The following is a 72,089-nucleotide window of genomic DNA, read 5'->3' as shown; positions in this document are numbered from 1 at the left end:
GACCTGATCACGAGCGACGAGGCGGCCTGCAGGAGAGAGGTTCACAACCTCAGCGCTACCAGAAGAACCACCTCCCTCTCAACGTCCACAGGAGCCAGGAGCTGATGGTGGACTGCAGGGAGAGAGGAGTGAGGATGGACCCCGTCGCTATCAGCGGGTCTGCTGTGGAGAACGTCAGCAGCTTCAAGCTACTCGGGGTCCACCTCACTGAGAAGCTCACCTGATGGCACGAACACCCCAGCCATGTGGTGAAACAGGCCCAACAGCGCCTCCTCCAGCTCAGGCGGCTGTAGTTCAGTATAGGTTCCAAAGACCCTAAGGGCCTTCTACAGGTGCAATACTGGGAGCCTTCTGACAGGATGCATCACCGCCTTGCATGGGAACTGCTCTGCCCTCAACCACAAAGCACTGCAGAAGGTGGTGCGGTCAGCCCGGCGCATCAGTGCCGTGAGCTTCCCTCCATGCGGGACATGTACAATAGACGGTGTGTCAAGAAAGCATGTAAATGGACTGCATTTATACAGCGCTTTTCTAACCAGTGGCCACTCAAATGTTTTAAAATATTGCTTCACATTCACCCACACACCCATTCATGCATTGACACCGACGTCGGTGTCAATCATGCAGGGCGACAGCCAGCTCGTCAGGAGTCTTGCTCAGGGACACCGCGACACTCAGCATAGGAGGAGCCAGGGATCAAACTAGCAATCATCCAGTTACCAACCAAGCTTCTCTACCTCCTGAGCCACATGTTCTATCTGCTATCTGGATGATCAGGGACCACTACCCCAACCACAAACTGGTTCAGCTGCTACCGTCTGGCAAGCGGCAACAGCTGGCTACGGGGCCGCATTGCTACTATACTATTTAGATTTTATTGTTTAAATTATATTGTGTTTTTATAGATATTTATAACTTGTTTGATGCTGCTAGGCAGAGGAGCAGGAACAAAATAATTTTTGCATCAATATGACCTAAACAAGGTTGCATCCAAGCTCCACCCAATAACAGTGGCCCTTCATCTCTGATTGGCTAACGTAGTTTAAGAGATACTTCCGGCCCCTCCCACATAAACTAACAATGCACTGGACCAAATACATCATATCATTTCTAAACTTTTAACTTTTTAGCTTGCATTAGTCTTTAACTAGAATAACTTTAACACAAACCATTACTAGATACTCTGAACATTTTCTAACAAATAAGTTGTATACAAACTAGCCAAGTATGCTTCTCAAGGATATATCCGGGGCATTTTAATTACATTGCTTCAAAGACATCCAGCGATCACAGAAGCCATCTGAAATGACTCAACTCAGTGGGTGTGATTTGTGAGGATTGTGCCAGGAATTAAGATATCTATGACTTCTCTTTCCCACTCACCAACCTCAACGGGCAAGATGCGAACACAAGGCCCATTCAGGGGTACATCCCCCTCCCTGAAATATGCAAAGCAAGCGTCTGAAAGAAACAGCAAATCCCTCACACCGAGAGAGAGAGAGAGAGAGAGAGAGAGAGAGAGAGAGAGAGAGAGAGAGAGAGACTGAGACGGCGAAACTCCTGTCTGTTCCAAGGTCAGCCGTCTTGAATAGAAGACACTCTTTTCTTTGCTCCACAATTATCTCCAACGTGAATTTGAAGCTTTCTGTTCCAGGTCTTATTCATGACAGACATCAATATAGTAAGTCATCTGGGGTGAGTGTCCCAGTTACGGCACATACATCCAAGTAGCCTCCTGCGTCTACACCGACGAACAAAAGATTTTCATTTACGCAATTCTGTTTCTTTGGTTCTCTTTTTCCGGGCGGCTGCTTAGGCCTGTTTAGTGTTGTTGGAGGCTGTCCCAGATTCACCCTGAATGGACTTCCAGTCTATGGTGGTATTACACAAACACACACACCTGCACACACGCACACATACGCACGCACACACACACTCACGCATGAGCCCACGCATGAGCCCACACATGCACCCACACACACACACATACACACACACACAAATATTCACACGTATACACAAAACACACACACAAAACCCAGGAACGTAGGTGCTCAGCTTTGGCTCAACGTCAGAGAGAACACGAGGCTGAGGTGTAAGACTGCAAACACACAGACCCCACAAAGACACACAATGGCTAATGTGGGACCTACGAGGACGGTTCTGCAGGCTTAGGCTACGCTGATGCACATCCAACGGGGGCTGGCGCCTTGCCAACGGGTGTGTGCCTTGATCTCCAACTTCAGCGTGCGACAGGATTATCTGCTTTACTGAATGGTTCATTTTGGGCGTTAGGGAGATCTTCATCTGAGAGTCCACAGTCAAACTCTCTAGCGATCCGATTAGAGAGGGTTGGCTGTTTGTGTGTGTGTGTGTGTGTGTGAGTGAGTGTGCGTGCGTGTGGTAGTTTCATTTTGGTTTATCGCAAGCCATCGCTGGCTGCAGAGACTTGCTATCTGATGCCGGTTTAATTTAATATGGCGGAGGACTTCAAAGGGCTAATGAAACATTGCAATGCTTGACATTTATCACCGAGCGCAATCATATTCGATCATCGTATTAGTGGAATAATTAGGAGGACTACATGGGTCTGTAGTGATAGTCGAGGGTCAAGTCCTGCTCTGCAGTTCCAGAGTGGTGTTCTTCCACCGCTGGTGGAATCGTTCCTCCATAGAGAAACGATTAATCACCTCACACAGCTGGCAGGCTTGGCAGATGTACAGTGGCCATGTACAGTCACACGTTAGCAGTTTTAGTTTAAGACGCAGATGAGGATTGAAACATCACAGTATTCCATCTACAGCCGCCTGATCTGTCCATCGTAATTGCAGGACGCATGTGAGTGATTCCCTATTGATGCACGGATCTATATGCAGAATAATCGAATCAATATTTCATGCTGGCGTCTCAAGGGCAATAAGGGAATTAAAGATGAGCCAGGCGCCCACAAAGAAAGAATAAAGTGATTAGGCGGATGTGCACTGGTCGCTCTGCCTGTGACGTCTGCACTCTGGAGGTGGTTGAAGGAGTCCCGGCCACGTCCAACGCATGCCTCACACATGTCCTATGGGAGGGGGGAGGGGGGGGGGGGGGGGGGGGGGGGGGTCTCAGCGGGCATGCCCTGAAGCCCTTTAAATCGCTCCAGGCTATAGCACACACACACACACACACACACATATATATTCAAACAATATACACACATACTCACATATTTCAAACTCGGCTCTGTCATGGGGACTGGCAGTCTTCTCTATAATGAGTCAAGTCACGGGATCAAAGGACGTTTGACTCCTGAAGCACGTTTAAGAACAGTGTCTGCTCTGACAGGAGTTTCAATGTTAATCATTCGTCCATGTTATGGCTGCCTAACCTGGGCCTAATATAACAAGGGGAGAGACAGAGGGGAAAAGCCATTATATAAACCTAAAGCGTTTTTTCTTATGAGGGGCCATGCGTCTCCGACACACAGCTTTTAAAAACACATAATTAAGATATTTTAGCTAGATGTCTGGTGAACCAAAGGTCCCATTCCAACACTTTGGAGCCGCTGTAGGTATCATTTGAGAGGTGTAAAGAGCAGAAAAGAGCCTGAGATTTTGAAAACAAAAACGTCTCATCCCTCACCGCTCCCTCCCTCCCTATGTTTCTCAACCTTTGAGAAGTTTTGCATTCAAGCACCTTTGATTGACAGGTAAGATGGAGTCCCCAAACCCATAATGAGAGCTTGGAGCGGTCTAAAATCTAAATCGTCTCGTACAGGGGCAGGCGCGCAGTCGACCAGAACAGATATGCTGACGGATGGCTATGGCATTTATAACAAATTACACTCGAATTATAGCTCTTAAATCTCACCTACAACACTTTTAATCTATTTCTTTCTTTCCTGCATCTTTTGTGCTTTATTTGCCTTTTAAGGGCCATATCCAAAACTGAAAAGCCTCCATCAGACTTTAGACAGGATAAACAGATAATTGCTATCATTGGTAACCAAACCATTGCTTTAATGGATGGCTTATAGCAATTCAACTAAAACAACAGTTGGAATGCTTAATGTTCTGCTTGTAGTCATTTACTTTCTTCCATTAGATGCGCTTATTGGAATGGATTTAGAATGGATTACAAAACAAAACTAAAAACATACTTGAATATATCATTTAATTCAGTGAAGATGCGCCAATTAGCGGTGCTGTGCAGTGTGATGCTGTGATCTAGCTGCCGTAGCATACCATGAAGTGAAAATAGCTACTTTTTCACTTTCCTAGCAAAAGAAAATCAAAACGATATGCGTTGTCCAGCTTAACTTTTCTACTATTTAGTGTTTGGAGTTAAAATGGTAGACAAGTTAAGCTTGACAGCGCATATCGTTTTTAGCGTTAGCGTTGTGCCTAGGTTTTGCCATCCTCGACTAATTATTGCTTTGTACCTCCTCAAAACCTCCATATAATAAAAATCTGCTACCCTCTGCATGCCATTTCTGTCTTCAAAGCATTCCTAAATGGCCCTACTTCATCTCAGGCAGCCAATCAGAGATAATCAAGGCCTCCAAGAACCAATCATGTTTGCTGCCTAGATTATGACGCTTTGAACACGTTGGTACCCCTCCTCCCCCCGACCTCCAGCAGTATCACGTCTCCCCCAGACCCCCCAGGAGGGACTCCCCTGGTTCCCAGCCGCCTGCTGAGATCACCTACCCCCTCATCTTACATTCATGAAGTTTTTAAATATTTTAATTCCCAGCTGTTTTGAAATGAATCTAACTTTGGTGTGGAAAATGTATACACCAAATTATGTCACGACTAAAGATGGGGGCTCTGGGGATATTTTATTCGGTTCCGGGGGAAACTTAGAGTGAAAAATGCGGAAAAGAAAAGCCAAAAGCAAAACAAGTGAAACGTTTCCAGCTAGCTCTGTGTGATTCCCCACTCCGCAACACACTTTGGTTGCAATAAATGCGCAAACACGCTCAGGAAATAAATGATGCACAGTGTTATATAAACTTTGCTGCAGCAGGTCGAGGTCCGCCCTGAAGAGCCTGACACAGTTGACCTCCATCTCACCGACTGCCCACGGGAAAGCTAGCACGTTAGCATTCAGTGCCACTGACGGTGCAGCAGCCCCCCAACTGTGAACCCGTGCCGGCGCGGCCTCAGGATTCCTCATCTGCACTTGGCGGTAAATATTTAATAGACTAAATAAGTGTGATCCGAGGCCCTGACTGTATAAATACTTCAAGGAATTCTCTCTCTCTCTCTCTCTCTCTCTCTCTCTCTCTCTCTCTCTCTCTCTCTCTCTCTCTCTCTCTCTCTCTCTCTCTCTCTCTCTCTCTCTCTCTCTCTCTCTCTCTCTCTCTCTCTCTCTCTCTCTCTCTCTCTCTCTCTCTCTCTCTCTCTCTCTCTCTCTCTCTCTCTCTCTCTCTCTCTAGGAACCTGCGGTTGTGTTAGCTCTCTGGCCATGCGAGGGGTTGGCTGCCAAATGCTCCCGAAACACCTCGGCGCAAAACATGTCAAACACATCAAACACGTAGTGTGGAGTAGTGACAAACACACACACCAACATTTGTACACCTGTTCCTCGGGGCAAGGGGGGCCCTGTTTTAAACTGCAAGTCTTTTGCCAGACGCCTTGCACAGATACAAGTTACGTTGGGCGGTGGGAGGCTACTATTCCATTCAACGATTCTGTGTTTTCCCGTTGAACTGTGTTGGCATGGTTGCACGTTTACAACGTGTTTCTGACACGTGAGACAGAGAGCACACAAGTTCATTATGGATGGAGGCTGTCCGATGAAGGTGGGGACAAATCTTGATATGGGTGCCACGCTTGGGTTTGAATAGGAGTGACTTGCAGTGTGTGTCCTGAAGGAAGAAGGCGGTAATGGGGGAGGCAGAATGTGTGTGGTGTGTCTGAAGCAATGTGTGAGCGCCTAGCCATCTGCTGTGAACGCAGGCAGCCATACGCAGTCTCGTCTCTCAAGGTCACCCGGCTACATACAGAGGCCACTGTCACCGTAGCTTACCTAAAACCATGGCTACATGTCGGGCGGTCAACAGAAGGCCGTAGTAGAGAGACTGCGATGATCTTCCATGCTCTGTTCTCTGGGTGATTTCCACAGGGTCAAACACAACACAGTGCTAAACGTGTTCTTCAAGATATATGAAGTGTTTGGTCGTGATAAAGATAGGTAACATATTGGAAGAAGATGTGACTCGGTGAGGGGGAACCTGATGCAAATCTGTGGCAAGAAATCCGTCTCCACGCAGAGTCACCTGGTCAGAATAATGACTGCAAACGGCGGCCAAATCACAGCACTGTAATTCTCCCTTCAGAGGTCAACAACACTAACAGGTGTTGTTTTTTTTATTCACCAAACCAACTGACATTTGTGTCCAACATGATATTCCCACAGGAACTATGGAGAATAATAAAACCAAAATACGTGTGTTAAAGATGACCCGACCAATGAACGATGAGAAGAGGTTAACCCATCCGGTTGTGAATTTACGCTAATAGGGGGGCCACTGGTTGAAATGTCATACAATAACAATAAACCCCAGTAATCGTCTTGTTAAGCTTTGGCAGCAAAAGCCGAGTGAGTGGGGAAACCTTTTGTGACCCTCTAAGTATAGAAAGGGGAGGGGAGGGGGGGGTTTTAATTTGGGTGTAAGTAATGGATGGGTTCAGGGGAGAAGGCAGAAAGGCCGCTGAATATAATTCTCTCACTTGAAGGCTGACCCGGCCACACAGGGACAGGGCCTCAGAAGGGGCGACCACACTGTTAACCGCTGGTCTGCAGGCTAAGGTGATCCCCATGCTAGGCTAGTGCAGGGCTAACTCGACCCATGTTGTCACACGTTGGGCTAAGTGTTCACACGTTAGTTCTCAAGCCCCAGGCTTCAACATTCTAACTCATCATGCAGAGACCTTACACTACACTGTGGTTGGCTATTAGAGGTCTAGCCTCCAACCTCCAACACCTGGCCCTGATTCATACCGGCTATTTCATCACAGTTTTGGGGGGATTTTTGGAACCCTGCATTAGATCAGGGCCCATGGACCTATTAAAGAAAGGACAGTGGACTAAAACATGGCCGCCCATTCATTCCTATGAAAACTACTCAATGGCGCAGGGCAACATCAAGGAGAGATTTGCTTCGGCAAAGCCTAGCCACGCCCTAGTTCATGACGTACCGGATGCAGAAATATTCTCGTATTCTAGCCTATTTTCTATTCTATAATTGGTCCATGTTTCTAGCATTGTAAGCATTGCAGCATCATAAGCGAGAGGTCTGAGCGAGCGCAGTCGCATTGTTAACCGACCATGGAAGTACAAGTTCACTTCATAAATATGAAAGATTGCTCCACATAACATGACCCCAACAACATAGTAAATGTATGTAGGCCTAGAAAAAATACAGTTCAATGTTATTGCTTAAGAAACAGATTCCTTCCAACTTACTATTTACGAAAAATGCAATCAATTTATATACAAATAAATGGTTACATATCGAACAGCAACGAAGTTGGAGTAGCCTACCCACATAAATAATTGCAATACACCAACATTGTTAACTGTCATACATAGCTAAACAAGCAAATGAAAATTGTAATACCAACGCAACTGAAATGTTTATTAGACTATTAACAATATTATAAAAATGATGCCGTAAAGCACTCGTTCTTTGTCTTTGGATCTTTTGAATAAATGGATCAATAAATGGTGAATCGCAATGATCGCAAGCAGAGGAGCGTGAGAGTTATTGAGCAGCAGCTGTAGCAGTCTAAAAATCCCTTCATCACTAAAACACTTTTAGTGATAAAAAGCCACCACAGTGCCTAAAAACCATCAACGTTATTCATGTTAAGTGAAAGGAAAAACCTCGGACACGAGAAGTTAACGGAGCCATGCACTAGGCCCTCTCGGATGCCGGGCCGAAACAACATTGGTTTCACTACGACTCCTTTCAGCTGCCCACCCCTCCTTCTCCAGCAAAAAAAGGTAGCATAAAACGGCTAATGAAACGCTTGAGGTGGCGTTTTGAAAAGAGAAAACTTACATTTTATTAGTACATGGTATAAAGATAATTATGAGCCTTTGATTAATATTCAGACATTTTTTGCGGAGACACATTCCTGTTCCCCATTTGTATTGGAGTGAATGGAGACATCTACTTCTGGGCCCCTTGAATCAAGGGACCCGTCCACAGCCCGCTTAAACACCTGCAATACCAGGCTTGGCCGCTGAGCACTGGTGGATTGCGGAAGTATGCACTGCAATTTTTTTAAAGAGAGGATCCAAGAGTAGCGCGGATTAGTATTGGAGAACAATCGCAACCGTTGTGGGTATTAATGGCGCCTCAAAGCAGCGGGTCTGCATCATAGAGGGGGGACTGAAGGTCACCGGGGAATCTACGAGGAGCTACTTTAAAAAACGTGGGAGCAGTCCGCATATTTACATTGGTACCCTGAAGGAGATTCAGGGAGGGCGCGTGAGTCCGGTAACCCATTAAAACTGGCAGGGTTTGAGTCCTGCATTCTGGGTTACTTGTTTATTCACTCACTGCTCACCATGAAGCTTTAGCCACCCAGTCGTCCTTCCCGCTCGGCCACTTCTCGCCTTACTTGTGGTCGGGGCCTGATGCAATATTCACACAGATTTATTTAAATATTCATACCTGCATGCTCCTTATCGTTGTTGTTATTGTTGTTGAAGGTGTACAAAATTCCATTGGAATATTTATTTGAATTATTAACGATAGACGATCTGTGGCCTTCGGTTTGTTTTTTGGCCGATATTGTTAGAATTACAAGGCCGATTGAGTTGAGGATTGGCTGTTCCGCTGTGATAGCTGCTGCATAGGTGGCAACACAGTCCCTCAGTGGTTCAAAACAAGGTTAAAGGTAATTAATTCCTCAAATTCCCATCACTGCTACTCGCTAAGTACCGTCAACTAAATCACACACATATATCCAGCCCCCACCTCAAGCCCCGAAACCCTCTCCCCCACCCCCAACACAGCTTGACCCCTTGGCATTCTCATTCACATTAGTATTCCTCCAAAAGATGTTCCCATTGTGTTCAATTGTGGAGTAAATTGCCCAATCAGTTGCCTGCAGATTGGATCTGCACACCGCGGCGGGGAACATATATTGTCCCGATACTGCGTTCATTCTACACCAGCGGAGTAAAATGCGTAGGTACCGGTTGATGTAGCCTCGGAGGCTTTTTCTTTTGTTAGGTGGTGGTCCCTTGGTTTGTCATTCAAGGACATTAATTCACAGAGAGGCAAAGAACACGCATATTCAGGGAACAATTGGCGAAACAGCGTTTGCAGAAATGTTAACAACAAAAAGCTATAACTTAATTTTCCATCTAGGGTCAATAAAGTACAAAACAATTTCTTGTCTTATTAAATATTGAATCAATCGGATGGATCTTCCTGTTGGCCACCATCATTTGTAATAGTCTGCAGCTATCGGGAGCTGCAGCTGCAACGTTTCAGCAAACTGCAAATAACTCTGTGGTCAAACACTGCTGCTTTTCACTTCAGTTCACCAGAGAGACAACAACACCAACGTCATCACCCCAGCGCCAGCAGAATAACCTTAATGTGAACACACACAGGTGGTGAACTCAAAGACCAGACGCAAGACGACTACAAAGCCCACAGAGCTAATAAAGGGGATGTCTGTTTCCAGCCACTGCATCCCTGCGCTCTTCTCCAAAATCTCCCCGTGACGCAGGGCCTGGTGTCGAGGGCTTGAGTGCTACTCAAGCACGGTTCTGAATTCTCACTGAGCCACTCAACGTCTTGAAGACAGGACTTACTTACTAGAAAACAGAAAAACAACAGAAAACCGATATCCACTCTGAAATCCACAACAGAGAGAAACATGGCTTGCGGAATCGTTATCCACTCGGTGATTGGTTAAGGTGCGAAAGCAAGAGGGAAAAGAAAGAAAGAAAAGAAAGAAGAAACTAAAGATGGAATTCGGAAGAAAAATACTGAAAAAAAACATCAAGCCAACACAAACCCAACTCATTGACGACCCACGTGTGCAATAACACAAACACCCCGTTGACTTTCTCCAAGGCAGTTCACACGCCTATGACCACATGTGCTATGAACACCAACAGTTGTCAGATTGCTGTGGGAGGGGAAGTATGATTATATATATATATATATATATATATATATATACATACATATAATTTGACAAAGCAAGCCGGAGAATGTCCGGAGCGACCCCAAAGGCCAGGGATGTACACGACAGCAGGACATTAACATTACTTTATTAAACACCATGGTACCCTTGTCACTGTCCCAAACGTCACATTACTGCATTACGAGGACACAAGGCAAGGATATAAAATGATTACGTGCTTCTTCCAAAGAACACATGCACATCGTTTGAGCCATTGGTCTTCCACAAATAAAAAACGATTTTTTCTTTTGGACCGGATGGTTATATTTTATGTTCACTCACAAGGACAAATTCAATGTTTTCCTTTCATTATTTCAGTGTGAAGCTTCGGCTCTGGTTGTTGCAACCCTTTTCTATTATTTTCTATCAATTCTCTGCAACAATAATGTTACCCAGGTCGATGGTTTTCGAGGGGAGATTCTGTCTGGAACATGCTCTGCTTTGGGTGGTGTCATTTCTTGTAAGGTAAAGCACTTGGTATAATGGAGCATGACATGACAGCTCTGACAGTATCTACCAGGCATCCTTAATGAACTACATGGTTTCTTGGGAAATACCACATTGTAGGAAAAAACATCAAAGGATTAAGGTGTGAGTTAAAGCAAAAAAGGACAAACTAAAAGGGGGTTCTCAAGGTCTAAACTGGCTGCCCAGTTGATCAACCATACACAGACTGAGAGATGACTAGAAGAAGGTAGTAAATCAGGAATAGGGGAACTGGTTATGTATATGGAACGCAAGTTATTTAAGGGATCGTTTCCATAATGAATCCAACACATTCGAAAAGTGAAGATTTCCAGTTTGGTCACTGAAGACACACAAAATATCAAGGCCAAAATGTAAGAACTAATGAAGTAACAAATGGTTCATTATTATTATTAACAACCGTATTTTCCCATTCTTTGTCGCACACCTTGCGGTCATAGTTTGGTCTTCAACATGGGTTTGAACTTCATATGTAGCATTAGAAGCCTTTCTCCATTGTGAATACAGGTCTGTTCACAACATGTGGACTTCATCGCCCACAACAACCAGACCCATTACGATCAATCCATCATTTTGCTGGCCGGCCTGCCTGCCTGTCTTCCTGGAGGTCCTCCCTTTACCCCACTACAGTAAATTGATAACGGCACGAGGATTTACCGCAAGGAAACACATTGATTGATGTATGTTAATGCTATAATCTGAAGATCCATACTCCGCACTCTTGTGGTTACGTCACTTAGTGTGGAATCAGCAATATTAATGTAAGACATTTTTTAGCCATAGGTCTTCTAAAACGATGCATGTGTTTCCCTCTGGATCATTAAAATGGTCCATTCTGACCACCAAGTGTGCTGCTGATTATCCATTAGCCATTACAAGCCGTTTCAAAATCGACCCCTTTAGTGACATCACACCTGGGAGTGCCCACTCAGATGGATACAGTCCACTGGGATGGCTGGTTGGCATATCCATCCATCATATATACATCTGGGGTGGACAGCCCCCCCATGTGTGTTTTTAAATGGCTTGTGTGTAATGGCTGATCAACATCACACATGGTGATAAAGAAGGGGCCTTTTCACTTCCTGCTTGGCCACAAATGCAAAATGCAGAATCTCAAGAGGCCTTGTTTTCAGAGGTTTGGTTAACCAGCATTAAATAACAGGCTGGGAATACAATGGAGACTTGGGTAAATATGGATCTCGAGTAAATGAGTGTGTGAAACACAAACACACACACAAATGCACACAAACACACACACATACGCACGCACACACACACACACACTATATATATATATATATATATATATATATATATATATATATATATATATATATATATATATATATATATATATATATATATATATATATATTATGAAGGAGGTATCGACTGTCAACATCTTAGAATAATATTTTAGAAAGGGAAAAAAGCTCTTCAATGATGATAATGTTGATGTCACATCAGATGATTGACACCACGGCAAACTGTCTGCTTGGTTTTTCCACTCCATGCTTGTAAACACAAATGTGCACACACGCACACGCACACGCACACACACACACACACTTTCTGACTCAGTTTTTACTATTATTATAGCACTTTTTATCTCTATTATTTCTACTACTGTTCAGTACTTTCTGGTGTCAAACCCAAATACGCTGCCTGGGATGAAAAAACACAATTTTATCTTAAGTTCTGGGACAGTGATGACTCCTTTTTCATTTGCAAATGTTAATTTGCTCCCCAGGCCGTACATGTGTGCAGCCACGTTGGCGTCTTACCACTTCTGCTCAGATTATCGGGGGCAATTAACCTCCAGGGCATTACTCCAAGGTCTGCTGAGCATGTATCGGCCCGGAATCGGCCCACCACCTGCCACCTGCCCCCCCCCGACGCCACGAGCTGGGGCCGATCACCCAGCCAGCACTGAAACATTTAGTTATTGATGAGCTAAAGTGGGAATGATCCATTTCGGATTTGAAAATAATAACAACCTCTCAATAAACGACAATAACCTGTGAATGCTTATCGGAATGTCATCTTGATCGTTAAATTATTCGCTATTTCGTTGTTTAGCAAAGCAGCTTCCTTCCACCAAAACGACTATTTTGGATAAGGTTCATTAAGGAGCAGGTAGGAGTCTGGGCAGACCCACGCATGTACACACACACACACACACACACACACACACACACACACACACACACACACACACACACACAGACACACACACACGTCAATGAAGTGCATGTTGTAGCCAGCATTGGGATTTGGCTTATTTTATAAGATTTTACATTATTTTACATTATCTTTTAACAGTGTTTCCCAGCCTTTCATTTTATGTACCCCACAGCGCCTCTTAGCACAGCCTAAGTACCCCGGCATTGACACAAAACCACAAATGTTTTCCTTTGAACTGGTATTACACTTATCGTTAAGCATCGTTAATAATATAGTCGATGCTGAGTTGTTTTAAATGGAAGAGGCTGAGGCTTCTTTTCTTTTTGTGCTGTTACCTATTTTGATTCGTAACAATCTACATATATTATCATATATATCACACATACCCCTAGATGAGAATCAGCTGATTCACCACATTTATGCGACGCAACACACCGGGAATTGAGATCTGTGTCATTAAGGTAGCGCTCTCCTTCCTGTTTGGGTTTTTCTGACTGAACAACGCCGTTGTTGTATCCTGCTCTAGGCTGCAGGTATCAGGGTTTAAACCCAGGGGAAGTGGGGGCTTGTATTGGTTGGTGTGGGGGATGGGGGTTCAAGTTCAAAGTTCAAAAGCTTTATTTGTCTAACATGTTGCCATATTAGAAATTGCACTTGCTCACTTGTTTATAAGATGGTATGCTACTTTGAATACTACACATAGTCCCCAAAGGGTGGTGAAAGAGGAATCACTGAAACATACTTGTAATAAGCAGATGCTGCAGACAGTACACCCACGCCCAGCCACACACACACACGAGTAAAGAACGAAAAACACATACGTTAATTACAGCCGCACACACTGACAAATATACGAAAATACATAGATCACACATAGAAACACACACACAAATTACAGACACACGCATCCTCCCTCCCATGCAAACAGAAATAAGTTATTTACAATAGTGCAGGACGTATGAATAAAATATACCCACAGGTTCCTCCATCAATAACAATAAATAATACATAACTAGATGCAGTCAGACGTCCCCCACCGCCTCTGTGACTCTGTGTTTGGGCACTCAGATCCTCATCCAACCAGAGAAGCCCTTTCAGCTGAGGTCATACGACTATATCAGGAATCCCTTAATATGACTAGGCAAATTCTATTCCATCGTGAATAAGCTTATAGCTGGTTGAGGCCAACACTGTTGAATTAATTTGAATAGAATAAAAACACTGACAAAGTACTGTTAATATGCAGATGCCTCACACACACTCCCGCACACAGAAAACATACAGTTTGGTTCATGAATGAAATACCAATTCATCTTTTTCCCATTCATTCCAACTGAGTGGCCTCCATGGTTGAAGCCCTGTTGAGAACAGCACACTCCTACGGCTGAGCTGCTCCATGTGTCTGTCTCGATTCAGAGGGGCACAACTGAGAAATACAATCACTGTGGCCCTGTTACACATCTAATACACACTTCTAGCATGACCAGCATGACACTGACGCTTCAGATTCAGTCATAGCACAATTACTAGCTCTATTTCTCAGTTCAAGGGCCATTATTGCCTTACCAGCAGCGTTTCACATTGGTGTTTATGATTGACGCAAGTGGCGGTGGTTTCAGAGTGAAACATTTCACTGGTGTAATCTGCTGCCCGTGCCCTGGAACATGAAAGTAGCAGACCCATAATTAGTGGACCACTGATGTTGCTAGAACACAAATCTCCTACCAATGATGTGTATGGTCCAATTAAGCCATGGAAACAACACCTGCATGAAGCTGTACTCTTAGTCAATTAACCAGCATTGACGCAAAAAGAAAACATACGTGTATTTTATATATTTAGGTGATTTTTCAGATGCAGATACATTATGTCTTTACGTACATATTGTTCTACATACACAGAGTGCTGGGAAACCTGGCTACTGCATGGGTGAATACCTCCATACATACAGAATAAATATGAAATCTGCATAAAAAATATGAAAATTGGCCAAATGGCTGCAAGCAAGGTTTGGGTCCAGAATGAACAGGTGAAGCGAACACGGGACGCTCGCTTGGCAGAGCTCTGCACTTAATGTAATTAGCATCCGTACACACATAATGCCAGGGATGGTAGCAAAGGGCTAACATCTGCTATTCAGTGCCAGTCTCTCTCCCTTTCACACATACATACACAGTTTCCAGCTAGGGTTTAATCTGTCTGCGCTCTACGAATATATGTAAGGATCAAATTTTCACAAGTCAGGAAGGAAAGGAATGGGGTCTTATTTGAACAAGAATTGTCCACATCTTTACTATATGGGTGAGGAGGGCTATGTTGACCATGCCAGTTCAAATCAACACATTCCTTGCATCATTCCATCATACACAATACACAGCAATTGCAGTGACATGGTATAATTTCCTTGGGTTTGAGGGAAACGTCTTACGGAAATGTACACTGAATACCAGTTAATAGAAGTATAATTCATGATCGATTATGAAGAAATACCATTACTGAAAACACTTCAACACTGTTGCACACACTAAACTGAACCATTATGTCAAAGTATATTTCAGCCTTGTATGAAGATTATAAAGTAAATGGTTAAAAGGTTTGCCTTTTTATATTTAATGCAAATATATATATATATATATATATATATATATATATATATATATATATATATATATATATATATATATATATATTATGTTGCTCATCTTTGTATTTTTAATGGCAACCAGGTTCAAAATTAATGAGTTTAAAGCTGTTTATATCCTGTATTTTGAGTATATACTACACACTCTCCTTACATTTCGGTAAATTATATTAAGTATATAACGGATGCTTTTATCCATAGCAATTTACAAATCAAGCTTGAGGATGCCTACAGGTCGACTCTGGGGATCAGACCCAAGACCGGTAGGCTTTGAGGTCAATTCCTCCTACACGCTCCGGCCCAATAAGATTTGTATATAGCTGGAATACATAGATTGTCCGAAATATTTAATCATTTCAAGGTGATTTCCTTTCCATCGCATTGGGCTGGGAGGCCGTTAGCATAGCCACAAGTTAGCTGCTCAGTCATTTGCATCATTTGCAGGAAACTGCAAACTACTTCCATAAATCCATACCGAATCCATTACACACCAAAGCCATTTCAAAGAACTAACTCTGAAGATAAAAATAAAACAAGCCATCGATTACGCAAAAAAAAAACAGAGAAGGTAGTTTCTCATTGGAGTGTTTGTGTTATCCGACGCATCGCGTCAGCAAGTGCACAACACCTGTGATCTGGTTTTGCCGTTTTGTACTCGTAGCCGAACAGGGGAGGGAATGGACGAAATGAGATCCTAGTCGGCCAGACGGATGTGTCCATTAGGACGTCTGTGAGAGGTTTCGCCTTGTAATCCGAGATGGTGAAGCGTATTTTATCACTCCCACTGAAATGATTCAGACGTTGTAGTACATCCATAATGTTGGCCTTATCTTGTGTGTGAAAGCACATCAATTCATCGAGATGCTGTCCCTGATGCTGTAAGCTAGCTCAGGACTGTCTGTTCCCAACGGAAGGCTTGGGAATGTGTGTGCGTGCGCGCGCGTGCGCGTGTGTGTGTGTTTGTGTTTTCTTCTTTTTTTCGAGATGGCTCAAGCTAAATAATGTGTCTATTTTGAAATGGAAAAATTGCTTCTTCATATTGTGTGATATAAAATGCAATCATGTTCTACAAGCACAGTCAGAATGATTAAACAATGAGAAAGGGTTTGGGGTTTCTTAACCAAAATCATAATAGCCTATTTATGATAAATGTACTTCAGTAAACACTTATTTTACAGATTGTGTTAAGATTAAATCCAGGCATATCTCGTCATGGTTTAATACGTAGGCTTTATTAAACTAGCATTATCACACAACGAGAGGGTTTTTCTTCTAAGCCTCCTAAGGATCATTTCAGCTGAATAGCTGGACTAAAAGTGGGCGTGGTCGGAGCTTTGACCTATTGAATGACTGGGATGGGAGACGACCAATCGAATCAACCTAACGGCGCTGCACCCAATTACCAGGAGTCTATATTTATACCCCTGAGGCTGGCAGTGAACAAGGAAAAAGTCGGCCGAAGTGGACCGACAAAAGGTAGATAGTCATTAAAGCGAGCCTCATTTAACAATGTCTTTGGCACCAGAGTGAAAACACTTTGTGCCATTTTAATTGTAAGTTAATTTGTTGTTGTTGATTGTTCTTTTTTTGTTGTTTGTCGAATAGTTAAATTCCTTTCCCAATTAAACATCAGCCCAGAACTTCTGTCTCCCTCGGCATGCTCACCGTTTTGGGAGAAATAAATGTCTTTGTGAGTCGGCACCACCCAGTATCACATCACACCTCGTTTCCCCCTCACCAAACCAATGCTGGAACGCTGCTACACAAACCACAAACACAATTAGGCATGGAGCAGTGAATTAGTAGAAGCTTTGGTTTAGTTCGCTGGTGTGTGAGGGGGCTTCGGAAGAGGCGGTCTGAACCGTTTGTTGGCATTGCTAATGGCAGTGCTCTGAGGGTACGTTACGTGCCATAGGGCTAATAAGGCCTGGTGGCACTGTGTGTCAGAGCCAAACTAGCTCAAGTACATATATATATATATATATATATATATATATATATATATATATATATATATATATATCTTAGTTAGTCATGGATTGACTCCGCTTGCCCTCTGTATCATCCTCTCTGGAGTTTCAAAGGGAAGAACAACTCAAACCGGGCTAGCGTCCAGTTAAATCTATTTGTCCAGCCCTTAATCATAGTTACAGTCTCCAACGGCTTCACAGGCCACATTATAGGACACCCGCCCCACCGCGAGTCCTCTAAAGGCCATGGAAAAATAGAACTGAAATATCAAGGCAGAAACCTGAGAAGGAACAGAAGAAGAGGTGTAAGAGCCATATTAAGTCAATGTCTAGTTGCATTTTGTGAGTTATTGTTTTGTATTATATAGTGATTATTATTAAGATTGCATATTAACATGGACCCATAAGGCTTCCATAGAGTCATGACGTCAAAGGTATTGATATCATGTGCGAGAAAATGTAGCTAAAAGCCCACGAAGCATCAGTTTTTTGAACCTTGTATCGATTTCATGCCTTTGTTTGTATTGTTCCCCTTTGACAAGTAAAAGATCAAACTAATTCCAGAGTGTTGGGAAGAAAATTTGAAAGACAATGCTACAGGAGGGATATTTCCTACCAGGGATAGTCAGGATTGAATTGGTGCGATAAGGAGCCAACACAATAGTTATAAAGCTAGGTGTCGTCCAGCTGGGCATCCAGTCATAATGTGTAGTGATCAGATCACACTAAGGTGCAAGTAGCCACAAACATCCATGCATCACAACGTAATCAAACAAACACAAGTCCCCTCAAAGGGGATGACTGAAATAGAATTGGATTTGGATCTATAGAAGAGGCAACTCATCTAGAGAACTTCAGTTTCTCAGTCACTCCGGCTCGCGACGCCATAAATATAGAAGCCATAAACCAAAATCTAGTGCTCTATTATTATAATTATGTTGTGCAACTTGACATCATTGTTTTATTATTATTATGATATTATCATGAACTTTGATATTTTTCCTTTGTGCTTGCTTGATTAATTTGATGATTGACATTTTAACTCAATTAATGTTGATATGTTGCTGTTATTTCGTGTTGGCCCACTCTCAGCCGTTCCCTGCAAGGAGGGATCCCTGTGATGGGCTCTGTCTGGAGGGCTCTACCCGCTGGGTTTGGGGAGTTTTTCCTTGCCCTTTAGAGTTCTTGGAGCTAATGGGTATATCTTATAATGTGTGGCTGTGAAGCCCTTGGAGACTGTTACTGTGAAAAAAGGAATACAGAAATAGACTTAACCGGATTTTGTGTAATTGGTGAGAAGTAAGACGGAGATTGGATGGATTCAACCTCGAATCTGTTCAGATATGCTCCTGAAAATTGTGATTGTTTTGCCAAAGACTTTTTTCACAGAGGGGCCATTGGAGGACAAACACAGGTGTCACTCTTAACACTTAGACTTTGATGTGCCAGGGAACACGGTCCATGTTTCAATGTTTGTTATCTTCACTGGTGTTGTCTGCAACCCATGCCCTGGAACATAAAATAAGCTGTTATGAGCGACACCTGTGACACCCGCCTCTGTGAAAAGGGTCCATTGCAAAGCGTAGGAAATGGGTGTTGAGGACGACACTGCCCGTGGTGTTTTCCCAAATTTTCATATTTCTCATATTTCATTCGGACCATTGACTTTTGGGTTCCCTGATTCAAATTTTGATTTAAGTGTTGACTTTCTAGTAGCATCTAACATTCCCATTTCCATTCAATGTTATGAAAAACCACGTAGCTCTTTGTTGATATCCTTTTTGTGTCTTCTATGTGTAAAAAGAATGTACCCTTTACATCGCACCCCAGAACAGGAGCGAGGGGACAAACGATTGTGAGAACAATCAATCAAGAGAGAGAGAGAGAGAAAGAGAGAGAGAGAGAGGGAGAGAGAGAGAGAGAGAGAAAGAGAGAGAGAGAGAGAGAGAGAGAGAGAGAGAGAGAGAAGCGCTGTGTACAGACTTACTGCTCATGAATGTTAAGTGGGTATATACGTTCAATTCTCAAGTAATCAATGTCAGGCCTACGACTGCGCCAAGGGGAATGCATTACAAGACCATGATGACGGATGTAACATCCAACATGTTTAGGCTACCGTTGCTACGATTTCCCAGCCAAAGGACGACGTTTTGCCATTAACAAACTTGAACTGTACTGGTTTAAAAATATCTACATACACTTGATGCTTTGTGGTCTTCATTTAAAACATTCGGTAATTAGCAAGAAGGGCTCTATTGTGAAATCAGCCTTCCAAACGCTAAAAGTCTGCATTTTGTGCCAATTCGCTCCAGTTGCCTCTCCTTTGGGAGTTTTTTCAACGACATTATAGAGGCCCCTATACACAGTGTTGGTGGAGGAAAGAGGAGGAGCCGGCCACGAGCAGATCTGCGAGACAGAGAGGCTCTTTGCCCTTGGGTGTCACATTATGTGTGTGTTATCGCGTCAGGGATAATTGGAAGTGTGGGGGGGAATGCCGAGCAACAAAAGACGAGGGGAGAGGAGAGGAAAACAAGAGATGGTACAATATGCTACCGTCACGATAGCAAGTAGCTCACTCATCGCCGCTGCCGTTCCCCTATATTGTTATGGTATATTAGCAAGACCGCCGTCAGCAGAGGCCCACCCACACACTCACAGCTGAGGGACGATCTAGAAATGATTGAACTTTGAGATAAATGCATCTATCAACTGGCTGATTAAAGAGCGGGCTTCTCCTCCATCTGTCTCTCTCTCTCTCTATTTGTCTTGTTCTCCCTACCTCAATCTTTCCTTCCCTCTCTTTGCCTCCCTCTCTCCCACCCTCTTCCCTCTGTCTCCCTTCCTGTTCCCCCCATGCAGTGTTATCTTGTTATGCCTTATAGAACTCCCTGTTTGATTTGGTGTCAGTGTTCAATGGGTGATTGTGATTGGTTTGTTTCCTTCATGAATAATCAACAGCAAAAAAATCGGATCAAAACGATGACACTTTAGCCACAAATCCTTTTTTCTTCCAAGGTAAATACGCAGCATTATTGACACTGTTATAACACCATTGAAAATAAGAAAGCTATTTCTCACTTTTACATTTAACACATTTAAAAAGGCAACATTGACTCTCATATTCATGTATATACTAGAAGACAAATTACAATAATGACTGCCTTTCTGAAGGATTTACATCTTGGTGGGAAAGTAGTGTTTATTTATTGATGAGCAGAGAATATCTTGAATACTATGTCATCTTACGATGCTAACTGGCCGTAGATTTTACTGCTCCTGAACTTGAGTGAAGAACTGAAGCCCCCCTTGTGACACACACATACAGATAATAAACAGAGGACTGCTAAGTCTGCGGCCTTACCACCATGGACACGGGCCTGGTTAGTACTTGGATGGGGGACCGCCTTGGAATACCAGGTGCTTTAAGTATTGTCGGGTGGTGGCCAATAGGTGGCACTCTTCCCTCTGGCCTTAACATCAATTCGGATGCCCCAGTGCACTGACGGGGACACTGTGCTGTGGAAGGCGGCGTCCTTCGGAGGAGACGTAAAACCAAGGTCCTGACTCTCTGAAGTCATGAAAGATCCCAGGGCACTTGTCCCAAAGAGTGGGGGTTTCCCCGGTGTCCTGGCCCAACCAGGCTAATTCAATCTGGCCCCCTAATAATCCTCCTGTAGAAGTGGTTGACTCATTAATTCCCTCACTCTCCACCTCGAGCTGGTGTTTGGTGAGCGCTCTGGTACAGATTGGCTGCTGTGCATCACTCAAGTGGGTGCTACACACTGGTGGTGGTTAGTGAGGTCCCCCCCCCTTCACTGTAAGTGTCTTGGGGTCAATGAAAAGCGCTATACAAAATAAATGAATTATTATTAAGTGCAAGAGATGACGGGTAGACCATGTGTGTGTGTGTGTGCTTGCTTGTGTTTGGTCTTCTTGCAAAGCATAGACTCGAGGTCACGAAGTACCACTCAGAAACTGCAGTTTTTTTGTGAAACATTCCACTTAGCGTTCAAAATTAATCTACAAAGGCACACAGCTGAGTTTGGTCACATAGTAGCGCATAGAGCCTACGCATGTAATGTACGTATATATATATATATATATATATATATATATATATATATATATATATATATATATATATATATATATATATATATATATATATATATATATATATATATATATATATGACATGTTCCATAGAGCTTAAACCTACAAAGGTAATGTATGTGTGTATACATATATAAATATATATATGACAGGATATAAATATAAAGGACAGTCCTACCTCTTAGTGCAGCTACCACTTTATTCTTGTTAGTTCACCAGAACCAGCAGCAATGCTATAGCCCTGGAATAAATAAACAAGTGTACACACATCAATAATTGCTCAAACACTAGTGTCTCTTTCAGCTGTCGATATGACCAGACCTATTTGGGACTGAAAAATGGCACATGTTAAATCTTTCGAAAGGAGGAGGAGGCCATTTCTTCCCGATCACTCAGAAATATGAGACAATGGCATTGTAACAAACAGCCATTTTAAACCTCTCTCCGCGGGATTGCATTGACTGAAACTGCTGCGTAGGGTTCGAGCAGAATAGATGACTCCGTCTAGGTTTAGCGCCACGTGCTAACGCTGCCCCCTGCTGCTGATGTCAAGTAGGCCTTCCTGTGGGACGCCCCAGTGGTTTACCAAGTCGAGCGCGTACCATTAAGGCTCCTTCCTGACCGCAGCGACCCGGATTCGATTCCTGCCTGTGGTCCTCCCTTCTCTCCCCTATATCTTCCTGTCTATCTCACTCTATCATAGAGCATAAAAATGCATATAAAAATATATATACTGCCTTCACACCACGGGTGGTTTAATAGCCTAATGCTCAATTTGAGCAACTTGCCAACGGTGTGTTCTTGTATGAGGGAAGTGGTGAAATATAGCTGATTATATACCTACGCTTCTCACACAATGCAAACATTCAACTTGAAACACAACTTTTGTTGGCCTAACATTTTTAGTATAACGATAAACCCTGCAATTTAACTACTATTTGCTGATGAGAGAACTCGATCTGACTCAAATCCTAACCAAAGTCGGCTACAAAACAAAACTTGATTCTCAGATTAATCTCGTATAGTGACTATCATGCGATTCGTCTAAATCTCTTTGCTTATACGCTATTATTTACAACTCTGGGCTTGGCAATGCTATAGCAAATCTAACTGTCAGTGGACGGCCAGAGGTTTGTGTTCAAATGTATGCTAGTACTGCAATTAGAAGCAATTTTGATAGACCAATTACAACCAATAATCTTTTACTATGACATCCACTGAAATTGTCTGAAAATATGAAAATATGCCTTTTTCTTGGATAATCATAAGGGAATATTTTATTCCATGATTTATCTATTTTTTTATTTCTGGCCCCTATTTTTCCATCAGGTGTGAATGTGATGAGAGAAAACAAGCCATTTCAAGATCCCAGCGCATAGTGGCATCACAAGTGGGAGTGTCCACATAGATGTATGATGGCTAGATAAGCTTACCAGTCGGGTACAGTACAGTTCACTGGGTGGGCTGATATACTGATATGATATCAATCAAATGGACACTGCCTCTTGTGTCACTGTGTCATATTGAGGGCAGGGTCTTTTTTGGCTGTAACATATATTAACACTCACAGCTGGTGTTAAAATATTTACCCTTTAATTCGACATTCAACTGCAACCCACGTTCGTTGTGCGTTTCACAAGAACCTACTACAGTACAGCCTTGACAAGACGTGGCCCCTGAATTATAAGGTGCTTGAAAGACAGCATGGTATGGCACTACCTCGGCCACTAGATGGCAGTCTACCTATATATTCCGCTGTTGGCCCGTTGGGTACGCCGCCATTCTGCCCTGATAAATCTGGCTTGTAAAGGCTGGTGTTTAATATGAAACTTATTCCCAACGACACAAACTACATGTGGCGCTTTTGACGTTGATTGTAAATGCAAACGAGACATGGAATATGGCGTTTCATTTGTTTGTCAAACAGAGGGGTACATGGCCAACTCTTGATTTATTTTGTATTTTCTTCCAGTCTTCCATGTCCCCATAGGAATAGAGTTAGTTATTAAGTATACATTTAAGCTTCCTCTCTTTGGTGTGATGTATTGGATACAGCTACTCAACCTTTCAATGTGTAGTAGTCCATCTGCTCGCAATGGCATGTATTGACATGTTTTTTTTATGGCCATGGCTGTTCTGAAATTGTTGACAAACCCAGCCATGCAATTTATAACATATTATATCATGAGAAGAAATATTCGGGGAAACCCCCTTGCTGTGGACAGGCAGATGTGGTTTAAAATATTTCAAGGTAAAACATAGTCGTAATTTCACATCGACCGTGGCTTTCCTTCCTGTATTAACTAGGAATTGATTCTAGTCGATGCAGTGACTTAGGGCATCCGGTCCGAGGCGCTGAGGTGGAGTCACCAATTATTTAGTGTTGATGATACGACGATACACGTGGAACTAGTCTATTGATCACCATAGAATAAATCTCCCTGTGTAAACGCCCTGGGCTCCCTGGGGAGGTGGGGGGCATTAATTGAACAGTCTTCATAAAAAGCATGGAGACAGATACCCTAATGCTGAGAGCAGAGTTTTATGCCTCCTACGGTAATAAAACGGGATCTGTGGAGATGGGAATACGATCCGGGATTTCCGGCCCCACTCCCTTCGGTAATTCTCTATGGATTTTCCATTTGTTTAGGCGGGAATCTCATCATGCGAGAGTCCTTCGTGGGGAACTCCGGGGAACAAGGGATAAGATAATGGCTTGGCTACCGAGGAATAACCGTAACTCAAATATTGCCTATACAATTCCATATCCCCCAGTGTATCCCCCATGGCCATGAACCAGCTGTATACAACATAATAAATTTAGCTGCTTTGGTTATGTGATATCGCAGGTAAATAAATAAATAAATAAAGTAACATGGACATAATGGATTTACAACTGCTTAATGAAGTGGACAGGCTTCGAGGGACATTGGGTGTGAAAGCCAAAGCTAGCACAGACTTATTCTCCTCCGCAAAGGAATAAAGGTCATAAATCACTACTCTCTTTAAGAATGTGAATAATGCTCCTCTCCTTGAGATATTCTACCGCATGTCAAATTAAGAGGCAGGTACAACTAGTGTATGAATACTTAATGTTTAAAACCGGTCTTCGCCTCTCCCTATGGAGTTCCTCACATAGTATTGACTTATTTGTGTAATGGCGCGGAGCGTTTACATGGACGGGAGCTTCCAGGAGCGACTCCAGGCCCCAAAACAGTTCATTGAGGATGACAAACGACCGGCAGCATCTCTTTAACGACTAAATACAACCGAAAACCATTCCAACTGCTCAAAAACAAGCCTCAGGAGCTGCGGAGTTACCGGACTGTAGGCACGTGTCTCCATGGTGACGCAGCGAAGGGTGTCGCGGCTAGCATGATTTATACTTTCACGCCGGATCGGATGAGGCTCTTCGCTTAAACAATTTGATCCATGGAGCACTCTCACATTGACGGAACAGTTAGGCATCTAATTGATCCACTTTGTTGTCACGTCCTCCAACGATTCACTCTCAGCCAGATTGTTTTCTCCCCCCCAGCAAACAATTAATACTAGCCTATATAACTCGTTGGAGGTCATGTGGCTCTTCTTGCATACGGTTCGCGAGACAAGTGCTCTCTTGACCCAAGATCAAGCAGCGTTGTACAATGGACTGAATATTATTATATTTTGAGTTAGCATCATGCAGCCTAGCCATCCATGACGCTTGTCGAAAACATGTTATTAGTTAAAAAGAAATTTCCTTGTTGCTTGGGAAAGGTTTCAATCAAAGTCGAGACAAATTAAACAATGTAAAGTAACGGAAATCCACAAGACCAGTCAACTGTAGGTCCATATTGCGCATCACATGCTCGATTGGTTAAACATTCCCGCCAAAGCTAGGGTTTTTTTGACTGGTGTAAATGATTGAAGCAGACACACCGACAACACGAGGCGGGTGGTGCAAATCTAAAGTGCGACCGCAAAGGCCTGCTTTCCCAGTAGGGTAATTATGGTGTGATCCAGATGCCTCGGGCACCAGCCTTCTGAGTTTCACGTCATTTCCGGTCTCGGAGCACTAATAGCATTCCCGTTCGTGTTTGTGATTGTGTCATGAAATTGGCTGTTGTAGTTTATTGTTAGCTACATTAGCCTCTTTAGCAAACCAGTTCGAAAACAAACAACAAAACTTTACATTGTATTGCACGCACAGCAAGACCGTGCAATGCATATATTGGTGACCGGAATAAAGAAGCAATGTAATCAAGTGTGCGAGAGAATTTAATATCGACAATAAAATGACCAACGTGGCACAAATACAAAGAAAATAAATCTCTTTATGGGTGCAGCCATTCTTGTTGAGAGGGTCATCACTGAACTCAGAATTCCGAGGGGGCCAGACCAAAAGGGGGCGCACCTCCGTGAAATGCCGCAAGAAAGCTGGGAGATTTCACCATTTCCCACTCGGAAGGCTATTGCCTGAGGCATCTGGAACACACCAAAAGGCCTACAATGGTGAGTCGTCTTCCCCAAGATCCTGACTAATAGGCATTCGCAGAACCCCTTCTAGTTTAGATATCAGGTTAGATTGATCGGCTTAGGATGGTTAAGTTTAGGTTATATAACTCACAACTAAACCATCTCCCCAATACAACCATCCCTAACCTATCTACAACCTAAAAGGCCATAAACTCAGACCTCTCTAATCTAAACCCTAAATAACACCATATATATATCTTGAACCTATAGCCTAGCTTGACGTTGTCTCCAAAATAATATATATACTTCAGGAATCCTAACATTATTTTTTAATATGGTTTTAGCCTGTTCAATAATCACCCTAAATTCGTAACATGATTTTCTATATCCATAACTTCCGTTCTGCTTCTGCTTCTACTGGGATTTCCTTGGGGATGGATTAGGTATTCATTAACGTCATGGCTTATCTCTGAAGAACTATTATACACTTGAGACCATAGGCCTTAAAGTGCGACTCTGGCGACTGCAACTCAAAGGAAGCGCTCAGTCAAATCCTGCCCTTTTCTTTGGTCGCCTTCGAGTGTTTCAACAACAGCTCCTTGATCGGCATGAGTGTTCCCTAAATGTCTTGTTTGGGAGAAGTTAAGCCCGGTGTGATCCAGAACTACTTGACTTACTTAGACTTTTCCCGAAGGGTTTCCATTCTCTCTGGCGGTGTATGGGGACACATTTTTACCACACACATTGAATATTCCTCTGGGAAGCCACTGAGTAGGCCGACCAGGTGGCCCAAAGAAGCTTAATGGGGCAGATCTGAAGATCGGTCTAGATGGATTGTACACACCACTTTTTCACTGATAATTTATATTGGACTAATTTGCTTTGCAACAGACATACAGTAAACAGCCTATGTTGTCCAGTTGACCTATTCATTAGGATTTGTTTTCATGAGTAGACCTCACTGTCACAACAAAGTTACATAAAAGGAAACTTAAGAGCAGGTTTGACCATCAAATAGGCGCTATTATCCTTAACTATTGGGTATTTTTTAAATAATTTATGAAAACAAATTCAAAAATGAATTAAAATGAAAATAAAGATCAACTGTAATCTATTTTAAGAAACTACTGGTAGGCTTATTGAGGATCTAATTCTTTGTCATTAATGTTTTGAAAATTGGGTCATTATGTGTGCGCCCGGCGGTTGCGTCATGTAACCCCTCCTGACGTCAGACGTCGAAAGGCTCACTTCATCGGAATGAAGCGCAACCCAGTGAGGATCAAACGGCATCACCATCAACCACGTCGCAACACATCACCAACTTCCTAAACGAGGAATATATTTTTATATTTAGAAGGATTTGGACGTAGGAAAAAAAACAACTCATAATAGTGGTGAGGATTAATATCAAGTTATAAATCATTCAAGTGAGCGTCTGTTTTTCCTCAGGTGAAAGCCCCCCGCGTGTCATTGAACAATATCCAAGGGGACACCTCCTGCCTCGGAGTCAACACTTTTCCCTGTCCGGTGTGGGTAAGCTACCGGAGGTCTCGGGACAACTACTCGGAGTTAAATGCTGGGTACTTGTCCTGCCTGACGTGCTGGATTCGGTCAGCTCTGCTCATCGCTTTCTAAACTAGCTCTTCTTTTGTTGCGCATCCCTTTTGACTCTCCGCTGTACCATAGTGAAAGTGTCCACGCGGTGATCTCGTGCCTCCAGATCCGAACCCCCAGCTCGGGAGCAGGACGCCTAATTGTTGCGCGTGGACCTAAAAGGATGCTTCACCTCTCGCGCCCGGATGATGTGAGACGTGAGCGCCACACGCGGACCACTCGGAGACAACAACTCTAAACTGCCCTGCACGCGATCTGGACCTCAAGGCGCGATGATTTTGGCAACTTTTCTGATTGTATTCTCCTACTTGGGTAAGCCCGTGCGTCGTTCTTATATTGTATCGTATACCTGCATGTCCACGTGTCTGGACGCGTAGCCTACCACATGGACGCGTGTTGGGGCGACCGTTGCTCAGGAGGTAGAGTGGGTTGATGGTAACTGAAAGGTTGCTGGTACGATCCCCGGCTCCTCCTGAGCTGAGTCTCGAGGTGTTCCTGGTGTCCCCCCGGCAAGACGCTGAACTCTTGACTGCTCCTGACGAGCTGACTGTCTCCCTGCGTGGATGACTTTGGATAATAGCGTCAGAAAAAAACCCTATAAGGATGTTACATTTGGGTAAAACAACATTTACGCGTCGTCAGACGCACGGGCTCTCCGTGCCGGAGTAACCAGGCTCGCGTCACACCTGGGGTACATTCATAATGAAAATGTTATTATTGTAGGGTGGAAATGTTAGGTTTACTAGTTGGACTGTTGTGTTTTTTTCTGCTACCCATGTTGGCTAAACTTGGGGGATTTTTTTGTTTTGGTGTTGAGGAATGTTGTTACCAAGCGCATAATTACGCGTAAAATACACGTTATATTCTAATCCCTTGCAGTGAAAATGATGACCTCAAAAACGTATGCTACTTTAACGATATGCTACTTATGCTACTTTAACTCCCCAACCAGATATGATATCCACTCTGAAGGGCGACGGCACGCCGTCCCGAGTCGCCAGCCGGCTGGACTGCGTAAAAGCCAGCGAGCAGTGCTTAAAGGAGTACACCTGCAGCACCAAGTACCGCACCATGAGGCAGTGCGTGGCGGGCAGGGAGAGCAACTTCAGCGCGGTCACCGGCACCGAGGCGCAAGGCGAATGCCGGAGCGCCATCGAAGCCATGAAGCAGAGCCCGCTATACAACTGCAGGTGTAGACGGGGCATGAAGAAGGAGAAAAACTGCCTGCGCATCTTCTGGAGCATATTTGAGAGTTTACAGGGTACGGTCATCACTCATTAACATCCACCATGAGGATGTTACAGAATAATTAACATTCCTATTCCTTTTGGCCCGTAGTCAGAGATCCATTACACCCAGAATGAGTGGAACTTTATCAATTGCAAATTAGATTTTTGTTTCATACAATTATTCATATCGAATGATTTTACTGATAAAAAGCAGTGGCAATTGTTTAAAGAAACTTGCTATAGCTATGAAAACGAGACCCTTCCTATCAATGTATAGTTATTCTACCAACTGATGACATTCAGGCTAAAGGTGATCTTGAAATTGTCCCCCTACATACCATCTTCGATATTAGACATTGCCATCCTGCAAGGGGACCAGAAAGGAAGGGTGAAAGTGTTTCTCTAATCAATGTCAAACCAGCTAGGAGAATGACCAGGAAGAAAATGGATAATTTCACTATAAAGGTCGATATACCTTGTCCAATGGCATGCAGTCGCATATTTCATACATTACAATTCTAATTATAGGGTGAGCAAATATTTGGCTATAGTAATCTTTTTTGTTAAAACGCTAATTAGAAAATGCATGCATGATTACACAAGGCATGCACGCCACCAGCTCTGCTCGTCAACACACACACACACACACACACACACACACACACACAAACACTAAAATGCTCTCATTATGTTTGTGATTTGTTTATATGCAGGCAATGATTTGCTGGAAGACTCCCCGTACGAGCCAGTGAACAGTCGTTTGTCAGACATCTTTCGTCTGGCTCCAATCATATCAGGTAAGGACACGCTGTCATTCCTGTGTGTATGTGTGTGTGTGTCTGTGTGTGTGTGTGTGTGTGTTTAATTCACACGTGATTTAGACAACAATGTCACCGGGCTCATTGCTGCGTGTCCGTCTTCATTTGACGACAGATGTTCGCCTTTCGCCATCTTGCTTTGATGCCCTCGCTTTTAAACGGCCATTAAAGCGCGACAGCAGCTTTTAACTGCCGCTACGCCCCGGCTGACAGACAAACAAAGCACAGTCGTAACCTCGTGTGTCTCCCAGCTCTAAAACCATTATACTTTTGACAGTTGTTATTTCTCTTAAGTGTTTGTGTTTGTGGTGGAATTGGCTTCTTTGGAGACAGGGCTTGTGATTGCTATATTTGTCTTAATACTTCACTGGGGTTTCTTTGAGACTGAAGGTTAGCCATGGCCTGTGAAAAGACAGGAATAACTGTTAGGAATAACTGTTAGGAATAACTGTTAGGAATAACTGTAAGGAATAAGTGACGACACCTCGGACTGTGACCCCATAATTATGCAGCTGGGTAGGAGCTCAGAAAACTGTTCCCTGAAGTTTCATTCTGCTCACAAAAGGCCCCAACCTTTAATATAGTCTGTCCACAGAACATCTTATTTTTTACAAGTCATATTTATAGTCATATTGATATTTATATAATCTGGTATTCAGCGTAGAAAATACCTACGTTAAATAGATGACTTTGGCAGATAGTGATTATGGAATTTAAGAAGCACTCTGATTGGCTTAGGAATTGGCCAATGAGCCACAGTGAATCAGCAGCGTTAGGAGAGTAGTGTTAGGTTAGATATCACACTTTGACCAAAATATGACTTAGGCAATTATGCTATGAGGCTTACGTTATAGTAAACTATGTCCTATTGAGAGAAAACAAGAACAACCTCTTTCCGTCTCAGATCTTTCCCCCCTCGGAGATGGGAGATCAATATTGTTTGATCATTATGATCATCACCAATCGGTTGTATTGAGATATGCTGAGATTGCCAGCTGACACGTTGTGTTTCCATCCCCTTGTTTTCATACGCTTTTTCAATTTGCAAAACCAAAAAAGTATAATAAGTGCTCAGCCTACCAGCCTACCCAGTGGACTGTTTTGAATTATGAATAATGTATACATCAGGGTGGACAAGCCCACTTGTGATTTCACCAGAGGTTGACTAAAGGCTTAATGAATGTTTTGTTAAAGGGGACAAATTATACCACAAGGTCCAGTACATGTCACTTAAACTCCCGGTTGTATCATAGAGGGTTGTTACTAGAACTCTTCCAAGAGCACACAGCTTTAATATCGGCTGTTTAAAGCTCTACATTTCCAGTGTCTCGTGTGCTGTCCGTCACCAAGCCTTCGTTTCCTTCATTTGAGCTTTGACTGGCACTCTTTGAATGAGGTCAGCTCGCTGCGCCCACCTCTTCTGCAGTAATGCCACCTGATGGATTAGCACCACCTATTTCTTTCTCGATGAACCAACTCCTAATATTTGTATAACAGAAGTGAAGGGAAACGTGCATACATTTGTATTTCCTTTTGCGTTTTTGGAGAAATGTAGGTTAAAATGTGCAATTCATTTAGATAAAAAACTGTAAGGGTCTAGGGGATGACGGGACACCTCACAGCATTGCTCTACACTGCGTGACTACACTGAATTTTTTTGGATGTGAACACGGGAACTGTTCAGCTAACATTCTCTCTCTATAGACAGATACAAGCTAAGCACCCATAACAATTAGGGAAGGGTCATAGCTTAGGACTTGTTTGAGATATTTACCTCCTACATATGTCTCTGTATTCACTAAGTACCCCTACCTGGTCCTAAATTACCTGTCTCTGTACTGTCCAACTTCTACCTTCACCTTAATGGTCTGTCACTGAACTTTTTTTATCGCTACCAGCTGCTTAATAACCTGTCTCTGTATTGACTTTCTAACCCATACCTGCTCTTTAAGAAACTGAATCTGTACTGTCTAACCCCTACCTGCTCCTTAAAAAAACGGTCTCTGTATTCACTGTCTATGTTTATGAAGTGACAAATTATTGATTGTTTTAAAAATCCTCTTCACACTCTGGCCTTTACAATGTTTTAAAATAGAAAATAAAGTATAACTTTAATCTGTTTACCCGAGTCAGACCACAAAAAAAACAGATAACTCACCTAATCTCAGCTCTCTACATTCTGTCTCTGGGGAAAGGAGATCGGATTAAGATTAGAGATTATTGTTATTCAAACGGCAATACCTGAGCAAGACTGAGCAAGATGGCCATGCTGGGAAAAACAAAACTATAACGGAACCAAAAATGCTATATCTTTGTGGAAGAAACATTGAGTCCGAGAAGGTAAAACTAGTTTTAAACCCTCAGCCCACCCCAGTGTCCTTCAGAAGGAGAGCCAAAGACGGGGTTATTGGATGAACGTCCAACAGCATTCCTGTACATTACATACAAACGTCCTCAAGGTTAACCACCGCAGTCCTTTAATAATCCAAATGCTTTGCTGGCACGGCAGACACGACTCAACGATCCCAGACTGTGCTTAAAGCTTCGCCAAATCACCATGCGTCCGTCTCTCGCCCTCCCCGTGGCAGACGTTCAAACTCCCGATAATCAAGCCAATTATTCAGAGGGCCGCGCTCGCCGGCAACACGCCAGTCTATCAAAGTCATCCCCGTCCAGTCAGTAATGCTCTCAACTCAGGCCCCCGCCCCCACACTAAATGGATGATCTACCTCCTCAGAGTGAAGCCATCGGTGGACCAATCAGCTTTCCGCTGAATGTAGAATTAGTGTTAAGGGGGGGAGCGGGAAATGGCCAGCAATGGGGGAGGGGAGAGGGGAGGGGAGGGGCGGGGGTGTTGCCAATTTATGTTACAGCGGTCTAAACAGCCCTGGGTGACTGTAGAGATATAAATCCACTTAACGGGATGGATATCACTGATCCATTCGCCATAAGGTGACCTCATTCAGGGACTGTAACTTAGCCATGGCCGGGGCGAGCCGGTGCTGGAAAAGAATGTGTGTGGGAGCTGTCAGTGTGGTTGCCGTGTTGTTTTCTGGTAAATACTCTAGGGCAATCATCATTATTATTATCATGGTTGTTATTATTATTATAACAAAAACCCATTTTAGCCAGGGCTGTTAGCTCACTGTAAATTATAGTTCAGTAGTTCAGTTGAAGTCGTGTGTTTGATGGCGTATGAATCTCAATTCAGCCAAAATATCAGTTAACCTTCGATCCTCTCCCATTTATCCTGCCTTCCCATGTCCCCAGTCTTCCTGCCTCTGTAGTGGTATATGTGGATAAATGGGCATTCAATTACACCTCATAAATCTGGTTTGAATAAAAAACTAATGTCTCTCTCCGACATCACTGATTGGATAAAATAATGAAAAAAAAACATGGCAGGTTAGAAGGTGGGGCAAAGTCATATTGTAGGAACTTCTCTCTGATCTCCTGGAAGATCTTCAGCAATACATTGAAATCCTCATTCATCCAAGTGGATAGGCTACTGACAGCCGGACCATTCACCCACAGAACTCATTCATCCAGGGACAGCCCAAATGACGCGTAGTGTCACGTAGAAATCATCGAACACAACCGGCCACAAGCACCTGCCCCTCGCCTCAACTGTAAAAAATAAATAAAAGGAAACTGCCAAATCATAAAAGCTTCTTTAAATTCATCAGGACCCATGACTTTTCTTTTGGTAGACATCGATTCAGTACATCCCAACACAACATATCCATGGCTATACCTGAATGAGCAGCCCCAATGTCAATCAACAATATTCAGGTCAATGATAGATGGTGTTAAACCATGCATGATGAGGGCCTGAGGGCAACATAGGGAGAATGTACTATTCCAATTAACTACCAAGTAATTAAGACCCACCGGGAATCCAGATTACAGGTCATTAAGGTGTCAAGGCATCTTGCACAAGGATATGCCCAGGTTAAAGTGCAGCCATCGGGGATCAAACCGATACACACACTTCACACAGAATATGTGGTACTTTGTCTAGTGCAAATTACATTTTCTTTTACATACAATTATTCACATTGAATGATTTCAATGATAAAAGCAGTGGAAATTAAATAAAGTAACTCATGCCTTTCGCTGTAGCTATGAAAACGAGACCCTTCTGGCAATAATTGTTTCTTGGTCTGCTCAAACAAAGAACTCTTCAAACCTCCTATCTGACAGATAACATAATTTGCAAAGTCATTGCAATTTAAAGTACTCCAGTCAGCTTACTTCTAAATGGTTTGCATAACTGATGCATTTTCAATTCCAAAGGACAGATTCATATGAACCTATAGTGCAACCCAGTCCTACCAACGTTTCCAAAATAAAGATGTGCTGTTATACTCTTTGACATTTAAACTGCCACTTACCTCTGTTTGCGGCTCATTTGGCCATGAATTATTTTAAATTGCTATGGAAGGTCAATTTACCTTTTGTATTCTTCTAAATGTAAATGTATTCTTAAATGACAAAAAAACTCTGCCCTCCTTAGAGTTTTCTATTCAGCGATTTTTAAGATGACTTTGGTAACAACAGTTCTTTTCATTTTGTTAGGCTAATTGATTGGCATTTTGTTCTCAGTTTACCTCCCTGCAAATTAGGATATCTACTTTTGAATCAAAAATACTTTTTCTTTAGCCGTTTACCCACAAAACTGTTTAGCCTATAGTTCTGTATACACGTCGGTTTAGCTTTGTAGTTTTGTATACCTTAGTTTAGGTTGTAGTTTAATAAACCTCACAGTTTGTCAGTTTAACTTATAGTTTTACATACGTGGCCATTTTAACATAACGTTCCAATGGCCGTTGATCTATTGCCATGGTTTCTATAAGCCAGCCATCAGCTATATATAAAGGTCTATCATTGTTCTGTGAATATAGTCTATGCTTGAACTGTTTCTGTATGGTGATAACGGATACCCCGGCTTAAAATACGTTGCAGAACTTTCAAGTTTCTACTTCCATATAACTGCAGGCCCAGATACCATTCCCAGATTTCTTAGCCTTGTGTTTGTGTTTTAGTTCGTTTTTAATTCATATCCTTTATTCATATCCTGATGGGTCCAATCCCAGAAGATCCCTGAAGATTGTTTGATTAAATGGTTGAGCATTGAATACGCCTTAGTGCATAAAAGAGACTACTTTGCCTGATATGCAACAACACTTTAGTGGTTAGGTGTCACAGCCCACGCATACAGGCAGGGCTAAAATAAAATGGAAATATAACTGGGGGGTAAATATAGAATACATGAGTAAATAAAGACGTAATATATCATTTAGATCATGAAAGCATTTAATTCAATGACTACTCAGCTGCTTTGAACACGGCCCTAAAGTTCCAAATGCACTGATTAATTTATGAAAGATCCACTGGATAAATATTAAAAACCCTTGAAACATGAATTAATCAAATGATGCTTTGAATTTCTTCTCCATAACAATGAAGTGGCATCTCCTTGAGCCCACCCCAGGATCTCAGAATCCAAATCCCCCTTCCCACTCCCCCTGTTCCTGACCTCTTCCCTCTTGAGCTGAACCCGCCCACTCATTTGCATATATTAGCATATGTGAGTGTGATTCGATTTAATTTACGTCTGGCATTTCTGATTGTCCTTAAAACAGACACATTGAGTCAAACACCGGGGCACAGAGAACCACTCAGTGTTCATCTGAAGTAAAAACAATCATAGCCTTCCTTGAGGGTTAAACATAAAAGGTTTTTGTTCACAATAAACCAGGTTCTCTTCCCCCTGTTTACCTCACTATTCAGTCCTTTATGAATGCTTTTATCCAAGCTGACTTGTTTTTTGAATAATGGCATTTAGCTCCAGCTAGGCGTCTTGCTCTAGGATTGCTACAAGTACGCTGCAGACATTCAAACTGAGTCATGAAGCTGGAGCTACAGAGCGTCACCATTCTTTGACACAAGAAACGGAAACGATACATATTTGGCCCATTAAAGGCACATTTGCCACTTAATCAACTGCCAGTTCAGAATATAATGTACAGTTTGTACAAAGTGTTAAATAAAAAAACTTGAATGACATTTAGATGTATTTTGGGCATTGGAGTTTTGAATGACGTTTGAATGATGTAGAGTGAAGAGAGATAGGGCAGGATTGGCAGGGAGAGAATGACGCTGCATAGGACCGCAGGCTGAAATGGAACCGGGGTCGCGACAAGGTGTTTCACTTTGTGGCTGGTGCACTAGCAGCAGGGTGGAGTCACTGACCTCACCAAACGTAGATTTAGATGTATTTGCAGAACACGCTGCAGATTCGATCAGTGTTTAGGAGAACCTGAGAAGAATGGAATCAATCTGTACCGCTGGAAATGGGCCTGAATAAGCCTCCTAGAATTGTTACTGTTATCCATAAATCAATGGTAATAAGAGAAGCTGTTTAAGTATCATTCCTGTAAAACAAGAACGCCATGCTTACTGTCACCCATTCGTGTGACTGACACACAGATGTGGTTTAATTATCATATTATTTAATCATATTGGCATGGATTTATATTTTAGTAGCAACACACAATGCTTTCAATTCAAAGCACATTTTAGAACAAGATTCTTCTGTGATATTTGAAGAGATTAGGTATTTTTTGCCATGGTTTCGATTTCATTTAATAATCACTTCATTTTTTTCTAAAGGTTATTATGGACCACGTTGAGAGGTCATCAAGACACTACATCAAATATTGAAACTCTTCCTAGTTTACAAGCAAATGGATTTATGTTATTGCTTAATATGTTGTTAGTTTATTAGTAGCACTTATTTATATACTAGGAAGGATGGAAATAATGATAAAGAGAAAAAGAGAAAATGATTGTCGATAGCCTCTCAGTAGTTGCCGCTCACGGAAGAGATCTAAATATTGTATGTCAATAACGGCCAATAGGAATCCAATGCAGCCGATTTGCAGCCTTCTGGCTGGAAAAATTGGTTTCTACCGGTGTCGGGCAGATCAAAAAGAGGGAAGATAAAGCTTGGCTCTTCAAAGGAGAAGGGTGAGGGTCAGGGGATCGAAGCGGCAAAACCAGCCGACAGCTGTTGCATCCAAAACCTACTCACAAAGCACATGACTCTTGTCAATGGCCTGGGAGCAGACTTGTTCCTCCCTTCTCGGATTATCAAAAGCAAACAAAAACAAACAATCCGTTTGTAGAGACTCAGAGTATGATGATTCAGCAGGTGGAGTTCAGGCAGCATATGCTGGTAAAAAAACCAAACCCACTGAGAAGGTGTAGGGCAGCACCCATCAAATATTTAAATAGGCACCATCCTCCTGCCAAAGGTTTTACTTGCCATGTCAAACTGATTCAACATCGGCACAGATTGTCATGAAGGAGATAACTACTGGCTGCTGGCTCCTTTTTCTCAAACTTGTAAAACTATTCTACTATTTAATCATTGAGCATACACTTCAAAAAGTGCCTCAGTTAATTATGATTGGACAGGTCATTAAGGAACAGGTTTGGGGTCAAACGAACACCGTTTTTCACAAAATCAAGACTCCATCACACGTGTCAAATATCGCTAGAAGTCATATTGAGAGACAACTGGATGTAGATGTACATATTTGCAGAACACGCCGCAGATTTGACTCACTTTTTTAGTCCAGACTCACTTCAGAGTTCACCTAGAATCTGCATAGCCAACCCCTCCCACCCCTCAAACGCACTTATTGTATTTTGTACATCCTGGCACTTAATGTACGCACTTATTGTATGTTGTACGTCCTTGTACTTAATGTATGCACTTATTGTGTGAGGTACGTCCTGGCACTTAAAAATAGTACTTAATTGTGTAACATCTTATCCTAGCTATTTTTGTTGTACATGGGGAATGGGTTAAGCTAGCAATCTTAAGTGCTTGGAACTTGGTTCTATGACCATCCTTACTGTACCGACTGTGATAAATTGTTCCTCCTTCTTCTGAAAAATGTACTTATTGTAAGTTGTTTTGAATAAAAGCGACTGCTAAATGCCCTTAATGTAAATGTAACTGGATCAAACCCCCACCACAACACACACACACACACACACACACACACACACACACACACACACACACACACACACACACACACACACACACACACAGACCCACGCACCTCTCCCCTTATGTCAGAAGGATGTCACATCATCTAACTCACAGCACCTTCCCCGTTCTGTATGCCTTGGTTCTCCGGTTTCGGATTGACGGATCCAAGCAGTCCCCACCCACACACCCCCGACCCGCACCCGTCTCATCTGCCAGTAACTCTAGTACCCTTCTCCTGACTGTGCAGTCCCAGGAGATGTCACTGCTGTCAACCCCGGACGGCTCCTGGTAAGGGGAGAAAGGGGGGGAGCAATGGAGATATTCGAGTGTGCAAGAAAAATGAGAGAGACAGGGGGTGGGGCCTGATGACTCTCGGATGAATAGATCTATAGAGCTGCTGCTCTCGGGGGACATGGAATCCTCCTCAGGTTTCGGTTACATGAAGTAACGGGAAAGCCCTCTTTGGGGACTATCTCTGGCCCTGCTCATGGCCTAACTTCTAAACCTCGAGGGACCCCGCCCCTTCTCTACCAAAAGAAGATTTACAATTAAAATGTCCTTTTCGTAGTTCAAAAATTATTAAGTCGTCTGCTTTATCCAAAGCACTTTTCATTGAAATAGTAGATACACTCATTAGGGATGGCTGGAGCGAGTCGACTTCAGACGTTGGGGATCGAACCCCACTCCAAGCGGTCATAGCCTCCCCATTCTTAAACAGAGGGGTTTAGGTTTAAAGAGGTTCTCCAGCGGGAGGGGAAAATCTGCTCTGAGGTGGGATCTATTGGACAGCTCCCTCCTCCCAGAGCGGGCAAGGAGGGTAATAGGACCCGGGCAGACGTACATGAAACAATAGAAAAAGAACAATGAGTTAGGTGAGTGAGACCAAGGCAGAGATGCAGTCCTCTGAGAGTGAGCCTGTAAAATGTTGGAAGGTAAAGGTAGCCGACTCTTGCTCCTGAGAATGTCTTGATTAATCAGTCTACCGTCAATGGTGAAAGTGAATTATCGTAGAAGCATTTTCTCTATGTCTTTTTTGCTTTGATGACAACCAGCCCTGAGGTCAGGCCGAGAGGAGGTTCAAGCCAATCAGATCACTCCAAGTTCCATATTTGAGTGCACTGTCAAGGTCGTGCCGTGGAGGTGGGATTACTGGCAATGATGGGTCAGGGCGGCTTAGAACCAAAACGGTGTACCGCAGGGTTATAAGGAAACCTTATGCACATTCAAATAGCATTCGTAAGACTGTTTGTAGACACAATATAAAATCATAATCATGTCACCATTCTAGGTTTCTTTCTGTTTTTCTCTTGCTACTGGTTTCTAATTGAGCTGATTTATTTTTTGAATTTGTGATTGAGGGTGGCTACAAGAAGTCAGTAACAAAAGCCTCTTCACTAGCCTATAATTAGCCCTACGGCAGTTAACCGAGGAAAGTTAGCAAAGCGGTAGTTAGCCTTGCAGAAGTTATTATATGACTCCATTATACATGCAGGGTGTTCCAATTTTATAATGGAATTACAAATTAACAAATGAATATGTATTTTAATACCACTTTATATTATATTGTGTTTAACAGTTTAGCCAAAGCATTCTACCTTTGTCAATATAAAAGGGCCACCCACAAAGCTACCAGTTGGTAATTTAAATAAGGTATAATAAGGTAATAAGTGACACTACCTTATTGTGAGCAGTGTGTGAGCAGAATGATTCAGAGCTTGGACAAGATTGTAAGCAGAGTTTTTTGAGTGGATTGAGGTTAGTAGGTTTCAATGAGCTATACAGAGACGCCTTCTGGAACCAGAAATGCTCCTCAGATGCATGTGCTAGGGTTTAATATAATCAAAAACTGCAAAATACTCATAAGGCCAGATTACTTCCAGGCTCACAGATCAACTGTCTAAGTGAATTATGGGATACAAGTAATGTTATGGGAGCGATAGCTGCTGGACCCAAGAGCAGAACACAGAGACAGGACAGGAGTTGGAGTGACGGTGAACAGGTTTATTGAGTAAAACCAGGATGTGATAATGTGACCTATTCAAACCACTGTTATGCATATACTGTATCTTAACCCTCCGAAGTAAGATGTAGTAAAACAACCTCTGAGAAAACATCTGAGATGACATTACATAGTAGCGGCTAACATGAAACCCCTTGCACACATTCTCATTTTCACAGCTTAGGAGAACCTCAAGCAAGCCAAAATTAGGGTTATAACTGTTAAACTTCTACACGGTGGGCGGCTTTTGTCCGCACCTATTAGAGGTCATGGGTGAAATCCCATAGATGACACTGTTAGCCCGTCACTGGCTAACATTGGCTAGCTGTTGGCCTAGCCTCGGGGTGCAACTTTAACAACATTATTATTCTTTATTTTTCTTCTGAGCTAAAAGGACACGTTAACCTATGATAGGTTGATGGCTTTTTTATATACTGGTGGCCTTGTCAATTTTGATCATACTATTGTTTACTTTTCTATTATTTTAGCGTGATATGTATACTAGGAAATGTTTGAAGTTCAGAGTGCGAGGTCACAATAAGTAAAACAAAGTTGTATCACAGGTAAGGTTGCATATAGAAGGATTATTTTCTCTGATCATTTGGTGCAGGGAAGGAAAGGAGATACAAATAATCAAAAGTACTGGGAAATGAGATGGCTGAGGTTGCAGATCAAATTGCACTATTGAATCTAAAGTTCTTCACAAAAGGTTACCTTGAAATGACGCAAATGGATATAAAAAGGTGAAGTTATTTAAAACCTTGGCTGGTTGGTAGACAGCACATCAGTCATGAACACGCACACGCACACACACACACACACACACACACAAACACACACACGCTCAGCTGATCCAAGTCTGAAGTCATGCACTTCGGACTTGGATATAAACAAGAGCAGGAACCCGAGTAAGCGAGGAGGATTCAAGATCGCCAGACTAGATCTAATAAGCTTTTCGTCCAAAAGAAAACAAAGAGCATAATAGCTGGGTACGATTGCTTCAGGACATTGTCCTTTCTCAGAGGAGCCAAACTATCAGGAGAGTGCTTTGAGGTTCTTGGAGCCAGTGCGATATGAAATAGAGAGCTGGCCACCTGGCCTGGTGAGAGTTTACGTGTTTGGCATTTTGGATATACCAAAAAGGTAACCATCGAAGCCTCCATCCACTGCCTCCACTCCTCAAGGGCGAGCTGAAGGACCAGGAGTTCCCAGTTCTCAACATCATAGTTTTTCTGAGCTGGGGTTAGATGGCTGGAGAAGAATATCAAGAAGGTCCTGCAGCCCTTTGACTGGGCTGCTTGTTCTGGTCTTAAGCGGAGCGTTGGGGCAGAACATCTCCTACGTCAACATTAGAGGGGTCTATCTCTATGATGAAGGGCAGAGAAGGGTCTGGATGGATCAGGACTTTACCGCTGCATGAGTTCTCTGAAAGCCTGGTGATTATTAGGGGAGTGGTTTGACGTTCTTTAAAGTTATATTTTAGTTATATTAAGTCCATGATCATCAATGCAAGGATGCTGGCTTCTGGCCTTCTTCCCTTCGCTCCAGCAGTAGAGTAGCAAGGTCAAATTATGCCTGCAGTCAGGAAGTCTTGGATATAGGTGTCCATGGCAAGACATTCAGGACCAGAAAGAAAAAAGGACTTCCTCTTGGAGGGGTGGGTCTGGAATAAACATTAAAAGCATAGTCATAGGATCTGTGGGGAGGCAGTTTTCTTGCTCATTCCTTGCTAAAAACACTGCCCAGATCCCAATAAATACAGGGAGAACACGAGAGATTTCTAACTTTGGCCCTCTACCTGAGAAAACGACAGACTGGGCGAGCTAGGAACATATAGCTTACTGGGGCTTAAATGGGGAGTGACGCACCACAAAATGAAATTGCATCACCATCCCAGGACTTTGCCTGAAGACCACTCAATATGGGCAGTCAGCCAGCGGGGAAAAAGGAACAATAGGAGTTGAGGAGACTCTACAATAGGAAACTGGATTGCATTGCGTGACCCTGGGGTCTACCATCTAGGGACAGGTTAGTGACAGGGTCTGTTCTAAAGAGACAAAAGGGACCTGAGATTACCAGTTACCAGTAGAACCGGAGTCTTGTGAGAGTGTTAATGGAGTGATGGTGATTAGGCCACTGTAGGGGGATATAAAGTATTGTTTTGGAATGAGTAGGGCTGGGAGAAACGATGAGACTCATCAGCAATCACCTCATTAATGATGAGCCAAGTCTCATCATCTCCCTAAAGTTAAGGGCAGGAGGAACGTTGACCACCACAATATCTACAGCATCTATTCCTCAGTAGACCTGACCTGGATAAGCTGTTGCCCTCTAGATCCATAGGCTTAACTGTGGATAGAGTTCAAGGAAAACTCCAGGAGAAGATGGAATAGCAGCATAGGCCATCGAGCACACCTCATAGAGGCTTGAAGCTTTCCTGAAACAGGGTTGGCTTAAAGATGTCCCTCTCTATGCCTTGCTGCCTCTCAGCTGATTGTCCACGTGAATGATGAGGGCATTGAGAGCGAGCTCCGTGGGTTGAGAAAATAATAATCATAAACTGCAATGGGTAGGTATTTCTTTATTAGACGACTGTGTGGAGGAAAACCATAGCTAGCAACACAGATTACAACGCATACACAAACCTGCACACACAATTCAATTACATTTAAAAAGCCCACACCTTACGTGGTATTGGGCTGTGATAAAGGATTATTGTATGTGTAACACTATATAAGAATCCGTCACATAGAGTCATTTAGAGTAAGCATCCATTAGTGTAAGCATCCATTAGCATTAGCCGCAACAACCTGGTGCAGTGTTTGGTTTCACATTACAAAGTCAGGTGACCTGAAAATTATAAAATTATAGCACTGTTTTCCCTGCTGAATATAAACAAGCAGGCAACTCATCACAAAGTATTAGCAAAAACCTGGCTGCACTCAGGTGCGCAATTCTTTATTTAAATATTCCTTTCCAAGGAAGGAAACTTAATGAAACGAGACGTCATAATGAACACAGAGGAACTTGTTGCCCACAACAGGAGTTCTCTAGTCTTATGAATACCGGTGCAATCTTCTATTTAAATTCTTCACATATGGTTGACCACTCACTACGACTTCTTAAATCACCTTCCAGTGCTGTTCAGAGCGCCCATCTGTTTTGTCACTAAATAAACATCTGAATAGGAAACAAAAAAAAAATTGGGTTCTTCGGGGACTTTATACTATCGACGCCGCTTTAAACAGCTGCTTTTTTTATTATTTTTAACCACGATTTTGTCGCCTGAAGAAACATCAGTAAAACTCAGAAATGGGATTTTTGCGTCTTTCAAGAACAGCTGGTGCTTTTAGGGGGGAAAATAAAAACCCAAAATGTGTCCCATTGATTTAAACACGAGACACAGCTCACAGACCTCCCGTCTAACCAGACAAAGCTGAAAGGGTGCGAAAGGTCTGAAAAAAAAGAAATTCAGCCCGTCTCCCCCAATGGAAAACTGAATGAGTGTGTATGTGTGTGTGTGTGTGTGGGTGTGTGTGTGTGTGTTTCCAGAGGCATTACCAAAGTCTCTGACAATGGTTTTTCAAAGTAAACAAGCGTTTCAGTCTGTCAGCCGATACTTTTAGGTTGTGTTGTGTGGACGCCGGTTCCTAATAACAACCCTCTTTGTACCTTGGAGGTACGAGGAAACAGCAGTATTTACCAGCTGTTCAAAGTGACACTTCAAAAGTCACTTTACTATTCTCATCTCCCTCCCTTTCTCCATCCCCCTCCCCTCCTCTCTTTCTTCCCTCCACATCCCTCACATACCTCCCTCATCCCTCTCCCTCTCCCTCACCCCTCTATACCCTCTAATTACTCTCTATTGACCTCCCTTTCTCGCTGCCTCCTCATCTCCCTCTCATCATCCCTCTCTCCATCCCTCATTCTTCCTCTTCCCCCCCTCACTGTCTCCCTCTTTTCCTATCCATCCCTCCCTCCATGCCCAACCTCTCTTCACCGCCACCCCTCCCCATCTCTCCTCCTCCACCAATCCATCTATCGCTCCTTCTCACTCCCCTCTCTCCGTCTCCTCCATCCATCACTCTTCATCACCTCCCTCCCTCCACCCCCCCCAGGCGAGCCGGCCTCGGCCAAGGAGAACAGCTGCCTGAGTGCGGCAAAGGCCTGCAATCTTAACGACACGTGCAAGCGTTACCGCTCGGCGTACATCAACCCCTGCACCAGCCGCATCTCCGTGTCCGAGGTCTGCAACAAGCGCAAGTGCCACAAGGCCCTGCGACAGTTCTTTGACAAGGTAATCACCGCCCGCACCGCTGTTTCACGGCCCGTTACTTACGGCTGCGTCTGGGTGTCTCTCTATTGCTCTCACTCTATCGCTGTATCTCTCTATCACTGTCCCCGCTCTCTCTCTCTCTCTAACGCTCTCTCTCTCGCTCTCCCTATCTCTCTCTATCGCTCTCTCTCTCTCTTTCTCGCTCTCTGTCGCTCTCTCTCTCTCTCACTCAAACATAGAATTTATATAAATCGGCCCTCAGTAGGACCACTCTCACAACAATACCAATGATTACTTAAGAGAAAATGCCTCATATCACAGAAGTCACCTCACTTAGTTTTTAAGCAGTCATCCCATAATAATCCGTTGACTCCTTGACAAATCGTGTAACTCGAAAACAGCTCAGGCCGAAGCCATCTCAAAAGACATTAATGAATACATTAGAAGAGATTACCCAAATGCTTTTGCATTCGGGAAATATATTGAGATGATGAAAAATACGACCGATTTTATTAAAGTGCGGCCCAGATTTTGATGGATGTCAAACTCTCCGACAGATAAATATGGAAACCAATTTTTACTTTTTTGTTGCTTTTTTTTGTGATAAATTGTTATCCGCCACTTAAAGCAAGCACAGCGTTTCAAGACCGCTCACCCGTATGCATCAATGTCACAGTGATGGATTTTATTTCACGTGACGTAAACAAATAAGACCATGTTGTGAATAAACACTCTTTTTATATAATTCCAACGCTTGTCAGCACTGACAGAGCAATTTATGCCCGAGAGACGGAAAGTGACAAAAGAGCAACAATTTTCCCAGATACTGATAGCTTGTCTTGCTAACGGATTTTCTCATAGATCGCTACGTCTCATTTTCTCCTCAATACAAACGGCCGTGTGACAGCTCGGTGACAAAGCACAAAAATAGCTTGTAAATATTAGTAAATCATAACTTCTTGAAGGGGCTTAAAACTCTCTCTTTGACCTCCTTTTCTCTCAATTCAAAACTTTTCAAAGCAAGAGGTTGGTGCTCATGCATTTTTCTTTTCTAAATTGTATTGCATTAAGCCATTTGGCAGAAGAGTGAATAAAATGAAGGCTGAATTTAGAAGAGCTTGACATTTCATCCTGTTCACACTGAAATCTCCTGCCATTGGTTGACACAGACCGCATGACCAGACCCCAAGTAACCCCAATGACATGATTAACATGTCAGATAGTGTAGATAGGAAGGTCTAAAATCACATGTCACTCAGTATGTTCTGGCTGATATATTGTACTGTACAGCACCAATCCAACACTTCACTTATGTCCTGTCCAGAATCTCTACTAATTCTACTTATTTCTCACCTTCCCACTCTCACCTTATCTTCTCTCTCCCTCCCCTTTGTTTTCCTCCAACAATCTCATCCCCTTTCCTTTCTCTCTCTTTCCTTCCACCTCCTCTTATCCATCCTCCCCTCCCTGTATCTCCCCCTCGTCCTCCCCCCCCCCTCCAGGTACCGGCCAAGCACAGCTACGGCATGTTGTACTGCTCATGCCCGGCAGGCGACCAATCAGCATGCGAGGAGCGCCGGCGCCAGACCATCGTCCCCATCTGCTCCTATGAGGACCGCGACAAGCCCAACTGTATGTCCCTGCAGAACGCCTGCAAGACCAACTACATCTGCAGGTACGCACGCAAACACAAACACAGGCGCACACGCACACATGTCCCTGCAGAACGCCTGTAAGACCAACTACATCTGCAGGTACGCATACGCATGCACACACACACACGCATGCACGCACACACACACACAAACACGCACAACCCTACACCCACACACACACGCATGCACACCAGACACACACACACCCCGACCACCACACCCACACACACACACACACACATACACACACACACACACACACACACAAACACACACACACGCACACAATCTGTGTAGGTAGTGTAGGTCTTGGTTGATGACTCTATTTTAAAGAGGAGAATTGCATATTAGAATAGTAGTATACTATTAGTGTATTGCTCATTTTCAACATTAGACTGTGCACTGCTGCACTGAAGATGTAAAGAAAAAAGAAAATGCTACAATTTAATTGGCCTGAATAATAACCAGGTGCAATCAAAACTGTCTGAGTGTTTACACATTGAGCTCTTATTTTGTGTTTCACAGGCTCTTAGGCATTAGTGTTCAAATATCAATATATTTCGTACCATCCAGATTGTTAAAGGGGTGTGTGTGTGTGTCGCTCCAGGTCCAGACTGGCTGACTTCATCAGTAACTGCCAGCCAGAGGCCCACTCTGTGTCGGGGTGTCTGAGGGAGAACTACGCAGACTGTCTCCTGTCCTACTCTGGGCTCATCGGTAAGACTGGACTCACACTCAGCTTCTCCGTCCATGCCTCACTCACTGTTAGTTCAGTGGAACTAGACTCCAGCAAAGGAACATGGGAAATGGGGTGTGTCTGTAACTTGACTATAGGCTTTTATCACAGAGGTGTCGTAGTAGGGGTGAACACAGGTGTGGCTCATTACGTTAATTATGGGAACTGGCATCCCCATAGACCTATACAAAGCATTTTCCTTTGGATAATTTGTCAATGTTGTCGCCATATCGGAGAGGCAAAGACTGGCCTGTAAATAAATACAACTAGGAGGTGCAGTTTTTCTGGATAAAAACACTATAACAACCAATTTCAAGTCGTTTGTGTATTTTTTATTCAAGGCTTTATGATCAACGTTGAGTAAAGTAGATTTCCTGAATTATGATTTATATATATTATAAAAAATATATAATATTATTTAATTAGAATATAAAATCAGGTAATTTAAATAGGTTGAGAAATGTAAACGTCTTGGGCGGGGGAGGGAAAGCGCATTTTTGGTGTGCTAGAGCAGCAGTTCCCAACCCCCGGTTCACGGACTGGAGCTGGTCGGGACTAAACCCTTGCAACTAAACCACTCTTTATCAAGCACTGTAAATGCACTGTCTTTGCACTACTATTGTGTTTATTTAAGTCTCAGGTGACTTTTCTTGTGTTTCTCTTATAAATTGTAGTTTTTATATTATTGTATTGTTGAGCCTGAGTCTCAAGCATTTCATGGCTGTTGCTTTAATTGTTGTGAATATGACAGATAAACCATCTTGGAAAACCTCCTTTGTTTATATTAAAATGATGCATCCTAAAATGAAGGCATTAAAATTGACTACCGGTCCTCCAATTTTTTCAATGAATATGCCCAAAAAAAAAGTGTGGAACACCTGAGCTAGAGATCTAACCCCCCCTCTCCCCTCCCCCTCCCCAGGTACAGTGATGACCCCCAACTACCAGCGGGCCCTGGGCCTCAGCCCCTCCCCCTGGTGCGACTGCTCCAGCAGCGGGAACAACCGCGCCGAGTGCGACAAGTTCTCCGACCTGTTCACCACCAACCGCTGCCTGCGTAAGTCTCTCTGTGTTCTCACTACGTCCTCACCTCCACGCTAGTGGTCCTTTAATATCTTTTAACGGAAGGAGGGGTCGGCTTTGAAAAAAAAAAGGCCGTCGCTCATAACCATGATTATTCTTTCTGCTTCTTTTATGGAGCGGGTAGAAGACTTACCTTCACTTGTAAAGCTACTAGTGGTCGAAGACGTAGCTTCACTAGTTGAATCCACTAGCGGCTAGAAGACTTACCTTCACTTGTTGAGCCTACTAGTGGTAGAAGACTTACCTTCACTTGTTGAGTCTACTAGTGGTAGAAGACTTAACTTCACTAGTTGAGTTTACTAGTGGGTAAAAGACTTACCTTCACTAGTTGAGTCTACTAGCGGGTAAAAGACGTACCTTCACTTGTTGAGTCTACTAGTGGTAGAAGACTTAGCTTCACTAGTTGAGTCCACTAGCGGGTTAAAGACTTACCTTCACTTGCTGGGTCTATTAGTGGTAGAAGACTTAGCTTCACTAGTTGAGTCTACTAGTGGTAGACTTGCCTTCACTAGTTGAGTCTACTAGTGGTAGAAGACTTACCTTCACTAGTTTAGTCTACTAGTGGCAGAAGACTTACCTTCACTAGTTGAGTTTCCTAGTGGTAGAAGACTTAGCTTCACTAGTTGAGTTTCCTAGTGGTAGAAGACTTACCTACACTAGTTGAGTTTCCTAGTGGTAGAAGACTTGCCTACACTAGTTGAGTCTACTAGTGGTCGTGGGTAAAAGACTTGCCTTCACTAGTTGAGTCTACTAGCGGTGCACTGGTAGAATACTTGCCTTTACTAGTGGAGTCTACTAGCGGTGCGCACTGGTAGAAGACTTACCTTCACTGGTTGAGTCGACTACCCGTTGCCCTGGTATATAGAACTAGCAGACCCATACTTCCAAGGCTTCTTCGTAGAACATTCATCCTACAAAGACGCCTATGCCTCTGTGAAAAGAGTCTATAAAATCACAACTGGGTAAAGGGACAAGATGGTTTACTCACAGACGTGATTGTTGTTTACCGCATTCAGTATGACAACTGCAGTTGTCTTCAGGCCAGGATTACTTCTATAGGTTCAGAGTCTGCCTACATCTCTGTTACATTTCTGCTTTTTGTTGCATTAAGCCTGAATACTAAAAATGTCTTCCGGACACAATAACATTGATTAGGTCAGTATGCGATTCATTGCTACTTTCAGGGTTTACACCTAAATTGAACCATAAATGTTGGAGAAGAGAACATACACAATATTTGTGTATACAAAGAAATTGCTGTCCTTAAAGCACATACCTTATTGGTAAACTCTTTTAGATTAAACAGTGCTATACCGTAATCATTTACTCTTGATAAAATGGCTGTTTGTTGACTATTGATCAGCCTCAGCCATCCGTCGCTAATGTGATGTATTTGATGTATTTGCAGTAGACTGGAGCAACTGGAAGATATATATTTGCTTCCCTGATCACACAAATCACTAATTGAGCAATTTCTGATTTACTGTAGGACCTACTGATTTACTGTTGCTACATGCTCATGCACGGACAGTGAGGGACCAGAGTGGCAAAAAGCGCAAGCATAAAATGTATTTCTACTTTAAACCTTGGCTTTCAAATCTGAATATTCTGTCGATCTGGCAAACAAAGCCAGAGAGCAGACGTTTTCCAACTGGAGAATGCATTTGTTTATAGATGGTCCTTTTTACACTTCTAATCCTCACAAAAAGGTCACAATTTGACCATCGCTCCGCCACATTGCCACACCAAAGAGATGTCTGTGTCTAATATTTATCAAATTAATTTTGAGAAAATGAGTCCCATCAGTCGGAAAAAAAACAAAGGGATTCCTTTATCCATGGCAGTCAGTGAGGTTGGATTAGAAGACACTTTTCAATGGTCTAAAAGCTAGGGAATTCAGGTTCATTAACGACAGATGACGGGAAAGGTCAAGCCCATTCTCCTCTGGCGTCTCCATGTGTCCATCTGAGGCTTTTTGTTGCCCACTTTGAAACCATTTCATTTCAAACTATCTGCTCCTCCAGACATCTTTCAAACACCCTCCTGCTCTTACCGTCAGCGTGACACACACCTTGATGGGAAAATTAAATCTGCTTTTTCAGCTCGTGTCTGAGAATTTTGCTTTGATTCAATGTGTGTTTGATTGAGTCTCATAATTCTCATGCATTGGGATCCATATTAACAGCTAGACAAACAAATATATAAGAATCATGAGACTCAAACCACTTTCCGAAATGATGAGATTTCAAAGGAGATCCCACTGGCGGTGGCATTGTTGTCGGAGTAGGCAGTAGTGCTGGGAGAAAAAACTGCATATTGCAGTTTTAAGTTACGTCATTTCCCAGCAAAATACTGAGTAAACATCGAGAGGATGGCTTTCATGTCACGATCAATGGTATGATCTGCTAATATCGACCAATAGCATGAACCATGAATATTAATCATTAATATAAACTAAAAAAATTACCTAATAATATGAAATGCAAACACTGTCTAATAAATTCCACCGTCAAAGGTACCCAGTAGGAACGGACCATGTCCACTGCTATCGCTGATCACTATCCTCGGCCGTCATCAATTAGTTCCACCATCAACCACATCCAGGCTGCTGGCTATTATTTAGAGTAGTTCTGCTGTTTGTATATTTGATTTTGTTATTCATACATTTTCCTATTATTGTGTTGTAAAGCTCTTTGCAATCTGCTTTCGATAGGTGCCAAACAAATGAGATATACAAGTTATGCCTACCCCCCCGATGGTTAACTGATCCAGGCTGCTTCTGACTGCTTTGCTATATATTTAAATCACGTTGTACCTTTTATATTTTTATCTTTTATTGCACTGTCACTGCTTCATTTATCTGTATACTTGTATGCATGGGACAAATAAAAAACTCTTGAATCTCTCTTATGTTGTTCAGGGAACGCCATCCAGGCCTTCGGCAACGGCACCGACGTGGGAGTCTGGCAGCCCCAGCCTCCTCTCCGCTCCACCACAGCCCAGCCCGGCACCTCGCGGCGGGGCAAAGACCCATCCGGCCACGGCCTGGACACCCTGACCAACGACAACACCCTGGGCCTGGAGGCTGACGCACTCTACAGCTTCTGTGGATCCCTACAGGTTAGAGTTAGCAACAGGACAAGCCTACAGGTTAGAGTAGCAACAGGACAAGTCTACAGGTTAGAGTTAGCAACAAGACAAGTCTACAGGTTAGAGTTAGCAACAGGACAAGCCTACAGGTTACAGTAGCAAGAGGACAAGCCCACAGGTTACAGTAGCAACAGGACAAGCCTACAGGTTACAGTGGCAAGAGGACAAGCCTACAGGTTAGAGTAGCAACAGGACAACCTAGGGGAGAGCCACTTTTCAGTTAAACGTCTTTTTCAAAGATGACGTTACGTATACAAATAATTTCATCATGTGATCAACAAGTCACATGTGTATTCTCTTAGTTAAAAGTGTAATTTAATACATATGTTAGATGATCGCGCTGTTTAACTTTGAACGTAAGTTGACATTTGTTTCAAATGCCCTGCCTAGTCGGGACGCTTGAAACACATATGCGGGACGAATGAAACAGCATATTTTAAACAGAAACTATTGACCTTACTCTTGTTTTTATGCAACATACCGGACAACATACTAGTGTACTTGTCATTACTAAAATTTCACATCATTTCTCATGATATAAATAGGTCCAAAAATATTTTTGTCCTGTGCGTAATTGTCAAGATGCACATTTCGATTAAAACTCACCTTTCTTCTTTTATACCAGTTGGACGACTACATTTTCATTTAATTAATTTCCCTGTCCTAAGTCATGTTTAGGGATACACAGTTGAACATCCTGTTATCTATTTAAAACAAAATGGTGACGTGCGGGACATTTGAAACAAGTGTTTCAATCATCCTGACAGCGACTAGTGGCACTTAAACCTTTTTTGCCTCTTAACTTCAAAACTCTGACATTGCACACTTTAGGACAGGTTTAAGTACTTACTCATCTGTTGTATTGTCATATTATTATGTAATGAAACAAAAAACACAACTGTTTATTACAAAAAAACTACCGCAGGAGTTTTACTTTCCGCACTCAAATACAGGTTTGCGGGGATAACATTTGAACGGTATGACGTCATTACACAAAATTTCCCGGGGTTGGTCAGTCTTGTGTGCAGAACGTAGTGACGAAATTTGACATGAAAGACTGACATGAAAGGCGGTTTTCGATGAAATCGCTATGTTTCCATCGTCCCGTGTTTCAATTGACCCGGCTCTCCCCTAACCTACAGGTTACAGTAGCAACAGGACAACCTACAGTTTACAGTAACAACAGGACAACCTACAGGTTACAGTAGCAACAGGACTAGCCTACAGGTTACAGTAGCAACAGGAAAAGCCTACAGGTTACAGTAACAACAGGACAACCTACAGGTTACAGTAACAACAGGACAACCTACAGGTTACAGTAGCAACAGGACAAGCCAACAGGTTACAGTATCAACAGGACAAGCCTACAGGTTACAGTAGCAACAGGACAACCTACAGGTTACAGTAGCAACATGACTAGCCTACAGGTTACAGTAGCAACAGGACAAGCCTACAGGTTACAGTATCAACAGGACAACCTACAGGTTAGAGGTGGCATATGATGAGATGATTGATCAACTTTAAGCAGAATTTGTAGATGTAGGCGTGTCTGTGCGTAGGTGTGTGAGTGTAGATTTGTGTGCTTAGCTATGAGTGTTTATTTATGTGTGTGTGTGTGTGCATATGTAGCCCCAAATGCTCCCCCATTCGTCTATACCTCCGCAATACTCCTTAATACTATGTGTGTATATATATATATATATATATATATAGTTTCAAATACACTATAGCCCCTGCCCTCCACATGAACACATGTTGCTATGGTTATTTAAAAGTACCCACCATGCTTGCGCATGTGGCCCCAAAATGCACTGATACTTTGTTGATCCGCTGCAAAGCAAACATTTAAATCCACTTCTCTTGTCTCATCTCATCAATACATCATTAGTCGTCTACCTCCATGGTTTCAGCTCAGCCATCTAAACATCCGAGTGCTGGAGTATTGGCAGAGGGAGTGAATTTAAATGTTTATTTCCCAGCGTATAAACAAAGCTTTGGAGCGTTCATAAGGATGCATGCGTGTGTGTACGGTGGGTATGTCAAATAACTGGCTCAACATTGGAAAGTGGTCAAAAAGAGCAGTGAAATGATTCCATAATGATGAGCAATCTGACATGGGTCAAACTTAGGGCGTGGGGTGCATATGGGCTACAATTCTCTATCTAGAGATAGAGAAAAAAACACACACACCAGAGAAAAGTGGCCCATAAAAACAAACAAAAACAGCAAAGGTTGAAATCAAACACATCTTGAGGTAAAGGTGTAGTAAATGCTGCGTAAAACATGGCTTCATCCTCGCCAGACCTTAGAAGGGAGGAAGTACAAACTAATGCCTCAACGTCTGTGTGGACCACACAGGCAGAAGGCCAGTGAGCAGCCGTCCTCCCCACGGGGGGAGAACCACAGAGAGCTGTCGGAGGTGCTTATCTAGCAGTACAGCAGGTGGGAACAATAAGAAGAGTCCCAATGAATCCCAATGTTAGGAGCAGAGATCCATAATGACAACAAGAGCTTCATGAGGAAAGGAAGGAGGGTATAGTTGGTGTGGTAAGATGAGGGGTTGATTTAAAGGTTCCTGTTATGTAATAATTGAAATGTTGGGTGAGATAAAAGGTGAGATCTGATTGAGGTTAGGCTTAGGTTGGAAGGAGGTCATTTTTAGATAAAGAGTTTATTCGGAAACCCACTAAAGTGGAGGTTAGAGTTTAATTAGGCTGATGGATTCTACATTTAAATTGAGATTGAGGCTGGGTTATGGTTAAATAATTTCTACTATCCTTGTGTTCTCATTCCTATCGGTGCTTTGCAACTCTGCACTTGTTTTTCTCAGTTTTCCTTTTGTCCTTTCGGGAGGACTGTATTTTTTCTGTAGCAATACAGAGACGATATCCTTTGTATTCTTTGATTGTTGTGACTCACCTATAAGTCATAACATTGTCAAAAAAGCTGTCTGCTAAATTACACCATTGCAAGGTCCATGCCACACTCCACCTAGGAGTGTCTCTGATTGGGCTCCTCCAGACAGGGCAGGGTGGTGATGTGGCAGCCGGTTTATTGTAAGGTTACTGATACGTGCCACAGGTGTGCAGCCTCACCCAGCACGAGTTCAATCAGTCTGAGCCAGGTGAGGCTGCCTAAACCACCCATCATCCAAACACACACTGCCAAAGACACCCTTCAAATGTCAAACCTTAAATCTTAAGAGATCAGTTTAGCCCAGACAGTAGACGTCTAAAGCCCCGGTCTTGTCTACTGACAGCTCCAGTGGAGGAGTGGTTAATACTCTGCGTCTTTGCTCGCGGCTGGGAAGAGGATACCTCGTTGAGGAGTTGGTGTCACTGAAGCTGTCATGTCAAAGCTAATTGACAGCGACCACCGTAATAGTGCTACAGGCGTAACCCAAGCAGGAATGCAACCCTTGACCCCAATCCACCATGATACACACTCCAATGCTCTCACTCCCTGCTCACTGATTCCCTAATCCCTAAATAGTGAACACTATTAAGGGAACAAGCAAGAGAAGGAATAGGGGGGATTTGGGAATTATGTGTATCAGTCACATGTTATGTCACAAGTGTTATCTAAGGCCGTCTGACGAATCTTATGAACATTAAAATCGCTGTGTATTGTGGGATACTTTATCTTACGTCATACAGCTTTGGTGAAAACTCCCACTTGTGATCTCACTTAAAGTGTAATTCCAGCGAAAATTGAACCTACGGTGTTTGTTTTGGCATGTATTCCTATCAAATAAGCCCTCCAAGATACTTTTTTCATTGAAAATCAAGTATAGAGTTTGCCCGGTGCAATGTTTGTCTTCCATGTTATTGGTTAGGGGCACTGCGAATGCTTCCAAATCGGCATTTTTTAACCACTAATATTGCAAAATAGCACCAAACCTCTTCAGTAGCATGATTAGGGTCCCTACACATAAAACTGAGCATCAACAACATAGTTAGCATCCCGTAGTTTATTAAAAAAGACTGTTTTTCAACAGGGAAAAAAACATTTATCCCAAATGTTTCCAATAAGGTTAAAACCCAGAAAACTCTCTAGTTGTGTTCAAGGTAATAGTCTATTACATTTGAAGAGGTTGCATGCCAATGCCCTTGTATCCACTTAACATGACAAAACGCAGGTAAACCTTCATGTCATTAACTAGTCCGTGACGACAGATTTCAAGCACACCTAACACACAGACCCATTTTCCAAGACAACCATGATGGCTGCCGCTGTTGGGACACACATTCCGTTGCTCGGATTGGTTGTCTGTCTATCCAATTACGTACTGGGGCATTTTGGTCAGTGCCCGTTGATAACGCCCCTTGGAAATCAGAAAAAGAACGGAGAGGTTTCAGACTAACAAGCATCTGCGACTAGGTCTAGCTATTTCAGGCTAAAATAATCCCAAATTCCGGGCCAAAGATTTCAGAGGGTTGCTCTTCTTAATTTTCATTTATTTTTACTTTTATCCCAGTTATAAAATTAAACACATCTTTCCCTTTATTTCTAAATAGATATGATACATTAAAACAACCCATACCGTCTACACAACGTTTCTGGGCTATACCAATACCTGTCCAGGCGCTTGAAGATACTCCCCAGAGATAAAAACCATAGCACTTTATTATTATAAATAAATTAGATGATATCGGAGGGTTTTCTAAGTGAGGTGATTTATCATGTTATTTTTTTTTATAGTGATAATATGATTTATCACAGTGGGAAGGTTCCCTTCGTAGAGAAGACCTCCCATAGAGCTATTCATCATTTGTTCCTCCGACCAACCCCACCAATATGAGGTGTGTTTACTACATTACCCAGCTACCATTTCATCATGCACCCCTTCTATCTCGCTATCTGGGTTCCGTGTGTGAGTGCGTGTGTGTGTGTGTGTGTCCATGTGTGTTTTGTGTACAAAAAAAAGGATTTAATTTATGAAGCTGTCATAAACACTTAATCTCTCTCTCTCCCCCTCTCACCCAAACAAACACACAAACACAAAAGGCAAACAGAAAGCCAAACAAAGATGGTCTGCATGGGAGCATGAGTTACCACCTCGAGATATCCCTTTCATTCTCACACTCCCTTCATCAGTGTTTCCCAACCTGTGGGTCTCAACTATGTAACAACCTAAGACACTGGGAACCACTGATCTATAAACACATAATGGACGTCACTTGAAAAGTTCCAATAGCCAAAGCAACAGACAGTGAATTCAGATTCAGGTCATTAAACAGCAGGTAGAGGTTATGGCCTGTGAACATTAGTGTTCAAACCCAAGTAAACTCATGCCCTAATGACACCATCCTGCCTCCTATATCCAGTGAACCTTAACGCTCTTCCTCTAGCCCAGAGCACAGACACTGTTAGGATTCAACAGATTAGAACAGTGGTCATTTCCGGAACACACACTCACATTCAAACAGCCTGTCTAAACTTTATCTGTCTCTCTTTCAGGCTCAAAAACTGGAGTCAAACGCGACAGCAGACACCGCTCTGTGTGTGGTAAGAATATTAATTCTCTTCTACTTTTGATTTAGCTTTCTTTTGTTCACCCTCAACTTGGTCGCTATTGTTCCTCCATTATCACAAAACACAAACGTGGAGGACAGCCAACAACTCGGCCTGAAACGCTGGTCATTACCATCCCTCTTCCTAATTGGCTCAAATGGATGCCACCATAGAGTGTGAGCCGAAACAAGGACCAACAATAGCAATCACTTCTGTTTGTCTAGGGGTGGTTTGGTTTTTCTGCTGATTGATTGCAACTTCAATTTGTATTATGGAATTATGGAAGGTATTAATGACAACAAACACGCAGTGAGGAGGATGATGAACGCACTGCCCTGCTCTCAACCATTGTGTGGTTTAAATGTCTCAAATTTAAATTTTATTTTATTCCTTACAGTTTCTTGTCCTGTATACCAAGAGACAACAACATAAATATTTCAAGGCACACCTTTGAAAAGCCCTGTTGCCATGAGATCCGTCACAGACTGAACAGTGGATAAACATGTATAAATTCCGAAAACTCTCACTGTATCTCTCAACTTCTGTATTCGTTATATTTTAATAGATTTGCTCTTCTGTTCTTTTGCGTGCAGAATTCAAAGCAAAACGAGCTGGCAGATTCCCGCTCTGTTCCCAGAAGTTCTTCTGGTCTCCCCCTCCCACGCTTCCCTGTGTTGCTACCTCCAGTGGTCCTCACCTTCATGCCCTTCCTGTACCCTCCACCAGGGCTCCAACCCGGGCCCTAGGAGGACAGTCTGGCCCCTGGCCGGATGGACAGAAGCAACACCTTTCACTTTTCTGTTCGGACACTATACAAAGTTTTTTGTTCGTTTGGAAGATGGAAGTGGCGGTCGGTTGTGGACGAGATCGTAATCTACCTTCAAGGAATTTCCTTATTTTCTTATTTTTGTTTCTTGTTTTGCTGCGGTTTTTGGTCTTCTATGTGTTGTTGTGGCGTGGGGACAACACATAAATCTTCAGAAGAATTTTATGAAGACTGAGAAAGAAAAGAAACCTTTAACAACTACAGTGGAAAAGTACGACTTATCTTGCCCGCCTTTTTGTGTGTGTAGGCTTGTCGGGCCAAAATAAATATACAAACCAAAAAACTGAAACTAAATTAAAAAATACTGCTCATCTCTTGGTTTTGAGATGACCTAGTGAAGATGTACATGAGTGAAGAAACACAGTTATCTGGTGTGGAAACAGTACATAGAAGACAAGAATGCTCTTCAAATTGATAAAAATGGATTCTGACTGCATCGTTCATTGTTCATTGTGCACATTGAAATGCTGTTTAAAAAATTCCATGAATGGAACAGACAATTTGTCGCTGTTAAGTTCTCGGACACTGCTGTTGTAGTGTCAATTTAACCCTGTCACTTCAGACTTTGTATCATTAAAGTCCATTATATCCAAGGACGGCATCTCAAGCAGAAAGAAAAGTATGACACAAAGTGGAGAGAGAGCTAACATTCAGTAAACGTTATTTTCTTAAGAGTCTTATCAAAACAAGGATTACACGCAGTGGAGAACAGGCAATTGTTTCCTACAAAAACCTTGGTAAAAGGTCTTCTTTTGGGAACATCTCAGCAAACAGTTAAAGCATGCCATTTTTTCTCCTACAAAATTGAAAGTCAGAAAAGGGTTGTTTTTTGTTTGTTGCAGTCGCTGCATTGATGGAGTGTTGTGGTGGTTTGATCACTTGCTTCTCGCATTACCTCTCATAACATTTTGTACATACGATACTCTTAGAGCGCGCTGTCCTCCCCCTGGCAAGTGTTGCATAGCGTTGATTGTGTTTTTGCGACTGTACAAGTATCTGGTGTCGGAAGACTTGTCAACTTGATTCAGTATAACAATATAGTTTGTACAACAGTGTGTGTGTGTATGTGTGTGCGTGCGCGTGTGTTTGTGTGTTTGTGTTTCCTTCCTACTGCCAATTAAGTAGCAAGTGAAACAGAACATTATCAAAATACCCTGACATCTCTGAAAGATAAATCAGGATTTACATTTGTGTGAAGAATTTGAGCTACTAATACATTCTAAATTGTGTGCGTGTGTGTGTGTATGTGTGTGTGATTGTGTGTGTTTGTGTGTGTTTGTGTGTGTGTGTGTGTGTGTGTGTGTGTGTGTGTGTAGTTGACACCATACTATCTGTATTATAGAAACTCAGAGGAATGTAGAAAAATAGAGGGATAAAATAGAACATTGTCTGAATACCTGAGGCCTTGGCTTCTGAAAGTGTAAACAATGTGTCCAATAAATTTGCCATCTGTGACCACTTCCTGTCAACATCTGAATTAAAATGACTGTAATGATAGCGTTTTAATGTTGGAAAATATGACAAACTTTTTTTCTTGCTAAATAAGTTCCATCTGCACGTTGACAGCCCCTTATTCTGATGCAGCTGTTCCCAAATACCCTTCAGCTCCACAATAGGTCAGAAAACCGTTACTTGTAGATTTGACAGTCCCTTCTAAGCTTAGTTTAGCTACACTTTTGACTCTCTCCTGGTATTTACATACTGTATATATTCAGTCATTTCTTCTTCGCAAATGTACCATTCTATACAAATCCAAGAGTCCCATACTGTGTCGTTAAAATTCTTCCACAAATAAAAAAAGATAAGTAGCTGAAGGACACAACTTATAGTATATATTCATTGCATTTTGGCCAGGTTCCATCCCTTCAGTGCCGTGTAAGCTTATCTTTTCCTTTTGTGAGTGCTGTAGCAGCTGCCATTGACAGTCAGATCACATAAGTCCCCAGCAGAGTAGCAGCATCCAGCGACAAGGACACACACTGCCTGCAGAGGACAGGCTGCTCATTGGACAGGACAGAGGGGGCGGGACATCGCTGAAGATGACCTGTCTATTTTGGCACGGTGATGGAATACTTGACCTAGAGGGAGAGCTAAAGATTTAGTAGAGGTGTCATCAATTGGAAGGAACAAATGCCCACTTTAAATTATGAATTTAGCAGGGCCACTGTCTTCTGTGTGACAGAATGGGCTTCGAGAAATGTTTTACAACTCAGGGAAAGAAGTTGGGGGAGCTCACTTTTTGCAGAAAATATAACGATAATATGCTTTGAACCAAATATACCCTTTTTAACCATTATCCAATATCTCAATCAACCATAAGTTTCCAATAAAAGTTATTATCAACAAAAGAGCAATAATTAGTTAATTTTGAACCTTACAGTTGAAAGTTTCACTCAACAAAGGTTAATTAAACACATCCACTCTTTAACATTTGGAGGCATTAAAAAGCTTTGCACAAAAATATCTATATTAAATAATATTGTTTTAAATTATTTTTGGACACATGACCAATGCATTAGTGTACATTGTATATCTGTTTTTAAACGTGCACCACATCCCATGTAGTATTCCAATACCCTCCGGGCAAAACGATTTTTGGAGTAAACCCATTGCAAATATTTGAGCTCCAGGCACATGGGGACATCAGTGGCTTTGCACTTTAAAAGAAGATTGAAGAAAATGACACAATCATCTGTGAGGTGTTAAAAGGTTTACTGTAAAGGCTTCGTTGGTCCCCCCCCCCCCCCCCCCATTCAGGCTAGGATTAAAGCGACTGTAGATAACAGAGTTCAAACGCTGTAGGGTCGCCCTTTCAGCCAATCCCGTCTAATTACCGCCTTAACTTTGACTCCCCCAGCGGAGACATCACCTCCACGACACAAACAATCTCTTTGGGATTTCTCCTCTTTCATTAAACTGGGAATGCGAGGCAGACCGTCAGAGGGATGTTATTGGTTGGCGGTTTAATGCATTGTATGCCCTAAATGTCACAAAGCGATTGGCTTGATGCCACCGCCAAAACACACCTTTCGGCGGTGAGATGGTGAGATAAGACTAATCCCGGCACCTGATTGGCTGAGAACGGCTGCGGTGGGCAGGGCTCTATGCTCGGGACAGGATGAAAGACTTTGGGGTGCCCCGGTGGTTCGCCGGGTAGAGCGCGTACTATTAAGGCCCACTCCTTACCGCAGGCGGGTTGGACTCTGCCCGTGGTCCTTTGCTGCATGTCTTCCCCTCTCCCTCCCATACATTCCTGACAGACTCTACAATAAAAGGATAAAATCTTCAAAAAATAAATCCAAGACTTTGGAGATATTTCGCCGCGGAACCCCTGGATAGCGATTCGACACCATAGCACAGGTAAATAACAATGGGTGTCTGAGGTGATTGAACAGGGCAGTGACAGCCCCGTATTGGAGTTCAGGATTGGCTAATTGATGATTGGTTTTTATGTTGTACTCCATCCTGATTGGCCCATAATAATAGTTTTAAAGGGGTGATATCATGCCACCAGGTTTGAGTGTGATAAGCCACTGTTGCTTATCTATCCATCATACATCTAGGCGGACACTTATGATGTCACTAAGGCACAGGGAAAGGCAGATTTTCAAACGGCTTATAATGGCTAATCACACTTGCACCTGGTGGCATGATATCACCCCTTTAAAGCCCATTGGTCCAATGGCTTCAAGGCTGTTGGTAGTCCATAGCGGCCTTGGAACCAGACAAATCTGCAAGCTCATCACACCCGTATATCTAACATGAGGTTTGATATGATGATGAGAGGGGCACCCTATGGGTGAGCCTTTGAGGCGTTTTCATAAACAACCAAGGTGGCTTCAGCTGATGTGTCACTGGTCACATGTCGCACCCACTGATTGGTAGGTCTTTCTAATTGCATCCAGAGGAACTTAGGTCGCCCCCCTGATATGTCCCATTGGGAACCGAAAATTAAATGAGAGGTTCCACACTAAAATGTATTTGCGGATATGTCTGGCTATGGCAGCCACAGCCCACCAAGGAGGCCACTGTAGAACACTAAAACTCTCCAAAAATACAGACAAACATTGTCTGGATAATTCCTGAAAAACGAGTTGAGGGTTTGATATGTGCATTTGTAGGGCCTCACCTTACCCTTACCATGCACTACTAACAAATCTGTAAAGTATGTTTACTAGCAATCTGTACAAAATATATAGCTTACAAATCAGCAATCACACCTGACATCATATGCACATCAGGCGACCCCAAGGTTGGGAAACGCTGTGTAAACCAAATAGTGTGTGCCACACACCAGGAGAGACAAGGTCGGAGCCTAAGGGCCAGTCTGGTGGTGACTACAGTTCCCAGAAGTCCCATTAGACACTTCAGCCCCGATCCAACGGTGGCAGGAAACGATGAGTCAGACAGGCCGTGGTCGCCAGCCCTGGCCCTAACCTCCTCCGTCAAAATGTAATTTAAAAGAGTCCATTTTTGGAACTCTAAAGTATGATGAACGTGAGGTGCATGGCAAAGTGATAATCTTTAAAGGCAATATTTCTCAGGCTTAAAGAACTTTTAAAATAATGGCTTTCTGCTTAAAAAAGTGGCAGACACTACAAAAAAAAACAAATCGATGTACAAAATAGCGAATCCTCCAACGACACAGAATAACCAGCCTCGGTACAGTGTGTTCAACCTGCGACACATCAATTCTAAGCCCTATAACCCCGTGCCGTCATTGGCACTTCCGCCGAATCAATCCAGGTTTGCTTGAGCCATTAAGTTTGCTCCGACCATTAGCAGCTGGCCGTGTTCACGCCTTCGTGGAACCCGAGTCTTTACAAGTTGCTGCATCCAGACATGTCTGATCCGATCTCTATCAGAGCGGCCCCGCTGGACGTGACCCAGCTGGCTGATCGTCTCCCGCGGGCCGTCGTAATAAATCCAAATCAGTGTCGCGACGGCGCAGACCTGCGGGAGAACGCTGTAGAATGGAGAGTCGAGGTTGCAAGCACGTGACCGCGCAAGCCCATACACGGTCAAGCAGAGTGGAGAACAGAGTTACAGCTGTCATGTGTGAATATCGGTGTGTTCGGAGCTGTTCGACACCATTCATCGGAACGATCGACGAGTAGTGTGAATGTCGACGTCAGGTAGACGGAGAGATGAGACGGATACAGGGAGATGGGGACAGATTTAGGTAGATAGAGACAGACGAGGAGACCAAACGATGCAGAGTAAGACAGACAGCAGGTACAGGAAGATAGAGACAGACATATACAGGGAGTTGGAGATGCACAGGGACATACAGAGAGATACATGGAGGGAGGGAGGCAGGGAGGTACAAGCTGAGACATTCAACTACAGATATATTAGATAGACAGAAACACAGTGATAGGGGAAGATGCAGGGAGGCAGATACAGTGAGATGGAAACAGGAAGACGACTACAGGCAGATACAGGGAGAAAGACATAAATAAGGGTGAACCATTTGTTAAATTCAATCCTAAAAATATAAAAAACATTGCATCTCTCAAATGTTGACGTGTTCATTCACTCCACCTCCAGCACCGTCAGTCAGGGTGTGGGGTGGGGGGGGCAGGGGTTGCTGGATGGTGCTGAACATCATACGTTCTTCCATAGCAATTCATCCTCCCCAGGTCTCTTCTCACTTACACTTCCATACGATGTCTTGTCTGATGTACGGCAGACTTCACCTGTCTGAGCCAACTGGCCCTCACTTCTCTCCTGCCAGGACGCGACTCAAGACTAAAATCATCCAGTCGTCAACCATTCTGTTGGATTTACACTTTTACTGACATTTTTGTGGTGAAGGCGCTTTTAAACTAAGCGACTTGCAAGAGAGAAAGATAACTTGTTTAGTGTATCTGGTTTACTAATACAATAAACAGCATGTTCTCCATCGCTTCCTTTTAGCCAAGGAACACTCCAAAGTGAACACAGTCGAGAGTTGAATTACTGGTCAAAAGAGTCGCCATCTTATGATAATTGCAAACTTGGAATGAGATAATTGTCAGAACTTGAGATCTGTGGAGTGTCTTCATATAAGGAGAGCTACAGAAGGCCCATGTTGAGATTCCAATTAACTAGAATAAAAGTTATACCATGTCGATATGAATAGAAATGAGCCAAATTTGAGCTTTTACTTTGAAGTTTAATCAGAATCTATGGATAATCTATCCTAAAATAAACTGTGCTGCATTAGGTCACAAGCTGTTATTTTTAAATGAACGACACAGGCTTTTAAAAAAACAAGGACAGAATACGACAGTAGTAATTGAGTGTGACATTTCAAAATGACTTGGGCGTAGATCTTAGAAGTAGTGTTTTTTTATTTTCTGGCAAGATGTCCATCTTTGTAATACATTAAAGATTTCTGATATGCAGTTTGTTACTCTCATCTCTTTCCATCTTAAAAGTGAAGGACCATGATTCCTGTGTAATGGCACCGTAAAGCAATACCTTTAAAAAAAACATTGAAAACAAACTTTCAAACAGAACACATTAGCCGGTATACGGCAACGAGATGCGCTATAGTTATCACTCTGCTACAATAAAACCGCACGACAATGCCCACGCAAGTCCTTGGAAGAAATAAAATAAAAAATCGATAACAAGGAACATCCAATTTTTTTTATAAGTCAACAATATTAAGTTAAATATGCCATTACACGTGAATCAATAGAATATGAAAACAATAGCGGATCGAGGCTCTCTCTCCACTAGACTAGTAACAGACCGAGTCGTCACACACCTTATGGACGAGGGCTAAAGTCAAACGCTTCTCTTCGTCCTTCTGTAATAAAAAAAAACCCACATCCATCTGACATAAGAGTAAAAAAAAAAAGAACCAAGACACACATTTGTTCGTTAAAGACACCGTTACACGTCCAGGAGGGCGAGACAACCGGACGCGACACAATGTCAACATCATTCCAAAGTAAAAACTGCAAAACACACACCCTCCGCAGGAGTTAAAAACAGTTTCACAGGCAACACAGGCGTTTCAAAGGCATGTTAACCCCCCCCCCCCCCCCACCCCTAAATATGCCTCTTGAAAAACAATAATAAAAAACAACAATATACACAGTTATGTTGTCCGATAGTGTGAGTGTCCAGCAAACATCTTTTTCCGTCCCATGCGCATAAATGTTCACCGTTCGCACAAGTTCTCCATTTCAAGCTGTTTCGGTTGCTGCGAAGAGACACTCGACAATTCGTAGTAGAGAAGACATCCCGAAAGAAAAACCACAGAGCGAGGTCTCTGTTATGTACATGATTATTTTTAAAACAGCTGTATCATCCAGTTTGGGTCGTGGGCGAGCAAACAAAAAATTGACATATCCGAGGTGAAGACAAAACAATTGAGAATCTGCTTCTCAAAGCCCCCAGGAGCTAGACCTCGCCTCAGAGTGATTTCCTCTCTCGCTGCGACGATTTCATGGAATAGTTTATTTGTTTAAAATGTATTGCACTAAAAATGCAGACTTGAGCTGGAACAGAGAGTGGGAGGGTAGCGTCACAAGGTTCACACACACACACACACACACACACACACACACACACACACATACGTGGAAGGAATAAGCAAAGTTTGGTTAACCAACCGACGGACGGACAGACTTGAACGAGGGTCAAGGGTCGCTGATCACATGACCAAAAATGTGTCACGTGCAATCACTTTCACATACAAAAGCTTGACCAGAGATGTTTGGTGATACAGCGAAGGATGCTTGAAGTCACATGACATCTCTTTCTGGCCAGCGGCTCGGAGCGTCTCCATGACGAAGACACAATGGATGACCTTGAGGGGTCCAGGTGCTTGCCCTCCGGTTATGGGGCGAGGTGATAGGTGAGAGGTGTGTGTGTGTTCGAGTGAGATGGAGAGCAGATCTAGGACACGTTTTGCTTAAGCGGTGGAAAAGCTGAGACGCTAAGGGGAGTGCAGGCAAATGGAGTCTCATATCCCTCTCCTTCCTCCCTGCTGCCTCTATAGCGTGCTCCGACTGGATGCCGGCCGCTCAGCTTGGAGCCGTCACACCCCCCACCCCCCCGTGGAGGGCTGGGGGGGGGGGGGCTCAGACGCAGGTGCCCTGGTGGGCCGGCGGGTGAGCCTTGCGGCTCTTCAAGCCCAGAGTCTTGTCCTTGAAGTCCGACGTCTTCACCTGAGAGATGTCTATCAGCGCGCTGGCCACCGTCACCCCTGGGTCGGGACAAAGACGCAAAGACTTTATTTAGGTTCTGTATGGACCAGTCACAGAGCCGCAAAGAAACAGGCATTCAATTATTTTCGGATTGATTTGATTAATTTATTCGACACCGTTCACAAAGCAGTCACAAAAACGGATTCAAACTAAAAATTGAACCGAAACCGAAAAGGGGGAGTTTATTTCTGTTGATTATTATTTATTCTTTCGACACCAGACGCAGAGCGGCAGTCAGAGCAATTCGACAAAGAACCAACCGACCGTTCCCAGATTCCGCCCAGAGGCTGAGGATTTAAATCCAGGGGCTGCATAAACGATTTCAAACAGAAAGGGCTAGCCATAAAACGACACGCTAACTTGTGGCGAAGGCGTTGTGTGTGTGCCTGTGTCTAGCCCGGGGTTTGTTTAGTAGATTCTGCGGCAGCAGTTGTCAGCGGGGGAACAGCAGCAGCTTCTGTGGTTCCGCTGCCTCTCCTGGGGTCATAAAGGCATCGGAACGTCCTCCAGAGCGTTAGCTAGCGTCAGCAGGCCTACACCAGCAGGCTGGATCAGACCCTCCCCTTGCAGCCCCATGCTGGGACTGCAAGGGGAGGGGGGCCTGTAGCTACACATTGCTAGCGGTCCGGAGCTAGTAGTGCTAGCTGTTTGTAGCCATGTAGAACTAGCTGTCTGTCGATAGTAGCAGTAGCTGTCTATAGCATGGTGACAAAAAGACAGCCCATCATATTGGTCACTGCAAATTATTGGCTACAGGCAAATGTGTGTTTGTGTGTGTGTGCGTGAAAAAGAGAATGCGTTCTGCTCTGGTAACTCTGGCCCTGCTCCCAGTGAAGGGCCTCTCAGACAAACGGTCTGAACCAGAGCGTGTCATTGGCTACTACAGCGAGGTGGGCGGAGCTTGCGCACCAGGGAATTAACCCCTAAATAAAGTGTTCCCTGCAGCCTCGACGTCAGAGTTGTCTGACGAACGGAGATAACGCAACGCATCATCAGAGAGACCACAAGACACACACACACACACACACACACACACCCCCGCTCCCACCCATGGGTGGTGACAGCTGGTATCCAGCTACATGAGGACCTGATTGAAACCCACTGATTCATGGTGCGAAGGTGGCTTGACAGATTACCTCCGCTTGCGGTCCGGTTCTGGAGGCCAGCGGAGGGGAAACTCGGTGTGTGCCTGGGTGCCGTTTAGCGGCGCGCAGGCATCTCTGTGGGAGTATGTGGGTATCTGTGTGTGCGTGGGCGTGCATACAGTTATGTGTTTGTGTTCCTCTTATCTGCTCATGTCTCCCTTCATTCCATTTCATTAAATGTGTTTTTGTTCTTTTTTTAACAACAGTTTGAGTCACTTGATGTGAGCTCATCCCAGTGGACTTAAGTTCCCATTGCCCCCAGACTACATTGACGGATGGTTCGGTGCCAACATTAGTATGACAGAACAATACTAAGGTTCATATGTAGAGCTATTACGGTAGGAAAGCTGCCAGCATTACCTCCTTACACCAAAGCGCTACACCGGTTCCTTCACAACGTGTAAAGAGCCACACCATTATGTGGGACTCGAAGGGATCTTTAGCTTTATGCGACTGAGAAGACTGCACAGGCAGCCTAGTGCTACGTCTCTGTCGTCGTTCTCTTCAGTTGATTTTATGACTCATTGATGTCAGACTCGCGTCTCGTGTTGAGCGGAAAGGTCGTTTGATAACCACTGGCGCTGAGTGTGCTTTTAGCACCTCGTGGACGTAAAGTGTTGGCGGGCAGGAAGGGAACAAACAGCAGTCATCACAATCTGTTGCTCCGTCGCTCGCTAGCATTACTGAGACTTTTGCTTAGAGGCTAATGGTGGGAAAGTGGATTACGCATCGCCATACACACAAACACATTTAAAATCACAACAATAAGATGGTTGTGAAGTCCACCTTTCTTATGTATTTGTGTTTGAGGTAAAGCTGTTTGGAGGTCTTGCAACTCTAGAGAATCACGCTGCAAACAACATCAGCCTTGATCTTCGTGATTTAAAATGTTCATTTGCACGACTTAGGTCTGAAATAGGATTTTTTTAATGGAAAACATATTTAAATTCAGATATAGTTCCTTTGTCTGATCGATTCAATTTGGTAAATCTATGTTTAAATATGGATGACCCCAAGCTTGCCAAAGAAATGTGAGATAAATTAGTCACTAATCGGGCTTAGTATCTCTGCATGTGTCAAGTCAATCTGTATAGCCCTTATTCACAGTGAGTCTGTGTGTGTGTGTGTGTGTGTGTGTGTGTGTGTGAGTGTGTGTGTCCTCACCAGACTGTCCGGGGGGTGGGAGGCCCAGGGGCCCCGTGGGGAGCTTCACCAGGACGGTGAGGACAGCCGCCTTCCCCCCGAGGCACGGCTCCACGGCGATGGGCTTCGGAGAGCCCTGGGAACCAACGGAGAAGGATACATTGAAACATGCTAACAAAAACCAATACACACACAACCACAAATTTGATAAATGTTTTTTTGAGTAACTGAGTAACAAAGTCAAATCCGATAACTGTTATTTGTTTGGCAGCATCGTCAGACACAGAAAAGAGTTGTAGTTCTAGTAATCAAGGTGGTTATACATGCTTAGCGAAGGAGGACAATTCATTATTAAAGTAATTTGTACATGTTCTGTGATATTGGTATTTGCATGTTTTGATGTTTGAATATGTGTGTTTGTATGCATGAGTGCATGCATGCATTTGTGTGTGTTTTGTGTATGGGGGGGCATTTCTGTGTAGAAAGCACATTTGTAGTAATAACTCAGCAGACAGGTAAACACAGACGAGCCTGCTCAGTCTGACCCTGTGAGTCGCCAGGAGCCATAAACCATGATGGAGCACCAAATGGAGAATGCTCACACCTTGAAATGGAAATATCCATAATTCATTGTCAGCAGCGACATCCCACTTTAAACTCCTCTCGTCATGCCAGAATTATATCACCCCGCTAAAGGACAAAGTCGCTAATGAAACGCACGTAGAGCAAATACTTCTGAGCTGTTTTTTGCCAAATTACATCATGGAGGTGGACTTTTTTATTTTTTTATTTAGAATACAATGACAGGACTAGAACTTGAAATTAAAGAATCATTTTAAAACGTGGGCAACATAATAAAACTGACAATAAATTGAGGAATAAAAAAAGCTTTCAACAAATGTCAAAAGTTGAGATACAGAAAAAAAACAAAAAGTTCAACTTTTGACAGTTCTCATTCACTGACTTCTGACAAATTGCACAATGAAAATAAGAAGCAAAGTCCAAATTTAATTCCCGCAATGAACCAAGAACCTTGCACCAACAAGCAAACCTATTCTAAACAGTTTCTCAAGGCTTTTTTCCAAAATGGTGACCAGCCCAACCCCAGCTTTCTCCGCGCCTGGGGTACGGATCAACTCCAAGACGAGCTGCAATTAACGTGTCACACGCCTCCCTAATTACTGCCACAGAAACCCTCAGTCACCCTTGCTTCATGCGTTTAAAAAAAAAAAAAAACTCAGACCGAAAAACCATGGACTTTAAAACAAATGAACTCTGAACCGACTCTAAGAGGTACAGCATTCTTTACCAAAACATTATTCACTTTGCCACAGGCAAGACGGTTGGCAATTTCTATTAAACAACTTAAATTAACTCAAAATGTTTGCCACTTGAATGAATTCCCTGCACATCTGATGATGTGCAATCGGAAGAGTGTAAAATACGCAATATATGGCCACCATTACCGTGAGGTGATCCATACTACAAACACCGTGGTTAGTTTTTTAAAATCAAAGTAACTCCTCTATTCGAAGGCCATGGATATTATATACAATGCACATCAATGCACAAGAGGTGTGATGTGACATCCATGTGGGGAGAAATAATCAATATTTCCCAAGAATTCAAGCTGTAACTTAACATAGTGGCTAGGTTGTTCTGCTTACACCCAGAAGTGTACAGTGATCCCCATGTCCGTAGCATACTTTTATTGAGCCCTGAACCCTTCCAACTTGTCCCTCTGGATAAAAGTGCCTCTCAGGTGACTTCAGGCAAAAACTGTGTCTTTTAAAGTGGTTCCGGTAACAGCAGGTGAAGGAGGCAGCAGCAGCAGCAGCAGCCAGGTATTCCGTCACCAACCTCCATGTGGCGTCTCCTCCAGAGTACCGATAAATATGTAAGTGCCGGACTCACAAAGCACTCTGGGAGGAAGGGCCGCACGCCAGCCCCTCTCCGCCGCCAGCCGCTCCCTTAATCAGCACTGAGAGGCTTCTCATTTGCTAACAGTCGCAGAGGCTGAGCTCTCTCTCGCTGGCCCACGGAGGCTACTCTATCGCTCGCCCGCTGATTCTACACTCTTGCTCGCCCGCTGAGATTACTCTCTTGCTCGCCCGCAGAGGGTACTCTCTCGCCAGCGGCGGAGGCTACTCTCTCGCCGGCGGCGGCCCTGGTAATGCCGGGTGCCTTGCTCTAGTGTCACCGTTGAAGCAGGTTGAAAATGCCGGCTAAGACGCACGGCTATGCAGTCGTCTTACTAAAAGATGGGGGCAAGGACGCTTCTTTTGTCAACATAAACTTAACAGCGCAAGGAGGGATTACCAATATGAGCCATATGAGGCCGAAAACATGGCCTCATGTTTGGATGAGTGGTTTTCAAATACCAACCTAAGAAAGAAAGAGGGCGAGAGGGAAGGGGGAGGACAAACGTTCACTGGTGACAATAACGGTAAACAGTCCCGGCTTTCATTTACATCGCAGAACGGAGGAGAACCAATGGAGGTTGGAGGCAGGCGGACGAGGAGCAGGCAGGGGAACACAGCAGAGGAGGGAGGAGGAGGAGGAGGAGGAGGGAGACTGGAGGGTGACGAGGCGTGGCCAAGCGTAGCAGAAACAAAAACAAAAGATCACCAATCTAGCTGGTCGGCTCGTTCTGGGCAAAGAGCGAATTTATCTTCAGACCCCACCGGGGAGGGTCTAACCTTTCATGGTTCTACGCCCATTTAAATGGCTGTTTTTGTGTTTATTTACAAAAAGGGTTTCATGCGCATAAATGGATTGACTTTGGGCAGTTCAAAAAAATTCAACCTGAAGAAACAATCATATTGTAGATGCTTCTAGAGGTTGGAGGTTTGACCCTTTTGCATGTCAACACTTTTTTATCTATGCGATGGCTGGAAACTGAAGCCACTGTTCAATTGTGACGTAACTTTGGATGAAAGAATCTCCTTAAGCGAGAACAAATATCCACACCAGGAATCGGCATAACACCCCCCAATAACCTCTTAAACCTGAGCGCCCCCGGGGGCGGGGGCAGCTGCGCCAACGTGTGCTGTAAACAGCACCACCATGCTCCAACATGTCCATGGTGCATACCCACGTAACAGGAAGAAGCTCAGCTAAAAGCCCATGATAACCATTTTTACCTAAACAAAACACAATTCTAACACCAAGCAACTAAATGAGCCCGTAGCAAAACGTGCATGCGCGCATACAGGCCGCCGCCGATTTTGCTACTTCATGCCACCCACACAAACGAAAGCTGAGGCTCCACAGATTCCAATGATATCACTCTCATCACTCTACGACGAAAACTCACTGAACTAGCAGCCAAAGAAGAGCAAAATAAATAAACAAATAGAAAACGTTATACAGTGTGATACTTTTGATTGGCGAATGGTGTTTTTTTTACATGGATTTGGGTCCCTCGATTTGACTGTCCCTCGACTCTATTGGCTCTGACGGTTCGGTAAAGGGGTCAATCATCCAAATGGACCAATGCATACCCAATATATCTTCCCGCGTTTGACTGTAAGGTCAGCATAATTCGCGCCAGAAGCGCCGAGAACATTCTCAGAGCAGACACTCCGGCTAGATAGAGACATATGCTCCTACAACACGCTTCTTACAACGTTTGCATTCCTGGCTAGCTAGTAGTTAGCTAGTTATTTTGTATTTTTCTTGCCTTTTTTTTCTCCATTTGTTTTTCTTTTCAAATAAATAATGGCAGGCAGGAGAAAGACCTATGAGATTGCGGAGGCATTTGCAATCATTACTAGCGACATGTTGGGCTACTGTAGTCCCTTTCGAGTCCTCGTCTGACGACAGTGACTTGCTTTTGCCAGAACTGGACACGGATTAATTGTACTGCAGGAAGTGCCAGGTCCCTTTGTGCTTCACTTCCAAAAATAACTGCTTCCAGCAGTGGCATGACAGCCCTTAGTGTATATAGTTAGTTTTAGTTAGTTAGTTATATCTGTTCAAAGTTTCTGCCAGCGTGTTTACATATATATATCTTTATCCCTAGTGATTGTAGTCTTTAGCTGTGTTTTTACCTTTGTTTTTACAGTATGGTTTTATTATATGTTGTTCTCAAATATATCCGCTCCAGTTGGAGTCAAACTTCATTTCGATTGCATGGTTTTCTTTGACTGGGAAAATGTATAGAGGTCTGGGTGAATTTTCAAAACTGTTAAATTTGGATGGAATGAATACCTATAGTGATATGTCAGTGAAATAAAATTTGTTTTACAGTCTGGTACCTTAGAAAGGTGAAATGTCACTGATGGTGCCCAAAAGTGCCCAAATAGCACCATTTATTCCACCTGGACCTACCTGTACTAAACCTCTCTAAAATCACTTCATTCACTTTATTAGCATTTATCCTGGAACAGGGTACTCATCAGATGTTGTTATATGTTTCCCTAAAGGTTCTGGGCTACTATCCCATAGTTTCAAGGTGGTATTCACTCTAAATAATGTGTTTTCTCTAGGCGAAAATTGAAATTTCTTACTATGTTCTAGCTGAATTTACTCTGACACAGTAACATCTATATTGATTCTGACACTTCT

At 43.2% G+C, this 72,089-nt stretch overlaps 2 protein-coding genes across 3 annotated transcripts in view; one reads left to right on the top strand and one right to left on the bottom strand.

Moving 5' to 3' along the window:
• Positions 1-27,943: 27,943 nt before the first annotated feature.
• Positions 27,944-56,945, top strand: gfra1b (gdnf family receptor alpha 1b; the record flags this gene model as incomplete). Its single annotated transcript, XM_079756423.1, has 10 exons — positions 27,944-27,983; positions 28,624-28,932; positions 29,614-29,697; positions 43,904-44,082; positions 45,564-45,736; positions 46,324-46,433; positions 47,375-47,509; positions 50,456-50,655; positions 56,146-56,193; positions 56,793-56,945. The coding sequence occupies 10 exons, from the start codon at positions 27,944-27,946 to the stop codon at positions 56,943-56,945; spliced, it is 1,431 nt and encodes a 476-aa protein (XP_079612549.1).
• A 7,137-nt stretch (positions 56,946-64,082) lies between these two features.
• The window catches only part of atrnl1b (attractin-like 1b), an 88,348-nt gene continuing 80,341 nt past the window's right edge, over positions 64,083-72,089 (bottom strand). For both annotated transcript variants that reach the window (XM_079757465.1, XM_079757466.1), the window contains exons 28-29: positions 67,542-67,656; positions 64,083-65,231 (exon numbers count right to left, since the gene is read on the bottom strand). In XM_079757465.1, coding sequence (XP_079613591.1) covers positions 65,107-65,231; positions 67,542-67,656 — 240 coding nt within the window. In that variant the 3' untranslated portion in view covers positions 64,083-65,106. The remainder of the gene's footprint in view (positions 65,232-67,541; positions 67,657-72,089) is intronic.

Source organism: Pollachius pollachius (assembly GCF_949987615.1).
Source record: "Pollachius pollachius genome assembly, chromosome: 19".
Taxonomy (NCBI): domain Eukaryota; kingdom Metazoa; phylum Chordata; class Actinopteri; order Gadiformes; family Gadidae; genus Pollachius; species Pollachius pollachius.
This window is presented reverse-complemented; position numbering and strand designations above follow the sequence as displayed.